Consider the following 72,089-nt stretch of genomic DNA (forward strand, 5'->3'; position numbering starts at 1 on the left):
TTGGGGGGGACACAATTTAATCCATGACACCATGTTTTGTTGTTATATTAAATTTCCTTCTTATAATTTGTTGGATTGATCATTTTAAAAAGTAATTTTTTTTTTCTCGAATGGTTTAGAAGTTGTACACCCAGTATCTATTGTTCCAACTGGAATAATTTTCCAGTCTTTTTTCTCCTTGTCCTGTAGTTTGGATAATTTCTCTTCTTCTGTCTTTATGTTCACTGTGAATTGGAATTGACTTGGCAGCTGTGGGTTTTTTTGGTCTTTATATTCACTGATCCTTTCCTTTGCAGTGTTCAATCCTTGTGAATCCCATAAAACAAAAATCTTTTTTCAGTTGTTGTATCTTTCAGTTTTAGGATTTCCATTTGGTTCTTTTTTAGAGTTTCCATGTCACGCCTGAAATTCCCTGTTTCTTCACCCATTGCATCCATCTTTTTTTATAAATTCTTTAACATATTTATAAGTATTTTAAAGTCTTCGCTAATTCCAGGATCTGGCTCATCTGTAGTTTTGCATTTATTTATTGTTTTTCTCCTGATTATGGGTTACAATTTACTTCTTCTTTGTATATCTTGTAAGTATTGATCATATAGTGGACATTATGGATGATACATTGTTATACAGTGGTTTCAGATATCTTCCTCTGAAGAATGATGAATTTTGTTCTGGCAGGTGGTTAAGTTACTAGCAGATAACCTTGATACTGTGGAAGCTTCTTTCTAGGCTTTGTTAGGGAAAGCTTATGTCAGGTTTGCCCTTAGTCCTGGGATATGGCTTTCACTTCTAAAACATAGCCCTTCTGAGGTTTTAACAGAAAGCCCAAGATGTTCACCAAGGCCCTCTAACTTGGCTGGAATTTAATTACAAATTCTGTTTCCACAGCTGGGCAGCTGCTGAAATCTTTCTTATTTCATTGAGCCCCCTGGTTGTTGCTTTTCACTGGGCTACTTGGAGCCTGAATCATAGCTCAGGATTCAGCTAAGGATTTCAGGGGTATTTATATGCAGATTATGGGGCTCTCTCCTTCCCAAGATTTACCTTCTCACAGTTCCTGGATATTCTGGTGGTGGTGGTGTTAGGTGCCTTCAAGTGTGTTCCGTCTCATAGCAACCCTATGTACAACAGAATGAAACACTGCCCAGTCCTGCGCCATCCTCACGATCATTGTTATTGCTTGAGCCCATTGTTGCAGCCACTGTGCCAATCCATCTCAGCGAGGGTCCTCCATTTTTTTGCTGACCCTCTCTACTTTACCAAGCATGACATCCTTCTTCAGGGACTGATTCCTCCCGATAACATGTGAGACGTGGTCTCACCATCCTTGCTTCTAAGGAGCATTCTGGCTGTACTTCTTCCAAGGCAGATTTGTTCATTCTTTTGGCAGTCCATGGTATATTCAATATCCTTCACCAGCACCATAATTCAAAGGCATCAGTTCTTTTTCTGTCCTCCTTATTCATTGTGCAGCTTTCGCATGCATATGAGGCAATTGACAACACCATGGCTTGGGTCAGGTACCTCAGTCCCCAGAGTGACATCTTTGCTTTTTAACACTTTAAAGAGGTCTTTTGCAGCAGATTTGCCCAATGCAATGCATCGTTTGATTTCTTGACTGCTGCTTCCATGGGTGTTGATTATGGATCCAAGTAAAATGAAAGCCTTGACAACTTCAGTCTTTTCTCCGTTCTTTGTGATGTTGCTTATTGGTCCAGTTGTGAGGATTTTAATTTTCTTTATATTGAGGTGTAATCCATACTGAAGGCTATAGTCTTTGATCTTCATCAGTAAGTGCTTCATGTCCTCTTTACTTTCAGCAAGCAAGGCTGTGTCCTCTGCATAATGCAGATTGTTAATGAGTCTTCCTCCAATCCTGATGCCCCGATCTTCTTCATATTGTCCAGCTTCTTGGATTATTTGCTCAGCATACAGATTGAGTAAGTATGGTGAGAGGATACAACCTTGATGCACACCTTTCATGATTTTAAACCATGCAGTATCCCCTTGTTCAGTTCGAACGACTGCCTCTTGATCTATGTTCAGATTCCTCATGAGCACAATTAAGTGTTCTGGAATTCGCATTCTTCCCAATGTTATCCATAATTTGTTATGGTCCACATAATCGAATGTGTTTGCATAGTCAGTAAAATACAAGTAAACTTCTTTCTGGTATTCTTTGCTTTTACCAGGATCCGTCTGACATCAGCAGTGATATCGCTGGTTCTATGTCCTCTTCTGAATCTGGCTTGAATTTCTAGCAGTGACCTGTCAATGTACTGCTGTATCTGCTTTTGACTGCTCTTCAGCAAAATTTTATTGCATGTGATATTAATGATATTGTTCAATAATTTCTGCATTTGGTTGGGTCACCTTTCTTTGGAATAGGCTTAAATATGGATCTCTTCCAGTACTGAATTCTGATTTCTGTCTGATGCTTTTTGTTTGAAATCTATTTCTTCTGTACTGAGTAGATTAGGGAACATTCTTGAGAGGAAAGCTATTTAAATGTGGATCTCCCCTAGGTCGTTTCCCTTCTTTTGAGGGCACTCGTTGCCTCTAGTACCTTCAAATAGTTGTTTTTTATAGTTTATATATTTTATTATTCACATATTTTATTATATATTTATTATATACATATGTTGTCCTGAGTTTATAATTGTTACAGGCAGGATGACTAATCTGGTACAAATTTCTCTGCTATTACCTGAAATAGAACTCATTCTCTAAATTTTTAATGTACACTTGGTAGTATTCAGCAATATCCAAAACTAATCAGTCTATCCTCTCTTCCAAAAAGACAAAAACTTATCCTGCTTTTACTTCCTTCCTCATTCTTCTTTCTCTTGAATTAAGCTGGGATTTTAGTTCTACACTGTTATTAGGAACGCTGGTGGTGCAGTGGTTAAAGCACTCAGCTGCTAACCAGGAGGTCGGTGGTTCGAATCTACCAGCCACTCCACAGGAGGATGATAAAGCAGTATGCTTCTGTAAAGATTTACAGCCTTGGAAACATGGGACACTTCTACACTGTCCTATACGGTCTTTCTCAGTTGGAATCAACTCAGTGGCAGTGGGCTTGGTTTGGTGGGTTTATTGTTATTAATTTCTTAGTTATGGGTGGACAATTATTTAAACTTAACCATAAGCTATAATGACTGCTTTGTTTGCCATTGCCCTTTGGGTATCACTTCTTCTTTCTTGCATTCTTTTTATTTTGCTGGTTTACAGTCCTTCAGAATTCTTTCAGAGAGTACATCTGAGAGTGACTCCTGAAGTTTTGTATGGCCTAAAATATTTTATTTTGACCTTTCACTTGAATGCTAATTTGGCTGAATACAGGACTCTGGCCTGGGTTCAAAATAATTCTTTCTTAGAACCTTAATGATATTTCTCCATTTCCTTCTAGCATCCAATGTTGCTGGGCTCATATGATTCTTATTTTCTAGTACCTCATTTCTTGTTTGTTTTTCTCGAGAAGGTTTATTGTTTGTTTTTAGAAGGTTTATCCTCTTTATCCTTGGTGTTCCAAAGTTTTGGGAAATGTGTCTTAGTGTGGTCTTATTTTCAAGGAAATCATCTGGCATTCAGAGTTCCGTATCCACGTGCAGAGCTGTTATCTTTCTTCAGATGTGGGAAATTTCCTTCCGTTATGTTTTAATTATTTCTTCCGTGCCATTCCCCATTTCTTCCTTCTCCGATTCCTGTTAGATGGATATGGATGTTCTGGATCTGTTGCTGTTGTTGGTTGCTATGGAGTCGATTCCAACGCATGGTGACCCCATGTGTGTCAGAGTAGAATTGTGTTCTGTAGGGTTTTCAAGGCCGTGACCTTTTGGAAGCAGATCGCCAGGCCTGTCTCTGAAGCTCCTCTGGGTGGTTCAAATCACCAGTCTTTATGGCTAATAGTGAACCGCTTAACCGTTTGTGCTACCCAGGGCCTCTTGTTCTGGATGTACCCTGTGTGTTAGCTTTTCTTCAGCCTTTTTTGTTTGTTTGTTTTCCCCCACACTAGCATGTTCTTATTTCCTGGAGGTAATATTCTGTCTAATCTCTAAGGATTATTTTAACAGCTGCTTGTTTTATGAATGTTTGTATGGATGTTAGTCTTTGTTTATTGAGTTTTGTGCTGTTCTTAATTTTCCTCAAATGCTTGGTGATTTTTTTATTTTATGTTCCTATTTGTGTTTGAAAATCCCTGTCCTCCTGACTGTGGATCCAGGTTCTGATGACCTGAGCTTGCCTCTGGTGACTGTGGAAAAGGAAGGGCACATGATTCTGGACAGGGCTTGAGGTAGGGTTGGGTGCTGTCCATTGGGAGGGGTCTCTATGCCACCTAGAGATTTCTTGCTGTTCTGGGACCTTGATGTGCCTCTCTGGCACCAACGCTGTAGCCTGTGGGCACACACTGGGCAGGTTACTACAAGAGAGGTGGGGCAGGGGCAGAAGCTGGCTGGCTGATGCTCTGAAAATAATTCCCCCAATAATCACTCTGATGATTACCCGAGGACTCCTTCCTGTTCTATTTCCGTAAATGTACAGCTTTCTCATAACTCTCAGAACTACCTTCACAGAAGTCATTTCCTATGGGTGTTTAGTTTCTCTTTCACTTTGGTCCTATTTATCTATCAAATCCACCTATCTGCTTTCTACCTTTCATGAATTCCTGAAACAGCCTGATATGCCAATAAACCTGTTGCCATCAAGCCATAATGACTGTATAGGATAGAGCAGAAATGCCCTATAGGGTTTCCAATGAGTGGCTGGTGGATTTGAGCTGCCAATCTTTTGACCTTCCGGTTAGTAGCTGTAGTTCTTAACCACTGCACCTCCAGTGCTTCGATATGTCGGTAGGTTTTATTAAAAAAAAAAAAAAATTTACAGTCATCTGCCACATACCCACAATGCCCATTTGGACGATGCCTGACTGCGTATATATCTGTGGTCCCAACCCCCGTAAAGCCTATTATATCAAAAATTCAAGATATATAAATGGTTTATTATAACAAATGGGTGCCACTTTGTGACACACATCAAAATATTATTATTACTGTATTATTATGTTAAAGATGTTTCAGTGTATCTGAAAGTATTTAATGTTTTTCATGCATAGAAAGGTACACTATATACTGTACACTAAGACAGACATTTGGATAACTGACGTTAGATATGAACCGTACCTGTCCTGACTTACGTACAAATTCGACTTAAAGAAGACAGAATTAGAAATGGAACTTGTTTGTAATCTGGGGACTGCCTGTATATAATATGGTGTTCATACAATGTCCAAGTCACATAATGCCCTATTTCACATATATCTATACACACGCACACACACACTTATATATATATATCATGTGTCTGTGTGCGTGTGATTTCTGGAGACTTTTTTTTAGCAGGAGTGGCAGGAGGCACACATGCTAGGCTGCCTGTGGAGGAAATTTCCATAACTCTCCATAGCCCTATCACATTACATTCCTGGCTGTGGCCTATCAAAGAGTAGTCTTGCATCCTGGGAATAATATGGTGTTATTTCGTTCTGGTTGAAGTTCAAGCTGACAGGAAAAGAGACCTACCAACATCAGAGCAGGAGTTACCAGAAAAGGAGTTAAAAATATATCCTCAAAATCAGGTTATCAAATTTGAGAAGAAAATCTTTCAGTTAAATTCCCACATAGAACCAGTTGTGGAAAGGTGAAGTGATAAACAATTCCAGAAAACACATATGGACTTCTAAATCAGCCACAACTTGTCTCAGTACACACTGATGTCTAAATAATACAGCAAAGCTTTCTGTGCAGCTCAGGGTGTGGCATTTATGTATGATTCACAAAGAATAATATGAGTTCGTATAGATGGAAATGGGCATTTGGGCGGGGATTAAGCAAGGACAGATTTACAATGCATGCTGGGTGAATGATAACACCTCTTTTTTGCCTATACCAAGGCTGGTCAGAGAAAACTCCGTTTCCAGAAAACTGCCTTTTTGTGATTACTGAATTCATGGAATCATTAAATCATATAACTTAAGAAAAATTACATTGCTGGAAGTTGTTCATAGACTAATATTCCAGGTTTCAGTGGGAGAACAAAAAATTCAAATAAGCATTTCAATTGAGTAAATCAATTTCTTTATCAGATTCTTATAAACGACCAGATGCCAAATGACAGTATATTATTGTTAAAGTCTGTGGATTCTTGTGAAAGGAACAATCGAACTGATTCAGCATCATCACTAGGGTTGGAAGAAAAAAAAAAATTTAGCTTCCAAAACAAAAACAAAAACAGATTTCTGGCTGCTGGCCTCAGAACCCTCCTACACAGCTGATGTTACTGACAAGATCAACAACTGTTGGCTTACAGGCTCCCACACTGCAGCTTTCATCAATAAGCCACTGATCAGTCAATGCCGGTCCCAATTCCAATTCCAGTGACAGTGGCTTTCCCCCTTCGCTCTGTGCAAATGACCTTTCTTTTAAACTAGATCTCTTGGTTCTAATGATATCACACAAAAATATTTCAGTGTGTCCCAGCAGAGTGCCTGACAAGTAGCGAGTTTCTGATAATTGGTAGCTGTTAATACTGTTAAAGGAGCCCTGGTGGTGCAGTGCTTAAGCGCTCAGCTGCTAACCAAAAGGCTGGTGGAAAAGGCTGGTGGTTTGAACTCACGAGCCACTCCGAGGAGAAAGATGTGGCAGCCTGCTTCTGTAAAGATTTACAGCCTTGGAAACTCCATGGGGCAGTTCTACCCTGCCCTATAGGGTTGATAATTGATTTGATGGCAATGGGTTTCAATTTTATTAAACCAAAGATACCTGCTAACAAGCTAAATTAACCAGAATTCCATGCCATGAGACAAGTAGCAAGATAAAGCTACATTGTGGAAAGGATAATACACCACCATTTAGATGCGTTGTTATTTTGCTTTTTTGCACGCCGAATCTCCGAATCTCCGGTAGCACCAAGTAGGTTTCTGCCTGGACTAAGTTAGAGGGGCCAATGGGAAGCTGTGATGTAAAAACAAAAAAGGTTGGGCTTGGAACTTTTATGGGAAAATAAAATAGTGGCAATGCTTTAAGAAAAAAGCACTAGCTTATTAAATGGTCTCTTGTTTTCTTTGGAATGTGATTATTATAATTTGTACTGAAATGACGCACTGGAGCTTTGAGGTGCCTTCCCCACCCCCGACCTCGTCATTGGCAGTGAGAATTGCATCGGCGCTATCTTCACAGTTCTTGGACCATGTGAGCACAGGCCACCTGCGTTCTTCTAAACACTCAGACATGTAATTAGAGGCTCTGGGCTGGGATGATGTGGTGCACAGACAAGTCTTATCATGTGCCTGGGCTGCTGTGGGTGCATGGCGCTGCCTCTGCAGCCTGGAGCCGGAGAAGCTGCCCTCAGAGCTGAACAGAGGCTCTGGTTACTCACTCAACTGAAGGAACGGTCACCTGGCTTCTGCTCAGCCTAGAACATCCATCAATGACTAAACAGAAACACCGCGTACAGGAACACTGGTTCATTCAAGAACAGGAGGCCAGCCAGGAATTCAAAACAGACAAAATGCAGCTTCCTGTGTGCTGTGCCTAAGGCTGCTCAGAGGCACCTAGGAGGAAGGCTCCGGGCACAGGCCAGGAAGACACGACTCATGCCGCCTTGCACAAGATGGGAGTGGTCCACAGTCATGCTGTCTCAGGGGAAGGCACCGGACTAAACCCTCATCGCTGTAAAATGAAGAAATACATGTGAAGCATGTGATTAAGTTTATTTGACGTGGCTCCAAAGTTGTTTCCAATGAACGGAGGTGCTTCCTTTCTACACAAGAGCATAAATGTCAAGTTAACTGATAAAATTACATTCCTAAGGACAGATCCCTTGATTACAGCAGTAAATTCTTTTTTTACTTACCCAAAAAACCAAACGGATTGCTGTGAGTTGCTTCTGACTCATAAAACTCATAGTGACCCTATAAAGGACAGAGAAGAACTGCCCCATAGGGTTTCCAAGGCTATAAATCTTCACAGAAGCAGACTGCCACATCTTTCTCCTGAGGAGTGGCTGGTGGGTTCGAACTCCCGACCTTTCGGTTAGCTGCCGAGTGCTTAACCATGGCACTACTAGGTCTCCTACTTTTGTACTTGGCCAGGGGAGGGGGGGGAAACAGATTTGTGTTTCTTCACAGATGCTGTGGTAGTGAACTTGTGCTCCCAACTACAGGTTTACTTGCTTGGGGTTCCTGGGAGGCTTCTGGAATCACAGGGCGAGAGATGACGGCATGAGAGAGGCATGCTAAGCCCAATAGTGTGATAGCAGCTCCCCTACCAGGCAGGTGAAAGCTAGTATTTGGAACAACCCTTTCCATCCCTTCCACACGCCCTTCTCCACACCCAAACCCACCCACTGCTCTGTGTGGATAGGCGTTGAGGAGCACATGATAGTCACATGGCTGCTCTGATGTGATTTCCTCAGGTATAGAGAAACATACACGCTAAGTAAACCCTTTGCCACTCTGAATTCTGGGCAGATAACATGAAAACAGAGATGAGCTTGTTTAAACACGCTCCAGTAATAGATTCTCAGTGGCTCAGACAGAAGTATCTTGAAGTTCAATACATTCAAGTGAAAAGAAATCATGAAAACTTACAACCTCACAACAATCAAATTGCATTAGACATGCCTAAATCATATTTTCATTTAGTTACAAGCAGCAAAAGGTGAGGCTGACCAAGTTTGGACATATTTGAGCCTTCTACTCTTTTCTATCTCTCCTCTCCTCTTCTCTCTCCATTTACCCCAAATAAAATCCAAAATCTTCTGTCTTAAAAGTGTATGGCTCACATGTGGAGAGAAAAAGGGCCAGAATTTGTGAAATGACCTAGTCTGCAAAGAAAACAAGTTCCAGTGTATTTTAGCTTAAACCAGACTTATTTTCTCAACAACAAGAATACTGCCAACCTTTAGTACTGGGTTAGGAGTTTGCACTTTTACTCCTGGCTTGTCTGAAGGCCTTTAAGGAACCCTCATTCATGAATCCTTAAAGTTTAGTGTCTTTACTAGAGCTAGTACAAATTAATCTTGCAGATCAAAGTGAACATGCATCAGTCTTAACTACCATTACCGTAACATACAAATACTTACATGGCAACATTTTTAAATTCTTATCAATTTTTTTACAAAATGCCTAACAGAATGCCAAAATTAATTTTTTAATTAATTAAAAAAATAAGAGCTAACTAAGCCCATTTTGATAGTAGCGATTTCTAAGTGAAATACTATATAAGAGTATTTCAGGTCAATTGCCAAGGTCAATTTCCTGGTTTTAATAACATACTATAGTTATGCAGGAAACCCTGGTGGCATAGTGGTTAAGTGCTACAGCTGCTAACCAAAAAGTTGGCAGTTCGAATCTGCCAGGCGCTCTTTGGAAACCCTGTGGGGCAGTTCTGCTCTGTCCCGTAGGGCCGCTACGAGTTGGAATCGACTCAAAGGCAACACGTACGGGTATAGCTATGCAAGATGCTGTCATTGGGGGGAACTGGGTGATGGGTACAGGGGACCTCTCTGCACTATTTTTGAAACTTATTGTGAGTCTGTAATTATTTAAAAAAAAAAATTTTTTTTAAACTATGTATGAAATACTGTGCTAGGAGCTTACTCATTATTAAGAAAAACTCTATACCCCCTAAAACTATAAATTATGTGATGAAATTAAGAACTAAAATGGAGAATAGCTTTATATATATTTTGTATTCTTGAACCAGTAGACATATGAATATAGTTTTCTAGTCAATTATGAATTGCCCTAGAAGACTTTATGGGCCTCTTTGCTTGATAGAGCCCCTAGCAGTAAAGAAATGTCCTCTTAGCTAAAGATAGTTCTTAGTTCATAACAGAGTTAATATAAACTACCCCTTGAGATCTAGAGAAGTAAGCAACATATAAGCATTATTACACTGCATTAGTAGACTTCACATTTTTGGAATTTATTAAAATAAGAGGGTAGGCAACACCTACTTGATCATTGCCACATCATAAGACTTGACTTACATGTAAAATATTATCCCAATTTTGAACTGATGTACAAATGAGCTCTCTTGACTCCAGCTTCTGCTTCCTGCAGTGAAACAGTGATAGGAAATGTTGGATATGTTTACTATTGTGAAGTGTTCTGGTATGGCCTCATTTATTTTGACGAGGTAAGTGAGGCTCAGGGAGGTTGAGTCCTTCTTGTAGAATGTGAGTGGGAGGCTGAGACTGGAGCCTCAATTTCCTGACTTCTAGGCCTGAATTTGCTACTCGGTGCTACCTCAGTCTTTAGGATACAGGGAACTCATTAGCTATGAAGTGGCAGCTAACAGACAGCTGTTTTCCCATTGGCACCTGTCTGAGCAACAGCTAAGAGTGTCACAAAGACCTGGGCTGACCTCCACCAGGAGAACTGTTTAGAACTCCATTTGCTGTGTTGGTTCAGAGGAGAGTTGGGAAATAGTGTTACAGGCGTGTTCTAGCAGTGTGGTATTAGTGTGACAGCTGGGCATATTTGCTTGGCCAGGAAAAATGTTTTAAACAGTATATTTTTACAGAATCAATTTTATGAAGGCAAGAGGGAAGGAAATAGGCACCAAGTGAAAGATATTCTTGACCACAATACAAAGAAAAGGCAGTGAAGGGAAAAAAGAGGCAAAAAATATGAGCTGTAGGTAAAGGAAGAGGAGAAAGTCCCGCATTCAGACCTTCAATTGACGTGGTTTTTAGAGCACCCCTGTGCCAGGCAGTGCCAGGCACTAAGGATCAGGGGATGGGAGCCTGTTCCTGGGCTCCTTGGGCTTTGCTCTTTCAAAAGGTTGGAGAGTGTACACTGGCTTTAGAGTACTATTGGTCTCAATTCCACTGCTGTTTCTACATCCTGAGTATCCTCAAAAAACCATCCACCTCTCTCCATCTCCACTGCCAAGCACTCGGATCTCTGCTCTGGACTACAATAGCCTCCATCCTTCAGTCTCCCCAATTCCTTTTCTTCTCTCCGATCTATTCTCCACACAAGAGCCAGTCATATTTTCCAAACCATCTGATCATATCACATGCCTGCTGAACACCTCTGATAGCTTCCACCACCCTCATCCATTGCCAGTCCTGCTCCACAGTGGCTTTCAGCCTCTAGACAATGCCCAACATTTTCCTGCATTAGGGTCTCTCACACATACTCTTTTCTGTACCTGGTAATGCTCCTCCCTTTCCATTCCCCTGCCCCCCTTCGGTTATCTTCTAACCCTTCAGATCTTATTAAATACTATGTCAGAGAGGTGAGGACCCTTTGTTATTCTGTCACTGCCGCTATTCATGGCCTTTGTAGCAGTCATCATGAATTGTAATTATGTACTGCCAAATTCCATAAGGGCAAGGGCTGGGTCTGTTTGTCCGAGATCTAGTATGTGGTTGATATCCAAATGTCTGTTCAATAAATTCCCCAAGACTATTTCTTAATCTGTAAAATGCCAGAAATAATAACCGGTTTTCAGGGTGATTGTGAATAACGTGATCACAAAACAATTAATATATATTTGACCCTTACTATTTTTTTTTTTTATTAGCCAGTTCTGTGATTTATATGCAGATGTCACAAAATAATTCCACATCATAGGTATGTATTATCACCGCCTCACCCTGCAAGGAGTGCCAGTGGTGCAGTGGTTAAGTGCTCAGCTGCTAACCAAAAGGTTGGCAGTTCAAACGCACCAGCTAGTCTGTGAGAGAAAGATGTGGCAGTCTGCTTCTGTAAAGATTACAGCCCTGAAAACTCTATAGGGCAGTTCTACTCTGTCCTATAGGGCTGTTATGAGTCAGAACAGACTCGATAGCAAAAGGTATCACCCCCTGTCTTAGGATGGGTTCTCTAGACGAACAAAACCAGTGAAATGTGTAAAGAGAGAGAGAGATTTATTTCAAGGAAATGGCTCATGCAGATGTGGAGGCTGGCAACTCCCAAATCCATGAGTCAAGTATCAGGCTAGAGGCTTCTCCTGACTCACGTGATTGCAACGGCTGACAAATCCAAAATCAGCAGGTCAGATGGCAGGCAGATGGCTCATGGGGCTGCGGGAGCTGGTGAACCCCACAATTTGCAGGTTAGATGGCAGGCTGCTGGCTCACACTCCGAGAACTGGAGGTTAGAGGATGATGATTTGGATGGAGGATCGAGAGAAGGCAAGCTTTGCAAGAACATCCATATATATTGTATGCAGGCAACACACCCAAGGGAACTCCCCTTTCAATGCTTGGCTGCTCACATCAAATAACAAAATGGAGGGTGATTACATAATGTCTGCCAAATCACTGAGAATCATGGCCTAGCCAAGTTCACACGTAACGTTAACCCTCATAGTCCACCCCTTGTCAACCTGGAACCTGTACATAGCTCCTTAAACCATACAGAATCTCTAAATAAAGATATGATAAAGTCATACTTGTACCTAACATGATACAACTAACATGCGTACAACCGAAAATGCACTAGCCCTGTTTACATCTTATGTTTTATAATAAGTAACGGAATAAAGGAGGGAAGAAAACAAAGATATTTGCTGTATACATACTTACATATATATGTAAGTATACATATATATATGTGTGCACATATACATGTATAACAGAACAAGGAAAAAATACTGAAAACAATTACAGTCCTCATTTCTGCAATTGGTCATGTCATAGCTGGCATATAGAACTACCTTCTTCCACTACCCATTCCATGTTCCATTTGCCCTCAGCAAGCACCTCAGCTGCTCATGGTTCTATGCCTTGGCAGGGTGATCCAAACCTTCATTCCTGAAGGATCTCGGCCATTAGTTGTCATGTTGGAATTGAGTTGCTGTAGTTTTCCATTGACTTTAATCACAGGGCATGGTAGTACTAAGAAACGGCCTAAAAGGTCTCCTGTATTCCAGGTATACACTTCTTTATCTCCATTATATGACATCAGTCTGATTTCCCCTTGGTAGTCAGGATCAATCACATCAGCCAATACAGTAACTCACTTCTTTGCCTGTTGATCCAGAGGCATGAGGAGCCCAAAGTGGCTGGGTGGCATCCTTAACTTCCAGTTCAATGGAATCATTGTTTGTCTCCTGGTGAGAGTATTCCTCCCTTTGGAACTAAGACCACTAGACCCACAGAGCAAAGGGTTGCAGGGACAGGAAGCAAAAATTTTGTGAGTGGGTCACTAGGGGTAATAGTGACTGGTACCAATCTCATTTCAACTCCTTGACTCCTGCACCCACAAATCCTGACTATGAGAGAAACAGCACTATATATTGGATGCTAGTTTAGAGCATATATATCCTCCTGGAGAACATTGCCCCAATGCTGCAAAGTGTTAGCACCTAGCTGGCACAGCTGCTTCAGGATGATGGGGAACATGGTAAGACCAGTGAATTCTGTGAGGATGGGCCCATTTCTGCACTTCATTTGCTGTGAAATGAGTTATGTGATCCAAGGCAATGCTGTATAGGATACTATGACAGTGGATAAGGCGTTTTGTAAGTCCACGGGTGATATTTTTGGCAGAAGCATTGTGTGCTAGGAAGGCAAGTCCATATCCAGAGTAAATGTCTATCCCAGTAAGAACAAAACACTGCCCTTTCCATGAGGAAAGTAGTCCAATGTAATCAACCTGCCACCAGGTTGTTGGCTGATCATCCCTAGGAATAGTGCCATATTGGGGACTTAGTGTTGGCCTCTGCTGCTGGCAGATTGGGTACTCGGCAGTGGCTGTAACCAAGGTGGCCTTGGTGAGTGGAAGTCCATGTTGCTGAGCCCATGCATAATCTCCAACACTGCCACCATGGCCACTTTGTTCATGAGCTCCTTGGGCAATGATAGGAGTGGCTGGGGAAAGAGGATGACTGATTTCCACAGAACGTGTCATCCTATCCACTTGATTGTTAAACTCCTCTGCTGCTGAAGTCACCCTTTGATGAGCATTCACATGAGATGCAAATATCTTCATTTCTTTGGCCCATTCAATGAGGTCTATCCATATGCCTCTTCCCTATACCACCTTGTCACCAGTTTTCAAATCATGTTCTTTCCAAGTCTCTGACCATCCAGCCAAACCACTGGCCACAGCCCATGAATCAGTATACAATTGCACATCTGGCCATCTCTTTTTCCGAGCAAAATGAACAACCAGGTGCACTGCTCGAAGTTCTGCCTACTGGAAGGATTTCCCTTCATCACTGGCCTTCAGGGAGGTACCAGAAAGGGGCTTCAGTGCTGCCACTGTCCGCTTTTGAGTGGTGGACATACGCAGAAACATTTGTAAACCAGGCACAAGTTTTTTCTTCTTCTGTCAGGTAATCACAAGGAACTCCCCATGAGGCCATAAGTGCAGACTGGGAGAGGGAATGTAATGTGACTGGAGTGGGGCCCATGAGTATTTGGGCCACTTCCTCATGCAACTCACTTTTGCCTTCAGGTCTTGCTCGAGATCAATCTTGTATATACCCCTTCCATTTAATCATGGAGTGCTGCTGTGCACATTTGACTTTGTGACTCTGTGGGTCAGAGAATACAGTTCATGATGGGCAGCTCAGGCTGCATGGTGACTTGGTGGCCTGTGGTTTACTGTTCAGTCTCTATTAAGGCCCCGTAACAAGCCAAGAGCTGTTTCTGAAAAGGAGAGTAGTTATCTGCAGAGGATGGCAGGGCTTTGCTCCAACATCCTAAGGGTCTTCGTGATGAGTCACCAATAGGGGCCTGCTAAAGACTGCAAACAGCATCTCTATCTGCCTATGACACTTCAAGCACTATCATATCAGCCAGATCATATGGCTCAAGTGGCAGAGTGGCTTGCATGGCAGTCTGAGCCTGTGGAAGAGCCTTCTCTTGTTCTGGACCCCACTGAAAACTAGCAGCTTTTCAAGTCACTTGATAAATAGGCTGGAGTAGCACACCCAAATGAGGGATATGTTGCCTTCAAAATCCAAAGAGGCCCACCAGGCATTGTGCCTCCTTTTGAGTTGTAGGAGGGGCCAGGTACAACAACTTACCCTTTACTTTAGAAGGAATAGCTCAACATGTCCCATGCCACTGGACCCGTGGAAATTTCACTGAGGTAGAAGGCACCTGAATTTTTGTTGTGTTAATTTTCCATCCTCTAACACACAAATGTCTTAACAATAAGTCTAGAAACATTGATACTTCTTCCTTACTAGGTCCAATCATCATAATGGCATCAGTGTAATGGACCAGTGTGACATCTTGTGGAAGGGAGAGTCGATCAAGGTCCCTGTGGTCTAAATTATGACATAGGGCTGAAGAGCTGATATACCTCTGAGGTAGGACACTGAAGGTGTATTGCTGGCAAACTACTTCTAGTTTTGCTTCAATACTGGAATTGAGAAAAAGGCACTGGCCAGATCAATAGCTGCAAACCAAGTACCAAGAAATGTATTAATTTGCTCAAGCAGTGAAACCATATCTGGAACAGCAGCTGCAAGGAGAGTCACAACCTGGTTAAATTTTCAATAATCCACTATCATTCTCCAAGTTTCATCTGGTTTTTGCATAGGCCAAATAGGCGAGTTGAATGGGGATGGCATGGATGGAATTGTGTCCCCCTAAAAAATATGTGTCAATTTAGTTAGGCCACGTGTGCTTGTCCTCCATTTCATGATTTTCCTAGGTATTATAAATCATGATCTCTGCCTGTGGTTAAAGAGGATTAGTGTGGGATGTAACACCCTTGTTCAGGCCACATTCCTGATCCAATGTAAAAGGATTTTCCCTGACAGACTGACTTGATTTGTAAACTTTCACTTAAAGCACAATAAAAAATTATATATATATATAAAGGATTTTCCCTGCCTGCACCACCTTTTATCTTTAAAGAGATGAAAGGGAAGCAAGCAGAAAGTTGGGGACCTCAATACCACCAAGAAAGCAGCACCAGGAGTGGAGCACATCCTTTGGACCTGGGGTTCCTGTGCCTGAGAAGCTCCTCAATCACGGGAAGATTGCGGACAAGGACCTTCCTCCAGAGCTGACAGAGAGACAAAGACTTCCCCTGGAGCCAACACCCTGAATTTGGACTTGTAACCTACTAGACTGTGAGAAAATAAATTTCTCTTTGTTAAAGCCATTCACTTCTGGTATTTCTATTTAGCAGCACTGGATGACTAAGACAAGGGATGTGGTGAGAATCACCACCCTTGCATCCTTCAAGTCCTTGATGGTGGCAGTAATCTCTGCAATCCCTCCAGGAATATAGTATTACTTTTAGTTTACTATTTCCTAGGTAGGGACAGTTTTAATGGCTTCCACTTGGCTTCTCCTACCATAGTAGCCCTTACTCCACATGTCAGAAATCTAGTGTGGGGGTTCTGCCAGTTGCTGGGTATGTCTATTTCAATTATGCATTCTGGAACTGGGGAAACCATTACAGGATAGGTTTGGGGACCCACTGCACCCACTGAGCTTAACTGTTAACGCATTGCCATTGAGTCGCTTCCAACTCATAGCAACCCTGCAGGAAAGAGTAGAGCTTCCCCATAGTGAACAGCTGGGGGATTTGACCTACTGACCTTTTGGTTAGAAGCTGAGTTCTTAATCACTGCACCACCAGGGCTCCAGACCTGTGCTAAGACTCCTTAATAACCTGACCTCTGCATACACCTACTGTGACTGGTGGGCCACAGTGATGTTTTGGGTCTCCTGGAATTAGTGTCAGTTTAGAGCCAGTGCCCAGTAATCCCCCAAAAGGCTGATTATTTCCTTTTCCCCAGTGAATAGTCACTCTTGTAAAAGGCCATAGATCCCTTTGGGGAAAGCTGGGACAAAGATTAACAGGATAAATTTTTGGCAGTGCAATGGGGTACTTCCTCAAGGGGACCCCACTCTGCCCTTCATTCAAGGGGTTGTGGGTCTGTAAAGTGGCTCAAGTCTGGGAATCGACTGAGGGGCCATGGCTCTTTATTCTGGAGATTCAAGTTAGACTGCCATTCACTTGACCTAGAATTCTCCCACTTACAGAGATCAAGTAAATATTTAGTAGATTTCCTGTCTATTTCACTCCTAGGGACACCACAACTAAGTAGGCAATGTCACAAGTCCATATGAGCCAGACTATTCTGATTACTCCTTTGACTATGCTGTCCATTTCAGGAACCATGCCAACCTTGTCTTTGTTGATTAAGTGCTGCCAACTTGGCCCCTTACCGCCACGGGGTCAATCATCAGCCCCATTAAAGCTCAGTGTCTTAATTCAGTTAGGGCAGTTCCCTCTGTCAAATCTGACTTACATGAGATAGCAATCACAGCAGTCTTCAAGGATACTTGGGCTCCCTCCACAAATTTGTCCCTCACTGTTGTGGTAAAAGGTGTGTCCTCTGGGCACTCCATAAGGAAGTCTGTGTGTCTTACCTGATAAATTCACTCTAGCATGCCAGTTTCCCTAAGCCTTTGGATACCTTCTTCTACAGTATACTGAGGCAGGTCTGGCATTTAACTTGATTTAGTGTAGCTTAATCCATGCTTCAGTAAACCAGCCAAATAATCAGATCCTTTTCTAACCTCTTGGGCTGAAACATTGAATAGAGGATCTGTGCTTAGTGGGCCCATATCAATAAACTCAGACTGATCCAATTTTGTGTTCTTTGCATCATTAATAACCATTTCTATACATATTCCCCAGGTGTCTGTATATATTAGAAAAATCAACCATCTCTTTTGCAGTGTAGTGTAGTGCACCTTGTCCTGGGTCACACTGATTATGTGCCCATATGTCCCCATTCCAAGTTTCAGAATCCTGTTTCTTCCCAATCAGTACTGTCACTTTAACTTCAGACACCAATTGAGGTTGAGAATTCAACTGGCTTTGTAATTCAGCCACTCTAACGTTAAGTACCGAGAAGTGGGGGTGCTGCTGTAACAGACACTTAAAATGTGGAATTTTGGAATTGGGTGATGGGTAGAGGCTGGAAGAGTTTTAAGGGCTTCTTAGTCGTAAAAGCTTAGATTTCCTGGAAGAGATTGTTGTTGACATCAAAGGAATTCTGGTGACGGCACAGAGTGAAGAGAGCTAAAAATATTGTCTTAGAGAATACATATGGTGTCCGCAATAGAACATTGCTAGAAACGTGGACATTAGATGTGCTTCTCGTGAGGCTTTAAAAGGAAATGATGAACATGTGACTGGATAATGAAGGAAGGGTGATGCTTTTTATGCAGTGGCAAAGAACTTGAATTATGTTCAAATGTTTGGTGGAAGGTAGAACTTGTAAGTGATGAACCTGGATATTTGGCTCATGAGATTTCTAAGCAAGGTCTTAAAGGGGCTGCCTGGTTTTTCCTTTCTGCTTATAGTAAAGTACAAGAGGAAAGAGATGGACTAAAAAATGTACTGGGCAAAATGGTAACAGAACTTAAAAGATTTGGAAAATTCCACTGTATAAACTAAGGACACATGTCCTAGAATGTTCACCAAGAACATTGCAATATGATCTTTTATTAAAGAGACTGAGCCTGTGACTGATGGACCTAACCAACTACCATGTCAGAAAACCCATCAGCTTCGTCTGAAGGGGACAGAGAAATATGGAAGGAAAGAACACTGCCTCTTGGAATTCTACAGGCAGGAAACAGTCAAGAAACAGGCCAAAGGGGCTATACCTGTTCTTCAAGAAAAGAAAAGGACCATCCCTGGAGTGCCTTGGAGATCAACAGAACTGTTTAAAGGAGTGCCGGAAGAAGGGCCTTCTTGGTTTCAAAGAGTAGGGCCACAGCCTCCTAAGTATCAAAGAGTTGGATCTTCACCAGCTCAGTTCCAGAATGCAGGGTTGTCTTTAAGGTGTGCCAGGGGGATGGGGCTGCCACACCCGAGGGGTAGAAGAACGGGACTACCAGGGCTGAAGGGGTAGGATCGCCACTCAGACGGACTAGGAAAATGGAACCACCTAAAGCTGAGGGAGCGGAGTTGCTATTCCAGAGGGCTTGAAGGGCAGAACTGAAGTGAGGGCTAAGGGGCCTCCACCCAGAATCCAGAAAGCATGGCCAAAACCCAGAGTCTGATGGTCTCAAAGAGGGGATTATTTTCAGTTTTTGAGAACTAATGTAATTTGTTATGTTGGGTTTTGGACTTCCTTGGTGCCTGTTACCTTCTTTCCCTCTAATTTCTCCCATTTGTAATGGAAATATCTACCTTGGGCCAGTTCTACCACCGTACTTTGGAAACAGATAAACTATGTTCTAGATTTCACAGGTTCACAGATGAAGAGGAATTTTGCCCCAGGGTGGAATATACCTAAAGTCTTACCATATAAGTCTTAAGAGGATTGAGAAGATGAGATTTTAGACTTGGAGTTGATTTAAAGCTTTGGGGATGATGTGATGGGTTGAATGTGTTTTGCATGGTGGAAGGACATGAATGGGGGGGCAAAGGGTGGAATATTATGGATTGAATTGTGTACCCCCAAAATACATGTTGTAAATCCTAACCTCTATGCCTGTGGTTTTAATTCCATTTGGGAAGAGGTTGTCTGTTAAGTTAACGAAGCGGGATTAGTAGTGCAGGGTTTGCAGAGTCAATCTCTTACAAGATATAAAATGAGCACATTAAGCACGTACAGGTGGGGCAAGATTGATGCCAAGCCACATGGTGATCTCCAAGGAACCAGGAAGCAGAAACTGGACAAGGACCTTCCTACAGAACTGACAGACAGAAAGCCTTCCCCTAAAACCAGTGCTCTGAATTCAGACTTCTAGCCTCCTGAGCTGTGAGAAAATAAATTTGTTTGTTAAAACCATCCACTTGTGGTATTTCTGTTATAGCAGCACTAGGTAACTAAGGCCCCCTACCCCCTTTACCAAGGTGAAAACTGAGGTAGAGATCTTAAGTAATCTGCTCAACACATAATTAAAGAGGTAGATTTGGCATTTCAACCCAGGTCAGTCTGATTTTGGAGGCCTTCCCTCTTAATTCTAGTGTGTCAGGCACAGTGCAGGGCAGGGCAGGTCCCCAGTTAAGGTTGCGTAGAGCTACTAGTATCATCACTGTGAAGTACTGGAACCCGGAGAGGTCAGTCCAGAGCACTAGGGTAGGCAGCAGGGCTTCAGCAACAGGACAGAGGGAAGTGAACAGGATAAAGTGCCCTCATGAACAGCACCCCAGCTTCCTCTTCCATCTGAGGGCTGCTGGAAGCATATCTGGTTTGCCGTGGCCTCTGGAAGAGGTTAAGGCATTCCTTGGTGGTATTCCATCAAAAGAAACAGTCTCCCAAAGGGCCCATAATAACCCAGACTTTGCCCTAAAACTTAAATTGAGTCAAATCTACACATCAAGTAAGTTTCTTCCATTATATTCTCCTTGTAGCAGACCCTCCTTCCCAGATTATAATTGTTTTGATAGTAACCTACCAGAAACAATTCAAGCTCTCTTTCTTAATCGTTAAAGGTAAAAACAAGCCCATTTCCACTGTACACTGCTTTAAACTAAATATAAAGTACTCAAATTATTTGTCATTTTAGGGAATGACCATAAATTTCAAGTGTATATTAAACTATGAAGACTCTTCCCTTGGATTCTGAAATGGCAATATGTCAAATGACTTGAGACATTTTATAAGAGTTTAGTCAAGAAACATTATTAACGGTGTCATAAATAAGTATTGTAACTTTATTAAAATGAAAAGACAATATTCAAAATAATGCAACAAAACGAATAAAATCCTTTGTCCAATACTGTACACACAATGCAGAAATCAGTGCATTTTCTAAAGCATGTTTTAACCTTCATTTAGTTCATACTAAAATATAATAAGCTTTAAATAGCTCAAATTATCATTCAGCAGTTTAAACTGTAAACAGCTTGTTGAACTGTTAAAGAGAACATTGTAGTAATGTACCTCCATTAGTGAGCACCTCTCTTTTGTGCTTATCTATACAAGATAAATACATTAAAGCATATGAAAATATGAACACCAGCAAGGTGTCTCACTGAATCTACGGGAAGCAGTGAAGCAGCTGCCTGGGAGAGTTTTAAAAGCAGGAAGATGCTGATGTGACCTCTGATATTAAGACATACTGTGCTATTGGTCAGAAGAAGTGTTTTACTTAAAAAAGCAAACAATCCCCAGGGAATACTGAATAGGAACCAGCAACACAAGGCCAGCTTGTGTTGTATTTGTTTATTAATACAGTCTAAAAAAAAACAAAAACAAAAAAACTCCACAACACACACCCCCACACAAAAACTCTCAGTCACAGAGCTAATTGCTTCACTATTGCTTAAAACTGATCCCCTCCACACTGGCAACTAGTCTGCCTTTCCACTTGAGTCTAGCATACCCCACTGTCTCTGTCAGGCACAACTGCAACGTGCCATTTTACTGCGTGCGATAAAGCAGGAACTGTAAGGAAAAATGATTTACTAATTCTATTTTCATTTTTCAAAATGTGAGATGTACAGGTGATAACGTGGTTTGCCAAATAAACTGTTACCCCCACCCATCAACAAAACACAAAACCTGAAGTTTTAGACCTTGGGGTGATTTTTAAATTTGGTAGGTACGGTCCTGGTCAAGAACGGACACCCTGCCATCCATGGAAAAGAGTGTTTGCAAAAATAAGTGAAACGAAAAATATAACAGGCCTAAAAGCCAGAAATCTTCAAACTTACTAAACAAAAATAATTTTTTTATGAATCTGATTCTAAACAATACTGTATTTTCTTCCATTTTGCTCAATTTTCAGTCTATCAAGAGTCATTTCTCCAGCTTGAGTTTTTATTATTCTGAATATATATTACTCTAAGATAGTAACTAACTGGTTAACCTGCAACTATCGTCTATGGTTATACCACAAGTTTATATAAAGGTATATAATGTATGCATATATAAAAGTTTTCCCATCCCTCCCTCCCCGCCATCACATCTTTAAATTATAGACTTGAATAGAGTTTTCTCCAACACTAACAAAATCAGGGATTCTCAATATAACAGCACCTCACACCTGCTCTAAACCTTTCTCTTTAAGACAGAGAGTTCAACTATTCTGCAATATAAAAGATTTTCCCGTGAACCTCAATCAGCTTGGAATATTGCTCGAGAACCATTTGCTCCTGCGTAACCTCCGCTGAGTCAGGACCCCGAAGTCTAAGGAGAAACCACATAGGATAAATGTTTGCGCTTCACGTGGCCCCCTATATCCATTTTTGTTTTGGAGTCCAGCTTTTCTGTGGCCGAAATGATACTGCAGTCAGCAGATAAGGGCTGGATTTGAGTGTTTGCTTCTTCTGCTTCTCTAAAAAATTTTTCATATTTGTCCAGGTATGGTGGTCTCTCAGGTAGTAGGTAATAATGTGTCGAACTAATCTTCTTTCCATTTTCGATAATGGGCAGAATGCAAGGAACCTTATTGGCAGATCCTTCACTGTTCTGTCTTTGTAGAGCTTTGCTACTGACGTACTTGGGATCAGGGGCAAAGCTCTGGGTAGGGGGCATGACCCCATTGAGGTAAGATGGAAGGCTTTTAGGACTTGGTGTGCGGGAGTTACTCCGTGACAAAGGTTCTCTTGGCGGTACTTTGGGAGGCCTGTCTTCATCACTGTAGGTACTAGAAGTAACTTCTGCTGACCATCTTCTATAATCTGGCTTTACTGGCCTTGGAGGTATGGGAACCCTGGGGGGAACCTCAGGTTTGTCTTCATCAGAGTTAGGAGAAGCTCTGTGTAAATAACTGGATATCCTTATGGCCGGCTTGTTAAAAGATCCTGCTGGTCCTGAATGAGATCTTCTCAGTCTTCGGTGGCTTTGAGATGGAGGAGGATTTGAATTTTGGATGCATCCATTTTGGTCAGATGCATGGTTGAGATCTTCAGTTGTTGAAACGGCAGGGGTATCAAAATATGCATAATTGATCTGTCCACACCCACGGAAGCTTCGCCTGCCTGGAACACCATATTTGAAGTCAGAAAGTGTACAGTCTTCTAAAAGGAAGTCTGTGTCAGAGCTAGTTAGGAATTCTACCTCACAGTCTGTCTCATCCAGAGAGAGGTCTTCAGAGATTGGCAGTGGCGGGAGGGGCCTAGAACCCCGTTCACAAAGAGCTCCACAGGGGAAAAGGGAAGGTGAGTTTTTTATGGGGGTAAGTGGAGGAGTAGAAGCGCAAACCCCATTTACTGAAAGTTTCTTGAAACTACACGTAACTGGATCCTCTTCGAGTTGTCCCAAGTTTTCACTTGGAATAATAAGAGGAGGCAAGCTGGATTTCTGAGATGGACCATTTTCTGCAAAGCAGTGCCCATTCATCGGAGCAGATTTTGAAGTATGCCCTAGAATGAACAGAAGATTTTCATAAAAGATCAATACTCTGCTCCTCACCTGTGTGAGGTACAGCCTCAGTTACCTGTGCTTCTTTTGCTTTCTGCCTAAACTACTAGTGAAATACTTGACTGACGTGTCCCTGAGAACACTCAGGTAACAACCATAGGTGTAATTAGGGCCCAGAAGGCTGCTAATGCACATGATCTGGTTCAAAGGACAAATGATCTCTTCTGTCTCCCTTGGACATGTGCACGGTGCACACCCACACATCTTGGGCAAGTTTTGTGACGTGTGAAAAATTCACAGAAGGTGAACAGCATATAATTTACATGAATGCCATACTACGCCAGCTGTGCCATTTAAGAGATGTGACAATACCAGGCATGCAGAACAGGAATGAGATAAGACAAGGTCCTTAACTGCCAGCACCATCACAATGCTGCAAGTGAACAGACTCATTTGCAATGTGTACAACCGGTAAGTAGCTCTTAACATAATGTTCACATTAAAAGTGTTACACACATACTTTAAAACCAAATCCATTGCCATCGAGTCGATTCTGACTCATAACGACCCTACGGCACAGAGTAGAACTGCCCCAGAGGGCTTCCAAGGAGCAGCTGGTGGCTTCAAACTGTCAACCTCTTGGTTAGCAGCTACACTTTTAACCACCGCACCACCAGGGCTCCTATACACACTTTAAGTTTTTATAACCATTTATACTACTTTCATCTACTGCTTTCAAACATGCATTTGATACTAATAAGAAAGATTTGAGATTTTTGTCCGAGATTTCTAAAAGTGAAGTCTGGGATTAGAATTGAATTCTTGATTTTAAAAGATCATACTTCCACAAATAATTCTAGTTAGAAATCAATGACTCTGGCTAAAGGTAAAAAAAAAAAGGTAGTGGGGTACAATAATTTGTGAAAAACGTGGTATCTTCTGAATCTTTTGCCACTAGGGGTCAGACTATTGTTGGAAATAGGTCAGGTCGTTTCCTCCTTTAAAAAATAATGCTGGAGGACACACTAATACTAATCCAGACTGCCAACTTCCTTTTCAAATGCTTAGGTTTGCTCAGATGTTCAGAATACATACCAATAGATGTTAGGTGCTCCTGGGCAGTCGAGTTCAGACTGTAGGCCATGGTTATTGGATCAATACTTAAAAAATTACTAAAAGGAAAAAACATCTTGGTCATAAACAAGTAGCAATCATATTATCCATCTCATTTGAACAGCAAAAATTTATACAGATTAGAGTGCCATTATATTCTTGACTTACTTTTCCAAAGCACTGCGACTGCCCCAGCAGGTCTTCATAGTCCCCAAGGCTTGGCCATTCGGTAGAAATCCAGTTTTTAATGGGGCTCTAATCTCCTGAGCAGCAACTCCTGCTGTTGACATTGTGCCTTATTCTGGGATGACTCCAAAGTTGTGAAGCCCAAGGATTTTTAGTCAACCAGTAGCTTTCATTCCCTAGAAGGGGTAGGGAGAAGAAGAGATGAATCAAGGAAACAATTTATAAATACCTCTTAAATCACAGCATAAATACCTAACTCTAGAGAATTAGAAGGGGTTGGATAGAAAAATTTCGTAAACTTACACTTAATTCTTACATTTTTACATTATGTAATTCTTCTCATAAGGGTACTTAAATGTAGACACTGAAAATAGTTTTCTTTTTTGGAGACACTAACACACAACTTCCAATGTTTCAGCAAAGTGAGAAGCAGACCTCTTCTTGCTGAGCCTGACAGTTGCACAACAAACCAAGCTCACTTGCCAAAGCACACAAACCTTTCTCTAACCTCCTACTAAACCAACCTTCCAATGTATGGTTGTACTGGGCGCAAAGCACAAGTGAATCTTCTTTTTCCCACGCTAAGAAAAAGTCATTTCATAAATTATTGTACTTTATACTGCAGAACTAATATTCACTAAAACCCAACCCTTAAACAAGAGATTCTATAGTATTGGCACCTGATTACCACAGCACCTAGCATTTATTTGGATTCTGTACTTCAGGGTTGGCCATGGGAAGACAAATTCCCCAGTTATTACTTTTTCAAGAAAGAAATAGTTGTATTCGAAGACACTAATTTCCATTATCCTGTAAAAATCAAGTTCTGCAAGATTACTAGCTTCACCGGAAGCCTGGCAACAGCTTCCTCCCTCCCTCCCTTCTAAAGACAAACTTAAAGGTACATTCTTCACATTCTCCTTTGTGAAATGCCTAGTAATTCATGTCTTGCCTAGCTGCAAGGCATGGATTACAAAGGCTAAATAAATCTCTTTTAATTCAGTAGTTCCTAAACTTTAAGAACCACCCCCCTCCCCTTGTCAAATGTTGTATGTCTGGAGTCTCCTTAGCCTCTTTTTAAATTTACTGTTTTAGCTAATTACTGAAATAAAGCAAATTTTCTTTCTTCATCTGTTATTTAATTAGCATCAATGGTTAGAATAAGGCCATCCCTTCTTGATAGACAGTCGTAGGTTTACTTACAATAAGTTTAGCTTTTCTTTTACGCCCTAGGACATTATATATCAACTCTCTGTATAACTGACTCCCTTTTTTGGGATCTGTACAGATACACTTTATCATATACTACTTTCTCATTCTCTCAACTGACATTTGTGCACCTAGGCACTATGCTAAGGACTGATACAAAGATGAATGAGACATGTTTGTTCCTCCGGGAGGACCACACAGATTTTTTTGTTTTTAATTTCTCGGCTAATTCACATCTATTGTTTACAAACCTGTCACCTCCTACTAGACTGTGAGCTCAAGAACAGAGGCTCTGTCCTAATCACCTTTAATCATCAGTACCTGGTGCTCAGCAAGTGAACATTTGTTGAGTGAATGAGTGTAGGATACCATCTAATTATTATCATCTGTATCAACTGAGGAAACCCTGGTGGTGTAGTGGTTACATGCTACGGCTGCTAACCAAAGGGTCAGCAGTTCGAATCCACCAGGCGCTCCTTGGAAACTCTATGTGGCAGTTCTACTCTGTCCTATACTGTCGCTATGAGTAGGAATTGACTCGATGGCACGGGGTTTGGCTTGGTTTGGTATTAACTGAGTGCCTACAACTGTGTAAGGCATAGGATTTCTTTAGCTAAAGATCTAAAACACACCGTCCGTGTTTATTGTTTACTTTTCCACGTAAAAAGGGAAAATAGGCCCCAAATGATTCTCTGATTTTTACTCTGAGTCAGCTGCTTTGATACATTAAGCAGAGGTTTTAAATTATTTGAAGGAGTCAAGCATTCTTTCTTTAATTCACAATTTCAAAAATATATGATTGAGAAAAAGAGCCATTTAAAAAATCTAAATTATTGGGAGTTTTTTTTTTTAAGGGTTGGTTTTAGCTAATTACTGAAATAAAGCAAATGTTCTTTCTTCATCTGTTATTTACCTAAATCAAGTAAAGCTATAAAAAATTTAGAAAACTTTTTTTTTTTAATTGCTAGCTCTCCCTTTGTGTACTTAACCCGGTGGTTTATCATGCTTTTTTTTTTTAAGGATTCTACAAGCACTGGCAAGACTATAGGGAAAGTATCTGTGGTAACATAAAAATAAAAGGCAAGATAGGAAGAAGAATATGGTATTTAAGTAGTTTGAATGCACATGTTTGAAGATCGCTCATCCAGATTACAGGAAAATGCTGCGGGGGATTCTAGAGGCCCAACCCCCACCTGTCTGCAAGCCAACAAGTACTACTAGTAATTACTGTGTGTCAGCCTCCTAATGCCATCTAAATCTGAGCTTTCAACAGAAGGATTGTGTAACTATTGCCTCTTCTGAAATTGCCTTGCAATTCTAAACTTACATTTCAATGGTCACTTAAAATTATTTACATGTTCTAGAAAAAGTTATTTTTTAATCATTGTTTCTATCACCTACTTGTTAGCTTTCTGAAGAAAAAAATTTTTGTAGTATAAAAAGAATTGTGTTCACTAAGCCAGCTCACTTCTGACCACAATAGTGTCTTTGTGTATTCATAGAAGGTGACCTGCCTCTAAATTTCCATGGGGAATTGTGAATGGGCCATGTTATGAAACTGTCCGAACTTCCTACTTGCTTGCATGGGAGAAGTGAGGAGAGCAATATAATTGCATGCTCTCTTCTTTTTGGAAAACAACTTCAAACTCTAGACTTAAAAAGGGCAATGTGCCATAGGTTTGGAAGCAAACTTTTAAAATGTGTTCCTCAGATCGTAAACTGCGGGTACAAAGCCACCTGAAACTCTCTTATATCTCCCTCAAAACCCTGTAGCATTCTATATATATATATATAAACATATACACACATACACAACTTGGAGAAAATTGCACCAAGTTGGTAAACCTCCAGTTTAAAACAAACACTTGCTCAACTCAAAGTTAACTAATGCTGCAGCGTTTCAAATTTCATCCGTTTCCTTCTAAATGTAAAACTAGCTTGGCCTTACAATTTATTAGGAAACAATTGCAAAAATAGACCTCCATGGGAAAATCAGAATCTGAAAAGTACAACATGGTATTCTGTTATGAAATGCAAAATGATGAAAGCTAATGTCCACCCAGGCGGCATGGTTTAGACCAGGATCCAAATAACCTTGGGCATCATAACTTTTCTAGAATCCGTGATTAGTAATCTTTAGCCTTTTTACAGTGTGTGCAATTAAATACCAAGCCCAGATGGGAACCACCTTTTCCTGTTAGCATCGTTTTTTTTTTTTTTTTATTAATGGGGGGGGGTGGGGGGAAGAGCCCCAAAGCTATTTGTTTCTCGAGGTTATCTTTTCATTATTTTCTCTCTACATAATCTGTCCTCAGAGTTTTAATCCACTTGTATAGCTTCAGCTATTTTTAGACAGCTCCAGAATCAATGACTCTCACCCTGGCTCAAGCTTCAACTTTGCATTTCCTATTGTCTGGTGATTATTTTTCCACTTGGATGGTCTCCTGGCATCTCAAACTCTACAAACCAAACGCCTTGTTTCACTTATTTCACCCCCCTCACCTCAAACCAGTCCATGGACTAAGAGGATCACACTTCAAAAAGGACCATTTTTAACCCAAGTCACAACCAATATACATTCAAATATCATTGCCCATTTCTACATGTTTCTCCAATCTACATTCCTGTCCATTCAACTGGCACCACTATGCTTTCAGTCTGAAAACATCCAACCCATCCTGCATACCAGGATCAGACCAATATTCCTAAACTACAGCTCAAACTAAGATCGTCTGCTGCTCAAAAATGTTCAAAGGCTCCTAGGGACATTAAAAACTCCTTGGCCTGGCATTTAAGGCCTCCACAACATGGTCCTAATCTACCTTTTTCTAGCTTTTGTTGTTAGGTGCCCTTGAGTCGGTTCCAACTCAGCAAGCCCATGTACAATAGAATGAAACACTGCCTGGTCCTGTGCCATTCTCACAATTGTTGCTATGTCTGAGCTCATTGTTGCAGCCACTGTGTCAATTCATCTCATTCAGGGGCTTCCTCTTTGTTGCTAACCTTCTACTTTACCAAGCATGATGTCCTTCTCCAGGGACGGATCCCTCCTGATAACATTTCCAAAGTACACAAGGTGAAGTGTCTCACCATCCCCGCCTCGAAGGAGCATTGTGGCTGTACTTCAGCTGTGCTTCTTCCAAGACAGATTTGTTTGTTCTGGTAGTCCATGGTATATTCCATATTCTTCACCTTCTCTTTCTCTTACCTTCTCTTTTCCCCTGATCTGTTAGAATACTATTTATCCTTTAAGGCCATCTCTTATGCTGCCTTCTCTGTGAACCCCTTCCCTACTATGAAAAATCAGAGCAGTGTGTTTCTATGTCCTGTGTTCTTATTTGCCTCCCATCCTCCAAATCTTCTAGAGGACAGGACTGATGTCTGACTTATGTTTTTTTCCCTGTAGATCCTGGCATCATTAGTTCCTAATACTTGTTAAAGGGGCATTGAGAAAATATCCTTCTCATTTAAAAAAAAAAAGGTAATTACTGGGGAAAAAACAAAGGTTTTTAAGGAATAAACATTTGCTGGAGTGATGAGATTGCCCAATAATAATGTAGCAAGTTTAGGATATGTAACACGCCAAAAAACTTTTATTAATTTCCAAAATCCAAAGTGGACAGTTTGCAGACTGGTAAAACTTACAGGTTTAAATGGCTAACAATGTAACTTTCTAAATTGGTTTCTGTTACTGTATATTTATTTGAAGCCAATGGGCGGTGCTTTCTGAAAACTGAATTTTTTTACTTACCCACGATTCCCTGGATTACAATACACCTACAGTGTTTTTGCAGCTAAATTTAAGGTCACTTTCCTTAAAAAAAAAGTTACACCAAAAGCACACTGCACATTCTCTATTAAGGTAAAATCATATGCCTTTAGCTTGAGGATAGTGTCTTTGAAACTATTTTAAAAAAACCAGGCTGCCTTAAGACAGTAACCTAGATATGCTTACCTTGCCACCAGATCTCATTAATAAATCTCAGGAGAAATTCACAAGAGGAGGAGGGGCACATTTTTGTCATACAACTCATCCAGTTCTGCCCAGTGCTTCCTTATTTAAGAGTGTGATGTAATTTCCTTCTTTCAATCTGGTTTTAGAACCTGATTTCTGTTTATTCAGAGTGATAAATCATCTTTTCAGCTGCATTTAACAATTACCTATATAACTATTTTCATACCCAGAGAGATACAGGGTAACTACATTTAGAGCCAAATTTATAAAAAAAAAAAAGATTTAGGAACAAGACAAATTCCATGATTTTAGAAACCCTCAACTATACCAATGTCTGCGTATTTACCTTCATTTAAAAATGTATCTAAAATAATCACCTTTGGGAAAAATACAAAAACACAAAAACCTACCAATTTTATGAGTGTCTAAATTTTTAAATCACTAGTGGCCAAGCTTTTGATACAATGAACATTCAGCTTAGCTGTTTTATATAATTTAAATTTTTATTAGTAATCTGAGAAAATTACTAGTTTTATATCCATCTAATATACTCAGTGTTGATGGTGTTGTGTTATCTGATTTTGTTTACAGAAAGCAAAAGGACAATTTGCAGTTTCTTCAAAAACGAAGGCCACAATTCAGGATTTTTCTCAGATTTCATTTTAATAGGCTGTGATTTGAGGGCAGGGTAGGAAGGGGGGGGCAAGTTGAGAAAATTTCCTTCAGTAAACTGCTGCCATGGAAAGCATGCATAGCCTTTCAATTAAAAGCACAGAGGACATTTACAGTTTTTATATTAAGTTAATAAAATAATTAAAATACTTCTGCATGAATTCGAGCTAAAGTTGGTTTCAGTGAATAAAATACAGTTCAATGTGGCGAAGATGAACATTTTGTCGTGTTTGTAGCGCCGTTCCTCACAAGCTCTTAAACACGCCTAGCACATAATGGCCCACTTGTATGTGGTGAAAATTGAGGCAACAAGGAAAATAATTTATCTAAGTAGACTGGGGGAAGAAAAAGCTGAAAGCCAAAACTAAATCTCCAGACAGTCAAAAATCAAAGCTAAATGATACAATTTCTTAAATAATTTTGAATGCTTTTAAGCTAACTATTTGAAGAAATGGCAGGCTAAAGAAAAACCTATTTGTTCAACTATCATAGCATCATCAAGTCTTTCCATTCACTTGGTGTCCTATGCTTTCAGTGTGACAGCAGAAAAGCGTAACAGGAAAATATTCTTTCGTCCTTTGTACTTTCCACATAGAGCACTACAATCAGTCAATACGTATACATACACACAGAGAAGGAAAAATATTATTCCCTTTTGACATACACATAATTGATTTCTAATTGTAAAATATAAGTGTATTCTACTTCAATCTTAATGATGACAAGCACAATGGTTTAAGGATGGGAAGAGAGTTTTTAAAATTTCAGATTTATTTAACATGCATTTAACTCACCCAGTGAATGACCCCAGATTGTGACAATGAATACAAAGCCAGTAAGAAACCTGATGGCACAACGGTTAAGTGCTCAGCTGCTTGAACCCACTCAGCAGCTACGAAGGAGAAAGACCTGGTGATCTGCTTCCGTAAAGATTACAGCCAAGAAAACCTATGGGGCACTTCTACTCTGTTCACATGGGGTTGCTATGAGTTGGAAACAGAAACCAACTCCAAGGCACGTAAGGACAACAAAAACATAGAACAATGGCTAACACTCATTGGATACTTATCTGCCAGACATGAAGCGCTTTATGTGTATTAACTTATTTAATCTTCTCAACAATCCTAGGAGGGGGCTGTTACAGGTATTACCCTCATTTACAGATGACAAGCTTGAGGCACAGAAAGTTATTTAGTCAATATAAATAGCTGATGAGTGGTGGCTCCAGGATTAAAACCAGGGAGTTTGGCCTCGAAGTCCACTCTTCGCCATCGTACTACATTGCCTCTTTGGGCTCCTGCTCTTTAAACTGATGGGATAAGATGTGATCTAATACAATGCTCAACTTTTAAGGATAGCTCAGATATACTTTTTCAGGGGGATTTACTGCTTCGTAGTAGTTTGGGTGACCCTTAGCCTACTAAAGTTCCTGTTTTACTTCAACTCCCTCAAATTCTCCTATAAAAGTTATTAATTGTAGATTTGGCCTATGGATCCTCTAAAAAGGTCTAGGCATTAATTTTACATTCTATGACCACTTCAGACAATTTGGTTGTAGCCCTCAATCTTCAATGGTACACTGAAGCCCTACCACAATATAACCATTACAACATGGTATCTGCTATAACACAGGGCTGTGTTTATTGTAAAAACGGGTTACTGCATATACCCGACGGGCCTCCTTTTAATATAGTCCTATAGCATGGCTCCCAATGATGCCATTATAATCTGGCTCTGTTGTAAAATCCGGAATTTAATAATAGAATACCTTTTATTTGTAAAGCACTCTACCAATTACAAAGCACTTTCTTACACATTATCTCACTTGATCCTCAAAACATCCCTGTAAAAAGAGGCAGGGATTATAATCTCCATCTCGCAGATGAGGAAATGAAGTGAGGTCAAACATGCGCCTCACTGTGAGCAGAAAGGCTCTCCCAGCTCTTCTGCCCCTACAGTCCAGCATTTTCCCACACCTCACTGCCTTTCCTTTCTAAATATCTTCATTTAGGTAACAACCTCATTTCTCCTCCTAGATTCTTGTTCATAAATGGGGACACGAAAGCAAAGGACTGCTAGGAGAAATGCTCAAGACCTGAGCGCAAGTCAGTTGCAGAGACAGGAAAAGAAACTGAGTGTAGCTTCCAAACTGTTATAGGGCAAAGATGAATTTATTCTTTTCACAAATATTTATCAAGTACTTTTACTCTGGACTACATGGTATGCTAGGTGGGGAGGGGGGAGGGAAAGAGAGACAATAAATAAGCAAACAAACAAGTTCAAATTGTGAGAACTTCCAAGGAAATGAGCAGGGTACAGTAACAGGATAAGAAGGTAGTGGAGAACCTATTTACAAAAGTGACCAGGGAAGGCCTTTCTGAGGAGGTGACTTTTTCAACTGAAATCTAAAGGAAGAAAAAAAGGAAGCCATGAGAAGTTAGGTGAACAGCATTCCACGCAAAGGTAATAGTATTTTTTGTTTGTTTTTAAACAACCTCTAACTAATCAAGTTTCACACTCTCTGGGTATTTAATAAGAGCTTTTGGATGTCTTCTAAATCCTTACCTTTCTACTGTTTCCTTGGTTAATCTGTAATGTTTTGTTGAATCATGGCCCTTTAGAGTTGACAAGGATCCTAATTTATGTGGCCACAGTCACATATTTTAAAGGTATTAACTGAGGCCTGGAACACTGCAACTTACTCAAGGTCTTTTAGTAACACTGCCCAATTTTATTGTATAAGGAATTTCAACAAAGACTCCAAATCTCAGAATTTTTTTCCCCCTTCTGAAATCTGAATCCCCTACAAACTTTTCTATACCTTAAAATTAATTCTCTCTTAAGTGAGTAACTCACATTCAGGACTCAAACTCACCCATTTTATCTACCTTTACAAAAAATGTGTTTATACGGTGTGAATAATGCCAGAATACCACAATTGGACTGTGTTTATCTAGCGAGCTACTCATTAACTTTTATAAAGTAGAGCCAAACACCAGCACCAAAGGATGCTAAATGGACCCTGATGATGAGGTACCTATTCAAATTTATTTAGATTAAGAGCAGAGTTGTTTCTCTGGTAGAGGGAGCCTGAGACGTTCAAATTCCTGGAATTACCCTTGGCACCACCTTTTCCCTCCTCTGCTCACCTTTCTAAAGCAACCTGATGGTATGTAGACAATCAGGTCAGTTTCAAGCATGTTAGATTGCACCTGTAATTTAGGCAACTTGCTTTTAAAAGCTACCATTACTATTAGCAGAAAGGAAGTATTACCTGGTTCAACTTCTGAGAAGCAGCAGTTAAGAATTCTTTCACACAAAAACTCAAGTCTACAGTATAATTAGATCTCACAAAAAAAGAGTGACCAGTATCTACTGTGAATCAAAAGCAGGAAAACACTTCATTAAAACAGTAATTTCACCTGTCAAAAAAACATGAATAATTCAGTCATAAAAAAATTGAACAGTTTTGCTTTCCAACTTTTATGAGGGACTGGTCCAATCCTGCAGAGCCTTAAAATGTAAAATATGCTTTCGTGCAGTTATTTATCAACCATCAACTACGTGCAAGGCTGCAGAAGACCGCAGCTGTACAAGGCAGAGTTCCTGCCCTTAAGGAGTTTACAATCTATTTGTTAAGTTATAAACTCTTAGTCCAAGACTTCTATCCTCTGTTAGCTAGTGTACACTGGAATAGACAGCTGAAAGTAAACTTCTGTATTAAGTGACAAGTGGCAAAATAGTATCTTAAGTCTTATATTCATTTCCCTTCAGATTTGTTAATACCTGAAAAAGAGCTTGGTTGCTAACACACTGGTAACCATTCATAGTCAGCCCGTTAAAGAGTAATCAGCTTCTTTTATTTTAGTCCTAGCAAAATTTGGCCACTTGCTCTATTAAGTACCTAGCCTTAAAACTGTATAATCACAGAACATAAAAAAAAAAAAAAAAAAATGCAGTTAAAAAAAAACCCAACATTAGATAATGGTGAGCTTAGATGTTTCAGTGTCAACAAATGCAACACCCACTGTGTTTAGAGCAGATTTATAAAGCACAACACTTAGAACACTTGTTCTCCAGTAGAAAGAAAGAAAAAAAAAAAAGCATTTTAACCTCACCTTTCTTCACCCCTGACAGTTGCCTAGAAACCAGTCCTGCCCTACCTGTGTTGCAGGTGTACCTAAAGTCACCAACACATCTCTTTTAAAGCTACAGTCTCTTCTGACTACACTTAAGTTTATGACTAACAATCTATTCATATTTTTATCAGGCAGGAGCCTGGTTTCTTTCAAGCAATGATGAAATCCTAATAAAGACTTAGCAAGCACCAATACAGCACCAATCATGGTTACGGAGTCATCTAATTTGTACAAACCTGCGATATCCAAATAAATATATATACACACGAGAAGTACCCAATAAACGTTCACGTTTTGAATACATCATTCTGCAGTCCCTTGTGAACCAGGATTTAGGACGTTCAGAGCAACGAATTATGCTCAAAGGGAGAGAACAGGCCATGGAACTAGTCAGGAGAATTTAAAAAATACTGACTGGGAATTACCATGGTGGCAAGGAGATAAAGCAAAGGACAGAGCAGAGACTACCGGATTAACTGAGAATCAGAACTGGTACCAACCACGGGCAGCGATTATTACCGAGCCTCCCCCCACCCCCCGAGCTTTCAGGACAGGATTTAGGGAGCAAACAGTGTGGAATAGGGTAATACAGCCCCGATTAAAAAAAAAGGGCGGGCGGGGGGGACGACACAAAGCTGGCCATCGCCCACCCAGCAGCCCCGCGAGGCAGGCTCCGAAGCGAGGACCCCGAGGTGGCCCCCCAACCCTTCTCTGCAGGCTGGTCCAGGGCGCCCGGGTGCACGGCTCTGGCAAGGCAGGGGCGGCACACGACCACGGCGGGCGACAGGGGAGTAGGCAGGCGCCGGGCACTCCCCCGCACACCGGCCGGGGTCGCCCCCAGGCCCCGGCACCGGGAGAAGCGCCGTCAGTGCGGGGCAGCCCCTTCCTGCCTCCCTCGGTCCGTCCGCCCCCGAGAAGACTCGGCGTTTGCGGCGACCCTTTCGTCCTGGGGTCCGCCCTGCGGCGCCTGGACCCCGGCGCCCACCGCAGGCAGCTCCGACCCGGCGCAGCACGGCGCCACCCTCCCCGCCCCCTCTCGGCCCGCCAGGCCCCTTACCCCGGCGGAGCGCGGCTGCCCCACGGCGCCCTGCCGCGCATGTCCGTCCCGGCTGGCTCAGCGCCGCGGGCTCAAGGGCCCGGACATCGCGCAGGCGCCTCTCCGCACGCCTCGCCTGCTCTCCCACTCGCTGTGACTACTTCGCACTCGGCCGCCGTCGCCGCCGTCGCCGCCGCCGCCCCTATATAGCCTGTGGGGAGAACGGTGACGCCGCCACACAGCGCCCCACCTCCCCCGCGGAGCCAATCCTGGACGCGAGCCTCTTAAAGGGGCGATGCCGCGGCTGAAGGCGTTTGCTTGGGGCCCAGTAGGGCGTCGCGCGGGCCCTGTGGAGAAGCGGCCTTTGTTTTTGGCAAAGTTTTTGTGGGCCGGGTGAGACGTCGTAATCTCACCTCCGCCGAATCCGAACGACAGCTGCCTAGCCCCGGGAAACCCCTTTACGATGACTTTTCCTCAGAAGTCTGCAGCCAGCCCAGTCTGAGCTGCGGTTCCAAAAACGGCACCCTGCGTCGTCTGGCGCGGAATTTCCCCTACTTTCCAGCCCTAGGGAGGCCTTTGTGTGCCCTCCCCTTCCATGGGCAACCTCAGCTGGGCAGGCCGCGGAAACCCGGAGAAAGCGAGGGGAGTCGTCCCGGCTCGGTGTGCAAGACAAGGCCTCGCGGGCCGCACCGAGGGAGGCACCGTGAGGGCCGAGGACGCCACGCCGGCGGGGCCCCGGGCCTGTGGGGTTGCCGGGCCTATTGTGTGCGTCCCCTGACAGAACGTTCGAGAATCAGTCGAGGCCAAACCTCAGGTCCCGTTCCACCTGGCCCTGCTTGCCTTCCATGGGCTTCCAGGAGGAGTAGCCCCAGTCCCCACGCCCGCCCCCCCGGAGTTCGCAGTCTGCTGTTTACTTTTCCGACCCACGCCGGTCTCGATGGCCGTTGGCCACTCGCCATCGGGGAGCCACTGATGCCCAAGGACGAAACACCAGCCAGCCGCGGAGGAGACTCTCAGGACGCCGGTGATGCAACTTAGGCTTATAGTTTAACCGTAAAATAAATACTACAAATGATAACAAACCATGAGTAACCAAAGTAAGAAAAAAAGCAAACAGACAGAAACCCTCCAGTTTTATCCAGAACAAATCCCCTTAGCTGGCCCACTCCATTGAGTGGAAGCCAGGACCTCCCGTTGACCTCTTTAGACTCCTGAGAGCCCCTCCATGCACTTCTGCACTAACGCTGCATTGTTATACGCTTAGCACCACCTAATTCTGCTAGTTTAACATACAGAATGAGATTCGGACCTCATTGTCAGGTTAACCATTAACTCCGCACCCCATGAAATGATTCACCTACCCCCACACCTCCGTTATTTACTCACATTCTTTTAAATTAAATTCGAAGGCCTAATTTTGAATTGAAGGCCTTGAGAGGGGAAAAAAAAAACAAAAACTGAAGTATCCCCTTGTACTTTCTGAGTTGCAATATAAACAGATTTTTAACAGAAAAAAAAAAAAAAACTCTTACCTTCATTCTGGTAGGCTCTTTATTTCTGGCCTAAAGGGGTTGTTGGGTCACTTTCATGCCCTAATACTTGGCAACAATTTAGTTATCTCACCATTCTGTTGATCTATGTTCTTATTGTCATTTAAGAGCTAGGTCTGCTAACCAAAAGGTCGACAGTTCAAATCTACCAGGTGCTCCTTGGAAATCCTATGGTGCAGTTCTTCTCTGTCCTTTGGGGTCGCTATGAGTATCAACTTAATGGCAGTGGGTTTGGTTTTGGGTTTTATTGCCGTATATTTAATGTTATTTTAGGGTGATGGAAATTAGCCACAACTAATTGCTGGTTTTCTTACCAAATTATTCGTTAAAAAAAAAAAATATTTTAATTGGTAGAAAAATCCAGATTCAATTTTGGTTTCATTGTATAAAAAACTTCTGTTTCCTTTATATTTAGGCTCACCCATATTCTGTTATCAGAGTAAAAAAAGGATCAGCCTGAAAACTTGCCAGAGAACATCTTTTTAGACCTCACAGCACAGCATTTACTGAATGGGGACATAGATGAGCTCAAGTTTCATCAAACAGGAACTCTAGTTACGCTATTTCAAGTCACTACAATGCGGTTGTAATTTGTGCTTTGGCCTTATTGGCATGATTTTACATTCCCCTATTCATAAAACAATGATAATCACTAGAGCAACAGTCAAACACACCCCTTCTTCAGAGAAAGAAGATCAGCAGGATACTCACTGTATGGTTGTGAGCTGTAGGATGTGCTAATGTTTTGGTAAATTATCAAAAGTTGTAAAATCACATGAGTAATACATGCTTAATGAAGTTTTTCTTCTGATCTATTTTGAACTTAACAAAATGAACATATTAATTTATTCATTTTTGGGAAAATAGATATAGCTAATGGCTTCCTAAATTCAGCTAAAAATTATATTCATATAAAGTGGTTTTCTCAGCTGTGGACAAATTACAGGAGAAAGTTTACACCCCCCAAATATTTAGGTAGCCTGTTTATAATTTTTGTAATAACATTGATACACCCCTGATATTGTAGAATATTTTGGAAAGAGTTTAAAAGGAAAATACTAAACAACTTGAAGTAATACTAGTTTATGGCATTTAGCAAGTGATCATTCATTGTCCTTTAATGGATTAGGACACTAGACTAGAGGTTTGGGGGAAATACCTCTTTTTATTGAACCTATCTTGTTTGAAATTGTCTCCAGTAAGAAAGAAATTTAAAGTCAAACAATGAATTTTACATCTCTCACAGTCCAATGGATTTTTGAGGCCATTTCACAAGAAAGTTATATTAGCTGATTGCTTTTAATATAAAAACCCTAAACATAACATCTCAAACGTTAGACTTATGTAATATTGACCCACATTGTCACTTTTGCTCTCAGCCTTCTTTCAAGACTAGGCTGTCCTTGGAGTGAGAACAAGGATGAGGGTCTGGCTCAGAAACCTTAGAATCACAGATGCTGTCTTCCTGAGGACATTGCTCCTTTCTTTCCTCTAAAGTAATGACCACAAGGCAGCATGTAGGCGTAAATGTGCTTGCTGCACAGGGGCCTTATCACCCTTCCAAACTGATACTTTGATATTAATTGAATCTTGTGGTAGAGTACACACAGTTTTAGTGTTTATTCTTGATGGTAGATGTTTTTGTATTTCTCCTCTGCTTATAAAGAAATATTTTAAAATGAGACACTTTTTCATTACTCTCTTAGTCCTAGAGCCTTTATTTGTCTGGACACGATATAAATGTGTACCATGCACCTTTTTTTTAAACACTAATTTGTAGATAAGTCTACAGTAAACAAATACATGCAAAATGGAAGAATTTCATTTTTGATAGGCCATTTGTTTAGTGTGCTGCATTTTATTCTGCAAACACTCATGCACAGTTTTATATACCAAAAAAAAAGTGCTGTCAAGTTGATCCCGACTCGTAACGATCCAATAGACAGGGTAGAGCGGCCCCATAGGGTTCCCAAGGAGCAGCTGGTGGATTTGAACTGCCGACCTTTTGGTTAGCAGCCGAGCTCTTAACCACTGTACCACCAGAGTTCCATACATATATGGACACACACGTATATACATACATACATACATATATATATATTTTACACATACACGTAGAGTCGCTATGAGTTGGAACCAACTCGTCAGCAACAAATACATATATATATGCATATATGTATATAACCAATACATTTTGTAGATTATTTTAAAGCGTACGTACTGAATGCTTTAAAATTCATCCATGAGAAGTGCCACATCACAATAAAGATTTTCTCCATTGAGTTTTCAACCTTATCAATAATTTGAAAAGTAGTACAGAAAATATTTCTTTCCAGCTTTCCATTTTTCTCTTATTTAATTAGGGATACTACTCTTCTTTTCTACCTTTCCCCGTAAAACAAATTTTAAAAAAGTATACATAGTGTACTCAGCCTTGTGAAAAGACTGGGTGGGCTGCTTCAATTTATCAGTTAATTGTGAGTGTTAGGGCCAAGGTATAACTGCTTTTTTTGTAGTATGATTTTTAAACAGGCTATTTGTTTCTTTTTAATTGAGCCACTTTTCATTTACCTAATGCTCCCTTTAAGAATAGTTGGTGCTGTTGATGGTTATATTTCTAATCCTATTTTTTTGGTTATCTTATTTCTAGAAATTATAATTATGAGAACATTTTAAGTTGCCTGTAGACAATTTGGAGTCTTGGTGGCGCAGTGGTTAAGAACTTGGCAGCTAACCAGAAGGTTGGCAGTTTGAATCCACCAGCTGCTCCTTGGAAACCCTACGGGGCAATTCCGCTCTGTCCTATAAGGCTGCTGTGAGTGGGGATCCACTCGACGGCAACAGATTTGGTTTTTACGGGCAGACAATATAAGTGTTCTGCAGACAGGACAATATAATAGGTACATGTTTACAGGACAGCTTTTTCAAGTTTCTTTTAACCAATCCGATTTTATCTTCAAGTTATAACTTTACACGCTCTCAAGCAAATGCTGTTATTTCCTATTAGCCGGCCAGTAGGGTGTGCTCTAGTTCCTTCCCAAATAAATAAATAAATTTAAAACATTAACGTGAACTCTTCAATAAGGGATTTCAGAAATATATTTTACTCCTTTATTGCCACCAACACAGATGAGGTGTGTTTATATCAATAGAAGCTAACAGTTCAGTATATACAGCACATATGGAAAGTCAAATTGTTATATAAAAAAAGGAAACTTGAGATGTTTACTCCTTTGGATTTAGTTCTAAAATAATTTGGTGTGATTTTACCAAATTGGTTCCTCGATAAAAGGTATTTTAGTCAAGATAAAAGAATAATAAGAAAAATGGTGTAGCGAAGAAGAACATATAGTTTCTGGAATCAGAGGACTTGAATTTGAATCCCAGTTCTAACACTCACCAGCTATATGTCCTTGGGCAAGTTACTTAACCTCTTGATGCCTTGTGAATATAATAGTGGTTATACTTTACACTTCATAGGGTTATTAGATAAAAGAGATCATATATGTAAAAATGCTTAGAACAGTGCCTGGTCCCAATCAGGTTTAATAAATGTTAGATGTTTTATTATTATCATTATTATTGTCTTTATATATATTTTTGAGAGATCTTTGGATACCTTTCACTGGAAGATTGTCTCTTGCTTATTAGTCTACATGATTTAATTTGGCCAGGAGGTTGTTTCACTGTTAAATTCCAGGAGTATAAGTGATTGATAAGATAAAATGTCTTACTCTTCTCTTCAGCTTTCCACTGAAGATGCTATAAAGCCTTAAGTCAAAGAAAGGGATCTGGAATAGTTAAAATTTCAGGCAATTACTAGGGAAATATGCTTGGGGCAGGAAAATCTTATTAGCATTCCTGAAGACAAGTTTGCAAGTAGCCCAAAGTCTACGTGCATTTACTTCTAAGCCCATACTCATAAACATTTCATAGGCATGCTTTCTTTAAAAAAAAAAAAATAGATTTAGTTTATACATAAATATAAAGTCCCTGCAGAATTTTTTAGTATTATCAGCTTTACAATTTTCTCTGGAATGCAATATGGCCAGCGACTAGATACAGTAACATTTTAGAAGTAAGAACTGAAGTGAACGCTTCTTGGGATTTCTAGCCTGATTTCTTCATACACTTTTTCATTCATCCACCAACAGATACTTACTGAGCTCCTACTATGTGTCAGTCCTGTGCTAGGTACCCAGGAATGAGCAAGAGAGATACCATCACTGTCCTCAGCAAACTTTGAGTGTAGTGGGGGATACAGGAAGTTGAAATGTAGCACTGTGATGGGGGAATACATGGGAGAGGCACCAACTCCTACCTGGAGGAATCTCGCGAAAGCCTTCCCAGGCAAAGTGAGGTCTATACTGAAAATTAAAGGATGATGGGGAGTCAGTAGGGAGAAAACAAAGGGGAAGAATATCCTTGGCAGGGCAGACAGCAAATGTTCAGAAAGTAACATGTTTGAGGAAGTTCAAGTTCACTATAAATTACAAGAAGGTAAGTGATGAGGCTGAAGCGGTTAAGTAGAGATCAGATTTTGACCTTATAATTCATGTTAAGAAGTTTGGACTATGTACTAAGAGTAGGGAAGCTACTGAAAAGATTTAAACAGGCAGTGGAACATTTAAATTTGCATTTAGAGGCATAACTCTTGTTGCCACAGATGTTGTGTGGACAAGAGTTCTAATTTGGGAGTAGGGGACACTAACTTTTCCATAGGCCTGAGCCATCATTTCTCACGGCATAGGTTCTCCCAGCTCTGGAACACAGGGACTTGCACCAGTCTCTGGCAGTAATTGTAAAGCAGGCAGGAAACAAAAAAGAGAACAGAGAGAGAGAGACAAATGCACAGACGATTTTTGGAGAGGCCTAGCCCTTGAGAAAATGCTGGGTACAAAAAGCTCCTGCTTTATTTTATAATAAGCTTTTAAGTGAGGAACATTACAAAGAAACCACAACTGAACACAATGAAAATACCAAACAATGTAAGGACAGTAAGACATTTGTGTACCAAGGTATGCAAATTTAAGTATTAACCGTGAAGAAGTTTACCCTGGTAGGAGAGCAACGTTGGGCCTAACTGATTAAAGTATCAGTGCCAGTTGAATTTTACTAAACTACTCACATTTTCAGTCTGATTTTTTTTAATCCTGGTTTGAAAATATATATATATTTTTTGAAATTGTGTCACAGCGCAGTAAAGCTGTGAATTAAGTTTTAAAGTTAATGATTTCCTGTGTTTCTGTTAGTTCTATTGTATTTATAACTGTCATACTAATTTTTTTCCTTTAAGAAGTTAGTGGGCCCTCCTCTGCTGTGCTTAGTCTGATGAGAGATTCTGAAAGGAGTCTACATCCCAACACCTGAATAGGAGAAGGAGCTGTTTCACCTAAAGAGACTACTGGGAAGTTGAGTCCTTGTAGGTGAACCAAGATTGGGTTAAGGCAATGAGGTGGAGTATTCAGTGAAGAAGGTGTGAACGTGGGAGGTTTGTTGTGTTTGTTGCACATGTACTGGTAAGTCCAAGTGCCCAGTAGAAAGACTTGAGAGCATTATAGGGTTTATTCTTGGGTGAGGGGAATCACAAACTATTCATTCACTTAATCCGTATGTACTGTATTTATTAAGCTGCCTACTGCTTGTTAGACATTGTCCTAGACACTGGGCGTACATGGTAAACAAAACAGATATAGCCCTTGCTCTCATGAAGCTTATAATCGCCTTGAGGAGAAAGACAGTAAATAGCAGACACATTGTTTGTGTTGTTAGGTGCCATTGAGTCAGTTCCGACTTATTTTTTTATAGCACAGAGTAAAACTGCCCCATATGGTTTCCAAGGATCAGCTGGTAGATTTGAACCGTCGACCTTTTGGTCAGCAGCTGAACTCTTAACCACTACGCCACCAGGGCTGCAGCAGACACACAGGAATTATAAAAGGCAGCATGCTATCAGAACATGCTGATACAGAACAATGGGATGGTGGCAGGATATGGGCTTTTTAGACTGGGTGAACTGGGAAGGCCACTCTGGAGAGATGACACATGTGATGAGACCGGAAGCATAAAAAAGAGGCAGCCAGTGTAGATCCATTGCCAAACCCATTGCCACTGAATCAATTCTGACTCATATAAACTCTATGGTAGGTTAGGACAGAGTAGAACTTCCCCTAGGGTTTCCAAGGCTGTAATCTTTACAGAAGCAGACTACCATATCTTTCTCCCCTGGAACGGCTGATATGGGTTCAGTCTGCCGACCTTTTGGTTAGCATCTGAGCGCTTAACCATTGCCAGCCTGTGAGAAAGTACATTTTGGGTATAGGAAGCGTAAGTAATGGTTATAAAGTGGGAGAGAGCTTGGTGTGTTGAAGGAACTGGGAGGAGGTCAGCCTGAAATCAGTTAGGAGGCTGTTTATTGCAGGTTCCCAAGTGACAGATGACGGTGGCATGAGGAGAGGATGATGGTAGTAGAAATGGAGCAGAAGAAAATGATTCCAGAAGGACTGATTCCAGTATATATTTGGAGGCAAAATGATGGTTTGCACATGAGAAGTGAAGGAAAGGGAAAATCAAGGATGATTTTGGCTTTCTGGCTTAAACTAGAGAGTGATGGGGTTTATCGAGAAGGAGAAGACTGGGGAAGGAACAGAGTAGTTTGGGGATTAGAGTATGGGAGAAGTCAGATGACTGATGACCAGAGGGGCCTATCACTTAGGTGAAGACTCACGGATAAGAGAGATACAAAGCACAGTGTGTCTTCCTCTTTGAATGTTTTTAAAATGGTTAGTTTCAGCAGTTCTGTGTATAATGTCAGTGGAGGTTGGTAGCCTGGTTTCATGTTAATCAAGTTTGGGCAGAGATCCCTGAGGTTAGTGACCTGGATTTTAGGGACTGAGGGCAGTTCAGGTGAGGCCTTGGTGGCTAGTTCCTTGGTCTTTTGCCGCTTACAGTAACTTGGGAATGGTCTCTGTAGCTGGCAGCCTTGTTGTGGAGGCATTCAGGTTGAAATCATTCGTCGTCTATAATGTTGCAAAAACTACGGATGAGAGTTGGAGACACCATTAGAATTCAGGATTTTGAATTCAATACTCCTTTTATAAGAGAGGATATAAACTTTAAATCTGTTATAAAGGTTAGATGAGTGTCAATTAATACTCATTTGTTATTTGCCAATATATTTGCAACCATAATTGCTTTTTAGTTGTTTCAGACCTCATTGTTAGTCAATTTTAGATTGTGGAATTACAGTCATCTTCTTTCCAGACTACACTTTTCTTAAAATAATGGTTATGAATGACTGATAATCTAAAGGAGGCAGATTTTTTTTAAAAGGCATATTTTACTGTGTAATTAAAATACATGGCTATTCTGTGTTTAGTTTTTTCTCTTCTAAAACAGGTGTGATTGTATTTGTCATTAACCTTAGGGTGTTGTGATTAATAGAACCTGTTTGAGAAAAATGTGACAGAAACGTAGTTTTCACTAATTTAGAAATATAATAAAATCTATTCCCTATTAATGCATATATATATATATTTTTTATCATGGGGTCGTTGTGAGTCAGAATCAACTTGATGGCAACTGATGCACCAATAAGCGCTTTAGAGCATTTAAGCTAATCATTATATTCATTCAACAAATATTTACTGAGTATCTACTATATTTCTGATAGTTTCTAGTGGATAAAAATAAAGTTCAGAAAAATTTCCAGTCATTTAAGCGTTCTGGTCATTTCTATTTTAAGCTTTCTTTTGTGTTTTATGTGCATTTGCCCTGTCACTAATTTGAGTTCAATGCATCAAATCTGTTCTTGAGATGGTCTCTGAATTCAGTGGGATATTTTGGCTCTCGTAGACTTGCCCTAATTTTCTTCAGCTTCAACTTGAACTTGCGTATGAGCAATTGATGGTCTGTTCCACAGTTGGCCCCTGGCCTTGTTCTGACTGATGATATTGAGCCTTTCCATCGTCTCTTTTCACAGATATAGTCAATTTGATTCCTGTGTATTCCATTTGAGGAGTTCCACATGTATACTTGACGTTTATTTTGTTGAAAAAAGTTATTTGCAATGAAGAAGCCTTTGGTCTTGCAAAATTCTATCATGGGATCTCCAGCATTGTTTCCATCACCAAGGCTATCTTCTTTGTTACCAGCTTTCACATTACAGTCGCCAGTAATTATCAATGCATCCTGATTGCATGTTCAATCAGTTTCAGACTGCAGAAGTTGGTAAAAATCTTCAATGTCTTCATCTTTGGCCTTCCTGGTTGGTACATAAATTTGAATAATAGTTGTATTAACTGCTCTTCCTTGTAGGCATATGGATCTTATCCTATCACTGATAGCGTTCTGTTTCAGGATAGATTTTGAAATGTTCTTTTTGAGGATGAGTGCAACGGCATCCCTCTTCAATTTGTCATACCCGGCATAGTAGAGCATATGATTGTCTGATTGAAAGTGGCCAGTACCAGTCCATTTCAGCTCACTAATGCCTAGGCTATTGATGTTTATTTGTTCCATGTCATTTATGATGAACACTGAACACTAATGACCAAGGACCAGATGAGTTGTGGAATGACATCAAGGACATCATACATGAAGAAAGCAAGAGGTCATTAAAAAAACAGGAAAGAAGGAAAAGACCAAAATGGATTTTAGAAGATACTCTGAAACTTGCTCTTGAACATTGAGTAGCTAAAGTGAATAGAAGAAATGATGAAGTAAAAGAGCAGAACAGAAGATTTCAAACAGCAGCTTGAGAAGACTAAAGCGTTGTAAAGACATGTGCAAAGACCTGGAGCTAGAAAACCAAAAGAGAAGAACATACTTGGCATTTTTCAAGCTGAAAGAACTGAAGGAAAAATTCAAGCCTCGAGTTGCAATACTGAAGGATTCCATGTGCAAAAACTGAATGATGCAGGAAGCATCAAAAGAAGATGGAAGGAATACACAGAGTCATTGTACCAAAAATAACCGGTCAAAGTTCAGTCATTTCAGGAGGTCGCATATGATCAAGAACCAATGATACTGAAGGAAGAAGTCCAAGCTGCACTGAAGACATTGGCAAAAAACAACCAAAAACCAAACTCGTTGACATTGAGCCGATTGCAACTCATAGCAACCCTATAGGACAGAGTAGAAGTGCCCCGTAGAGTTTCTAAGGAACGCCTGGTAGATTCGAACCGCTGATTTTTTGGTTAGCAGCCATAGCACTTAACCACTACCCCATCAGTGTTTCCAGTGAAAAACAAGGCTCCAGGAATTGACAGAATACCAACTGAGATGTTTCAACAAATAGATGCAGTGCTGAAAGTGGTCACTCATCTGTGCCAAGAAATTTGATAGATAGCTACCTGGCCAGCCAACTGGAAGAGATTCATATTTGTATCCATTCCAAAGAAAGGTGATCCAACCGAATGTGGAAATTATCAAACAATGTCATTAATATCACACACAAGTAAAATTTTGCTGAAGACCATTTGGTTGCAGCAGTATATCCACATGGAACTGCCAGAAATTCAAGTTGGATTCAGATGGATCCTGGCTGAAAGCAGAGAATACCAGAAAAATATTTACCTGTGTTTCATTGACTATGCAAATGTATTCGTCTGTGAGGGTCATAACAAACTATGGATAACATTGGGAAGAATGGGAATCCTAGGAAACTTACTTGTGCACTTGAGGAACATGTACATAGACCAAGAGGGAGTCACTCAAACAGAACTAGGGCATACTGCATCGTTGTGCATCAAGGTTGTATCCTTTCACCATATTTATTCAGTCTGTATGCTAAGCAAATTATCAGAGAAGCTGGACTATACGATGAAGAACATGGCATCAGGATTGAAGGAAGACTTATCAACAGTCTGTGTTATGCAGATGACACAACTTCGCTTGCTGAAAGTGAAGAGGACTTGCACTTACTGATGAAGATCAAAGACCACAGCCTTCAGTATAAATTACACCTCAACATAAACCAAAAATCCTCACAACTTGACCAATAAGCAACATCATGATAAACGGAGAAAAGATTGAAGTTGTTGAGGATTTCATTTTACTTGGATCAACAATCAACGCCCATGGAAGCAGCAGTCAAGAAATTAAATGAGGTATTGCATTGGGCGAATCTGCTGCAAAAGACCTCTTTAAAGTGCTGAAAAGCAAAGATGTCACTTTAAAGACTACAGTGGTCCTGACCCAAGCCATGGTATTTTCAATCACATCATATGCATGTGAAAGCTGGACAATGAATAAGAAAGACCGAAGAAGAGTTGACGCCTATTGAATTGTGGTGTTGGTGAAGAATATTGAATATACCATAGACTGCCAAAAGAATGAACAAATCTGTCTTGGAAGAAGTGCGGCCGGAATGCGCCTTAGAGCCAAGGATGATGAGACTGTGTCTCACATACTTTGGACACGTTGTCAGGAGGGATCAGTCCCTGGAGAAGGGCATCATGCTTGGCAGAGTACAGGGTCAGCGGAAAAGAGGAAGACCCACAATGAGTTGAATTGACACAGTGGCTGCAACAATGAGCTCAAGCATCATAACGATTGTGAGGATGGCACAGGACCGGGCAGTGTTTCGTCCTGTTGTGCGTGGCGTCGCTATGAGTCAGAACTGACTCGACAGCACCTAACAACAACAACAACAACGTAGCACCGTTATTCACTCTCTTGGCCATAGGCATAAGCTTAAATTACAGGATGAAAGGTTTAGGTGAACACAAATAGCATGATTGATATAAAAATCAAAGAAAGAGTATTCAGGCAAGGCTGTGGAGTCTACCTACTTAAAAAACTTCTATAATCAAATAGTCTCTTTGAGCTAGCATTTTCGTTAGCACTCTGAATTAAGCAAATAATCGTAAATACAGAAAACTTTGTATCTATAGATGTTCAATGCAGTGTTATCCAAAATGGCGAAAAAGTAGCCTGTTAGTAGGACAACTGGACACGAAAGATATGGAATATTTTTCAGCTATTAAAATGATGCTTAGGAAGATTAGGAATAATAGTAACATCTAGTAATAGCTGATACTCTTACAGCAGTTGCTAAGAATCAGTTGCTGTTCTAAGACTTTACATATATTAATTAATTTAACTTTCACAATAACCTTATGAGGTACATGCTATTATTATACCCAGTTTATGATTGGTACAATTAGGTACCAACAATTTATGATTAAGTAATGTCCCCTAGGTTACACAGCTAGTACCTGTGGATTCAAACCTAGGCAATTTACTTTTAACCGCTACAAATGCTTCCACTGTGTTTAGTGAAAAAAGTAAAATACAAAATTAAATATGGAATATATATCCTTATGGTAGCAGTTAGGATTTTTTTTTTATTTGCCAGTGACCGAAAACCCAACTCAAGTTGGATAAATTTAAAAACGAGAAATTCAGTTATTCAGTAATGGCGAAGTCTAAGGGTATGTAGCTGCAGCTGCAGCCGCAGCTTTATTCAGGTTTCAAATGATGTCATCCAGATGAGATTTCTCTATGTTTGGCCTTGTCCTTTTTTGTGTTGACTTCATTTTTTTTTTTTTTTTTCATTTTGAGGCTTCTTAGTAGCATAATGGCTGCCAGCAGCATTATGTGGTAAGATGACTGCCAGCAAACTCTAGGGCCATGTAATTAAAACAAAAAAGAACTCACCTAGTGGTTTGAACAAAAATCCTGGGCCTGATTCTCACTAGTCCAAACTGAAGGGCAGGGGGAATGCCATGCTCTGATTGGCAAGCCTGAGCATGAGCCCACCTTTGGAACCAGGGGGAGAATCAGCTCCATCTGAAGCACGTAGACTGAGTGGAGGAAGTGATAGTTTCGTAGAATAAAATTGAAGACTGGAATAGAAGAAAATGGGCGGATCTTGTTAACGCAATCCTGTGGCTGTCAAATTGATTCCAACTCATAGTGACCCTGTAGGACAGAGTAGAACTGCCCCATAGGGTTTCTAAAGCTGTAATCTTTATGGGAGCAGACTGCCGTATCTTTCTCCCATGTAGCAGCTGGTGTGTTCGAACTGCAGACCTTTTGGTTAGCAGTCTAGTGCCTTAACCACTGTACCACCAGTGTTGTTAGTGTACATCAACTATCCACAACAACCATTTCTTACCTATAATCTTTAACACTATTAACATACAAATTTCTTGAAATTTTGTTTTCTCTGACTCAGTGATACTACATCGTCAACACCTTTTCAATGCCTCTCTATTCAGTCCTCCTCAGTCTTCTATTCCTTGAATGCTTAGGTGTAGGCATCTTATGAAACTGTATTTGTTCCTTAACCTAGCCGTCTCATTCCATTTCTGAGCTTTAATTATCACCTCTATATGAATTGCACCAAAATTTAATTGTAGCTTCATCTTGTCTCCTGACCTGTAATCCTATATATTACAATTTCTATCGAGTACATCTGCCCTGGATTTTTGTTGTAGATTGGGTTTCTTGGGAAGCAGATTTTCGGATGGAGATTAGCATGGAGGACACTTATCAGAGTATGCTCTTAGAATCAACTTATGTTGAAGGGAGAGGGAAGAAGCAGAATTGGGCAGAGGGAGAAGTTGAGCTACGATGCAGGCCAACAAAAGCCTCAGCTGACCTCATGGAGAGCTCTGGAGCTGGGTTGAAACTTCAGAGTTGTCACAAGTCAGGCAAGGGGGCCGAGCCTTTATTTCCCCCACCCCCACTGGCCAGTCATTAAATGTGGGTTGCTCTTGGAAGTGAGTGTAACCGTGGGCAAGACAGGCCTCTTCAGCTGAGACAATCTCCAAAGAGAGCTGACAGCTAAGGGCCATTTTAGGCTTTCATTCCTAGAAGAATTAAAGGCTTCATTTCTCAAGGGGAATCTGGGCAGCTCATCATGTTGTCGTTGATTGCCATTGATTCTGACTCATGGAGACCCCATTTGTTACCGAGTAGGACTGCTCCATAGGGTTTTCTTGGCAATAGTCTTTATGGAAGCAGATCACTAGGCCTTTATTCTACGGTACCACTGGGGTTCAAACTTGCAAACGTTAGGTAAGCAGTCAAGTGCAAACCATCTGCACTACCTAGAGACTTTATCGTAGTTGCTTACTTCTACTCTCCTGCTGTTTACCTTTTGCCCCTTAATCCACTCTCCTAGTAGGTTTGTTAATTTTTTTTTTCTTCTTCTTTCTTAGCTATTTTGAGGCTCTGCTATTAGGTATATACAGGTTTAGAATTGTTAAATCTTCCTGGTAAATTGAACATTTTGTTAATACGTAGTGAACCCTATCTCCAGTAATACTTTTTGCCTATTTTGTTTTATATTACTCTAGTCACACCAGCCTTTTTTGGTTAGTACTTTGCCTTGCATATTTTTCCCCAAACTTTTAAATCTTTTAATGTCCTTTAGTTTAAGATGGGTCTTTTGTAAAAAACATAGAGCTGGATTAAAAAAAAATATATACAGCCTGGAAATCTTACTTTTACCTGGAGATTTTAGTTCACTTGTCATTATTGTGATTACTGATATATTTGAGTTCATTTCTACCGTATTATTTTGTATCTTCTATGTATTTTGTTTTTAGGAGCTTCTTTTTTCTTCTTTCTTGCTTTCTTTTGTACTTGTTGCATTTTATTTTTTTTCTCACCTCATTCCCCCCAATTTAGAAGTTATATTCTCTTTTTTTTTTTTTTTTTAGTGGTTATCTGGAGATGCATACTTAATATAAAAAATATAGCAAAGTCTAAAGTTAATATCTTTATCTTCCTGAAAAATACAAAGGACACGTAATATGTTAACTCATATCACTGCCTTCCAAATTTTATGTTCTAGTTTAGAATTTAAATCTCTTTAGAACCCTCACTGGGCATTATTATTATTGCTTCTATAGTCAATATTTATTTTAGACTTAACTGTATGTTCTTTTGTTTACTGTGTCTTCTTGCCTCTCTCATATTCTTTTAGGGTTAATTTTCTATCTTCTATCTTCCGACAACATACTTATTTTAAAACTTCATTTAGAGATGATCTGTTGGTTGAAAACTCTTGTCAGTTTTTGTTTGCTTGAAAATGTCTTTTTTCCACTCTCATTCATAAAAGATAGTTTCGTAGTATAGAATTCTGGGTTGACAAATTTTTTTCCTCTCAAAACTTTTTGCCTATTATTCCACTGTCTTCTAATATTATCATTATTGATAAAATCAGTTGTCAGTCTAATTGTCCTTTCTTATACTTCTGTCCTCCAACCTATACAGAATATTTTCTCATGATGTCAGAAGGTTATTGACAGCAAAATAATAATACCACACAAAGATAATTACTGTTAATAGTGTACACATTGCAAACATTTCCCACAGTCTTCCACAATATGATGCTTTTCATAGCTACTTAGCAATCCTTCATACGGATATAGTGATGCTTAAGGTTGTGTGTTAACTTAGTTGGGCAGTGATTCTCAGTGATTTGACAGTTATGTAATGATGTAATCACCTCCATGATCAGATCTGAGATAATGTAATCTCTATGATAAGATCTGTTATGAGCAGCCAATTAGTTGAAAGGGGGTTTCCTTGGGGACACTGCCTGCATCCAATATATACGGACTTTGCGGCAAACCTCTCTGGGTTTCGCTGTGTTCTAGATTCTGAGTTCGGCTCAGCATCATCTGAACTCTGGTTCACGGGACTTGAGCCAGCAACCTGCCATCTTACCTGCCGATCTTGGATTTGTTAGCCTCTGGGGCCCGTGAGCCAGCAGCCAGCTGTCTGATCTGCCGATCTTGGGTTCATCAGCCCCTACAGCAACTTGAGTCAGGAGAAGCCTCCAGCCTGACACCTGACCCACAGACTTGGAACTTTCCAACCTCTTAGCAGCACGAACTATTTCCTTGATCTAAATCTAAATCTCTCTCTCTCTGTCTAACTTCACTGGTTTTGCTTCTCAGGAGAACTCAGCCAAAGACAACCAGTTTCTGACTAAATTTTTAGCATAATATTATTAAAAATAATGCTATACTGAACTGCCTTAAACATAATTTAGCACTTTTTGATTATTTCCTCAGGATAAAATCTACTAAGTAAAAGGAAATGCTGGATCAAAGAAACTGAACATCTTTAAAACTTTTTTTTATTGCCAGATTGCAATCCGGTTATTGAGCCAATTGAGACAGCACCAGCAGTGCAGTGCCCGTTTAGTATGTTCTCCAACTTTGGACTTTTTTGTTAGTTTTGGATTTTTTTCCCTTAGTTTCTTTGTTTATTTTTGAGGGTGTAATTTATTAGGCAAAATTTTATCACAGCTTTTTAAAAATTTACATTTCTCAGAGGTGGAGCCAAGAGAGCAGAATAAACAGATGCTTCCGGCCAGTCCTTTTACAACAAAGGCCCGAAAAAGAAGTGAAACGAGTATATTTATGACAAGCAAGGAGCCCTGAACATCAAAGGCAAGCTTAGAAAACAAACTGAGGGGCAGGGGGAGAAAGAGACGGTTCAGAAGTGGAGAGGAGTTACTAGACTTGAATCACAGGGAACCCTTAGGCACCGTTCCCAGAGCTGTGGCAGTGGGCTGGTACTAGCATTTGGCCGCAGTTTCCTCAGGGAGAAGCAGCCAACCACACATCCTACTCACACCTCTGGAACCAGAGAAGGATGGCGCTCTCAGCAAAAGCTAAGAACTCGCGTATATTTTACTGTGCCCCCACCCCCACTCACAAGCTGGCTTTAGTGGCTGATTTCCCTGGGCCTGAGATAGACCCTGTTAAGCACTTAGAGCCATCCTCCTGGACTTGGAGAAGGAATAAATTTGCAACTGGGGGAAAAGATAATTTGCAAGCTCCACTAACCGGGGGAGCTCAGGACAGAAGCGGCTCCTGTCCAGGCATAAATGGTCCATGGACTTTGAGTACCTTTCCCCTCTGCATGGGCCTGTGTGGGCCTATTTCAGGAGAATAGGCCCTTGTTGGCAGACTCCAACAATTTTAGCTGTGCGGCGGAGAGGTGAGTGATGTATGACATTGTTTTGCCAATTAAACAGCGCCCTCACCTACCAACATCAGGGGCCTAAGGAATGGTGGATCCACTCAGGTCACCCAGCCACCTGTGACTGGGGTCCAAGGATAACTGGACCTCCCAGTCATTATAACCAAGAACATTGGGTGTCCATGGTCCGTCTGCAGAACACACCCACCTGTACACTCTAGGGAACAGGGACACGCTTTCCTCAGAAACACATGGGGACTGATTCTCAGCCTTCTGCCTTGTTCAGAGTGTGACCCCTGGCTGCAACCAGATACTGGTACCTACAGCAATCACCCCGGCCCCTCTAAGACTGTAGGACAGAACCTGTACCCCATACTTGATAATCAGCTACCTGGACACCTGAGCTGAAGTTGTACAACAAAAGTGAATGGACTCCTAGACTGATATACCTGATAACAGCTCTAGAGATCTGGGGACAGGACATCAGAGCTCCAAAGGTGAAAATAATCAAGCTAGCTCACTCAAGCAACACAGTTGGGCATATCAAAACAAAACAAAGCCAGAAGCAATGACACAGTAAGCAAACATAAAATAAACTAATACAATAACTTATAGATGGCTCAGAGACAATAGTCAAACAAGTCACATAAAGAAACAGACCACTATTGCCTCAACAAGCTCTCAAAACAAAGAATCAGGGGATCTTCTACATGAAAGTCCCTTCCTGGAATTACCAGAGGCAGAATACAAAAGATTAATATACAGAACCCTTTAAGACATCAGGAAGGAAATGAGGCAATACGCAGAACAAGCCAAGGAACACACAGATAAAGCCATTGAAGAAATGAAAAAGATTATTCAGGAACATAATGAAAAATTTAATAAGTTGGAAAAATCCATAGACAGCAATCAGAAATTTAGAAGATTAAAAATAAAATCACAGAAGTAGACAACTCAATAGAAAGTCAGAGGAGCAGGATTGAGCAAGTGGAAGGGAGAATTTCTGAGCTTGAAGATAAATCACTTGGCACTAATATACTTGAAGAAAAATCAGATAAAAGAATTAAAAAAAATGAAGAAACCTTGTATCAAGAGAAAGAAATCTACAAGTGATTGGAGTACTAGAACAGGGAGGGATAACAGAAAATACAGAGAGAATTGTTGAAGATTTGTTGGCAGAAAACTTCCCTGATATCATGAAAGATGAGAAGATATCTATCCAAGATGCTTATCGAACTCCACATAAAATAGATTTTAAAAGAAAGTCACCAAGACATAATCAAACTTGCCAAAACTAAAGATAAAGAGAGACTTTTAAGAGTAGCTAGGGATAAACAAAAAGTCACCCAAAAAGGAGAGTCAATAAGAATAAGCTCAGACTACTTGGCAGAAACCATGCAGGAAAGAAGGCAATGGGATGACTTATTTAAAAAACTGAAGGAAAAAATTGCCAGCCAAGAGTCTTATATCCAGCAAAACTGTCTCTCAAATATGAAGGTGAAATTAGGACATTTCCAGATAAACAGAAATTTAGGGAATTCATAAAAACCAAGCCAAAACTACAAGAAATACTAAAGGGAGTTCTTTGGTTAGAAAATCAGTAATATCAGGTATCAACCCAAGACTAGAACACTGGGCAGAGCAATCAGAAGTCAACCCAGACAGGGAAATCACAAAAATAAATCAAGATTAAAAAAACGCTCAAAACAGGGAAAGAGCAATATTATTATGTAAAAGAAGACAACATTAAAACAATAAAGAGGGACTAAGAAATGTAGTCATAGATCTTTCATATGGAGAGGAAGATAAGGAGATACAAAGAAATAAAAGTTAGGTTTAAATTTGGAAACATAGGGATAAATAATAAGGTAACCACACAGGAGACAAACTATCCTACACATCAAAATAAAATACAAGAAAAAAATAGAGACTCAGCAGAAACAAAATCAACAACAACGAATATGAGGAAAGGACAATATATAAAGACAATCTACTCACCACATAAAATTAAGTGGGAAAAGAAACTGTCAACAACACACAAAAAAAGATATTAAAATGATAGCACTAAATTCGTACCTATCCATAATTACGCTGAATGTAAATGGAATAAATGCGCCAATAAAGAGACAGAGAGTGGCAGAATGGGTTAAAAAACACCATCCGTCTATATGTTGTCTACAAGAGACACAGCTTAGACTTAGAGACAAGAACAAACTAAAACTCAAAGGATGGAAAAAAATATATCAAGCAAACAACAATCAAAAAAGAGCAGGAGTGGCAATATTAATTTCTGACAAAATAGACTTTAAAGTTAAATCCACCACAAAGGATAAAGAAGGACACTATATAATGATTAAAGGGACACTAAAAAAAAAATTTTTTTTTTTTTATACCAAGAAGATATAAACATATTAAATATATATGCACCCAATGACAGGGCTGCAAGATACATAAAACAAATTCCATCAGCACTGAAAAGTGAGATGTACAGCTCCACAATAATAGTAGGAGACTGCAACACACCACTTTCAGTGAAGGACAGGGCATCCAGAAAGAAGCTCAATAAAAACACAGAAGATCTAAATGCCACAATCAACCAACTTGACCTCATAGACCTATACAGAACACTCCACCCAACAGCAGCCAAGTATACTTTCTTTTCTAGTGCACATGGAATATTCTTTAGAATAGACCACATATTAGGTCATAAATCAAGCCTTAGCAGAATCCAAAACATTGAAATATTACAAAGCATCTTCTCTGACTCTAAAGCCATAAAAGTGGAAATCAATAACAGAAAAAGCAGAGAAAAGAAATCAAACATTTGGAAACTGAACAATACCCTGCTCAAAAAAGACTGGATTATAGAAGACATTAAGGATGGAATAAAGAAATTCATAGAATCCAATGAGAATGGAAACACTTCCTATCAGAGCTTTTGGGACACAGCGAAAGCAGCTCTCAGAGGTCAATGTATATCAATAAATGCACACATCCAAAGAGAAGAAAGGGCCAAAATCAAAGAATTATCCCTGCAACTTGAACAAATAGAAAGAGAGCAACAAAAGAAACCCTCAGGCACCAGAAGAAGAAAAGAATAAAAATCAGAGCAGAACTAAATGAAATAGAAAACAGAAAAACAATTGAAAGAATTAACAAGAACAAAAGCTGGTTCTTTGAAAAAATCAACAAAATTGATAAACCATTGGCCAAACTGAGAAAAGAGAAACAGGAGAGGAAACAAATAACCTGAATAAGAAATGAGATGGGTGGTATTACAGCAGACCCAACTGAAATTAAAGGAATCATATCAGATTACTATGAAAAATTATATTCTAACAAATTTGAAAACCTAGAAGAAATGGATGAATTCCAAGAAACACACTACCTACCTAAACTAATACAAACAGAGGTAAAAACAACTAAATAGACCAATAACAGAAGAAGAGATTGAAAAGGTAATCAAAAAACTCCCAAGAAAAAAAAGCCCTGGCCTGGACAGCTTCACTACAGCATTCTACCAAACTTTCAGAGAAGAGTTAACACCACTACTACTAAAGGTATTTCAGAGCATAGAAAAGGACGGAATACTCCCAAACTCGTTCTATGAAGCCAGCATATCCCTGATACCAAAACCAGGTAAAGATACCACAAAAAAAAAAAAAAAAAGAAAAGAAAGAAAATTAGAGACCTATATCCCTATGAACTTGGATGCAAAAATCCTCAGCAAAATCCTAGCCAATAGAATTCAACAACATTATAAAAAAAATAATTCACCATGACCAAGTGGGATTCATACCAGGTATGCAGGGATGGTTCAACATTAGAAAAACAATTAATGTAATTCATCATATAAATAAAACAAAAGACAAGAGTCACATGATGTTATTAATTGATGCATAAAAGGCATTTAACAAAATTCAACACCCATTCATGATAAAAACTCTCAGCAAAATAGGAATAGAAGGAAAATTACTCAACATAATAAAGGGCATTTATACAAAGCCAATAGCCAACATCATCCTAAATGGAGAGAGCCTGAAAACATTCCCCTTGAGACGGGGAACCAGACAAGGATGCCCTTTATCAATACTCTTATTTAACATTGTGCTGGAGATCCTAGCCAGAGCAATTAGGCTAGATAAAGAAAGAAAGGGCATCCAGATTGGCAAGGAAGAAGTCAAAGTATCTCTATTTGCAGATGACATGATCTTATACACAGAAAACCCTAAGGAATCCTCAGGAAAACTATTGAAACTAGTAGAGTTCAGCAGAGTATTGGGATACAAGATAAATATACAAAAATCAGTTGGTTTCCTCTACACCAACAAAAAGAACATTGAAGAGGAAATCACCAAATCAATACCATTTACAGTAGCCCCCAAGAAGATAAAATACTTAGGAACAAATCTTACCAGAGATGTAAAAGACTTATACAAAGAAAACTACAATATACTTCTGCAAGAAACCAAAAGAGACCTATATAAGTGGAAAAACATACCTTGCTCATGGATAGGAAGACTTAGCATTATAAAAAAGTCTATTCTACCAAAAGCGATCTATAGATTTAATGCAATTCCTATCCAAATTCAATGACATTCTTTAATGAGATGGAGAAACAAATCACCAACTTCACATGGATGGGAAAGAGGCCTCAGATAAGTAAAGCATTGCTGAAAAAGAAGAACAAAGTGGGAGGCCTTACTTTACCTGATTTTAGAACCTATCATAGCGCCACGGTAGTCAAAACAGCCTGGTACTGGTACAACAACAGATACGTAGACCAATGAAACAGAATTGAGAATCCAGACATAAATCCATTCACATATAAGCAGTTGATATTTGACGAAAGCCCCAAAGTAGTTAAATGGGGAAAAGACAGTCTTTTTAACAAATGGTGCTGGCATAACTGGATATCCATCTGCAAAAAAATGAAACAAGACCCATACCTCACTCCATGCACAAAAATGAGCTCAAAATGCATCAAAGACCTAAATATAAAATCTAAAACGATAAAGATCATGGAAGAACAAATAGGGACAACATTAGGAGCCCTAACACATGGCATAAACAGTATATAAAACATTACTACCGATGCAGAAGAAAAACTAGATAACTGGGTGCTCCTAAAAATCAAAACCTATGCTCATCCAAAGACTTCACCAAAAGAGTAAAAAGACTACCTACAGACTGGGCAAAAGTTTTTAGCTATGACATTTCCAATCAGCACCTGATCTCTACAATGTATGTGACACTGCAAAAACTCAACTACAAAAAGACAAATTACCCAATCAAAAAATGGGCAAAAGATATGAACAGACACTTCACTAAAGAAGACATTCAGGTAGCTAACAGATACATGAGGAAGTACGATCATTAGCCATTACAGAAATGCAAATCAAAACTGCAATGAGATTTCATCTCGCTCCAACAATGTTGGCAGTAATCCAAAAAACACAAAACAATAAATGTTGGGGAGGGTGTGGAGAGATTAGAACACTTCTACACTGCTGGTGGGAATGTAAAATGGTACAACCACTTTGGAAATCGATTTGGTGCTTCCTTAAAAAGCTAGAAATAGAACTACCATATGATCCAGCAATCCTACTCCTTGAAATATATCCAAGAGAAATAAGAGCCTTTACACGAACAGATATATGCACACCCATGTTTACTGCAGCACTGTTCACAAAGCAAAAAGATGGAAGCCACCAAGGTGCCCATCAATGAATGAATGGATAAGTAAATTCTGGTGTATTCACACAATGGAATACTACACATCGATAAAGAACAGTGAGGAGTCTGTGAAACATTTCATAACATGGAGGAATCTGAAAGGCATTATGCGGAGTGAAGTCAGTCAGTTGCAAAAGGACAAAAATTGTATACCAAAAACCAAACCCAGTGCCGTAGAGTCGATTCCGACTCATAGTGACCCTATAGGACAGAGTAGAACTGCCCCATAGAGTTTCCAAGGAGCGCCTTGTATAAACCACTATTATAAGAACTCGAGAAAAAGTTTAAACAGAGACGAAAATATTCTTTGATGGTTACGAGGAGGGGAGGGAGGGAGGGAGCGAGAAGGGTATCACTAATTAGATAGTAGATAGGAACTACTTTAGGTGAAGGTAAAGACAACACACAATATAGGTGAGGTCAGCACAACTGGACTAAACCAAGAGCTAAGACGTTTCCTGAATAAACTGAATGCTTCGAAGGGAAGCGTAGCAGGGGTGGGGCTTTGGGGACCATGGTTTCAGGGGACATCTAAGTCAATTGGCATAATAAAATCTATTAAAAATTTTTATATTCTTCTTATTGATACTGAGGTTAAATATGTATGTGCCTATGTGTGTGCTTGTATCTATACATGCACATATATACATATACATGCATACATATGTTTTTGATTGGTCTTCTTTTGTGCCCCCACATGTCTGTCGATTTGTCATACTGTGGGGGCTTGCATGTTGCTGTGATGCTGGAAGCTATGCCACCGGTATTTGGATACCGGCAGAGTCACCCACGGAGGACAGGTTCCAGCTGAGCTTCCAGACTAAGACAGACTAGGAAGAAGGACCCAGCATTCTACTTCTGAAATCATTTGCCAATGAAAACCTTATGAATAGCAGTGGAACATTGTGTGATATAGTGCTGGAAGATGAGCCCCCCAGGTTGGAAGGCACTCAAAAGATGACTGGGGAAGAGCTGGACTCAAAATGAGAAGAAACAGCTGCAAATATCCTTTAATAATTGGAACCTGGAATGTACGCAGTACGAATCTAGGAAAATTGGAAATCATCAAAAATGAAATGGAATGCATAAACGTCGATATCCTAGGTATTAGTGAGCTGAAATGGACTGGTATTGGCCATTTTGAATTGGACAATCATATAGTTTACTGTGCCGGGAATGAAAACTTGAAGAGGAATGGTGTTGCATTCATTGTCAAAAAGAATGTTTCAAGGTCTATCCTGAAGTACAGCACTGTCAGTGATGGGATAATATCCATATGCCTACAAGGAAGACCAGTTAATACGACTATTATTCAAATATACGCACCAACCACTAGGGCCAAAGATGAAGAAATAGAAGATTTTTATCAGCTGCTGCAATCTGAAATTGATGGAACATGCAATCAAGATGCATTGATAATTTCTGGTGATTGGAATGTGAAAGTTGGAAACAACGAAGAAGGATCGGTAGTTGGAAAATATGGCCTTGGTGATCGAAACAAAGCTGGAAATTGAATGATAGAATTTTGCAAGACCAACGACTTCTTCATTGCAAATACCTTCTTTCACCAACGTAAACGGTGACTATACTCATGGACCTCACCAGATGGAACACACAGAAATCAAATTTACTACATCTGTGGAAAGAGACCATGGAAAAGCTCAATATCATCAGTCAAAACAAGGCCAGGGACCGACAGTGGAACAGACCATCAATTGCTCGTATGCAAGTTCAAGCTGAAACTGAAGAAAATTAGAGTAAGTGCACGAGAGCCAAAATATGACCTTGAGTATATCCCACCTGAATTTAGAGACCATCTGAAGAATAGATTTGACGCATTGAACACTAGTGACTGAAGACCAGACGAGTTGTGGGATGACGTCAAGGACATCATCCATGAAGAAAGCAAGAGGTCATTGAACAGACAGGAAAGAAAGAAAAGATCAAGATGGATGTCAGAGGAAACTCTGAAACTTACTCTCGCACATCGAGCAGCTAAAGCAAAAGGAAGAATTGATGAAGTAAAAGAACTGAACAGAAGATTTCAAAGGGCAGCTCGAGAAGACAAAGTATTATAATGACATGTGCAAAGAGCTGAGCTGGAGATGGAAAACCAAAAGGGAAGAACACGCTCAGCGTTTCTCAAGCTGAAAGAACTGAAGAAAAAATTCAAGCCTCAAGTTGCAATAGTGAAGGATTCTATGGGGGAAAATATTAAATGATGCAGGAAGCATCAAAAGAAGATGGAAGGAATACACAGAATCATTATATCAAAAGGAATTAGTCGATGTTCAACCATTTCAGGAGGTGGCATATGATCAGGAACCAATGGTACAGAAGGAAGAAGTCCAAGCTGCTCTGAAGGCATTGGCGAAAAACAAGGCTCCAGGAATTGATGGAATATCAACTGAGATGTTTCAATAAACAGATGCAGTGCTGGAGGTGCTTACTCGTCTGTGCCAAGAAATATGGAAGGCAGCTTCCTGGCCAACTGACTGGAAGAGATCCATATTTATGCCTATTCCCAGGAAAGGTGATCCAACTGAATGTGGAATTTATAGAACAATATCATTACTATCACAAGCAAGCAAAATTCTGCTGAAGATCATTCAAAAACAGCTGCAGCAGTATATCGACAGGGAACTGCCAGAAATTCAGGCCGGTTTCAGAAGAGGATGTGGAACCAGGAATATCATTGCTGATGTCAGATGGATCCTGGCTGAAAGCAGAGAATACCAGAAGGATGTTTATCTGTGTTTTATTGACTATGCAAGGGCATTCGACTGCGTGGATCATAAGAAATTATGGATAACATTGTGAAGAATAGGAATTCCAGAACACTTAATTGTGCTCATGAGGAACCTGTACATAGATCAAGAGGCAGGTGTTTGGACAGAACAAGGGGATACTGATTGGTTTAGTTAGGAAAGGTGTGCGTCAGGATTGTATTCTTTCACCATACCTATTCAATCTGTATGTTGAGCAAATAATCCAAGGAGCTGGACTATATGAAGAAGAATGGGGCATCAGGATTGGAGGAAGACTCATTAACAACCTGCGTTATGCAGATGACACGACCTTGCTTGCTGAAAGTGAAGAGGACTTGAAGTACTTACTAATGAAGATCAAAGACCACAGCCTTCAGTATGGATTGCACCTCAACATAAAACCAAAATCCTCACAACTGGACCAGTGAGCAACATCATGATAAAGGGAGAAAAGACTGAAGTTGTCAAGGATTTCATTTTACTTGGATCCACAATCAACAGCCATGGAAGCAGCAGTCAAGAAATCAAAAGACGCGTTGCGTTGGGTAAATCTGCTGCAAAGGACCTCTTTAAAGTGTTGAAGAGCAAAGACGTCACCTTGAAGACTAAGGTGCGCCTGACCCAAGCCATGGTATTTTCAATCACATCATATGCATGTGAAAGCTGGACAATGAATAAGGAAGACCAAGGAAGAATTGATGCCTTTGCATTGTGGTGTTGGTGAAGAACATTGAATATATATACCATGGACTGCCAAAAGAACAAATAAATCTGTCTTGGAAGAAGTACAACCAGAATGCTCCTTAGAAGCAAGGATGGTGAGACTGCGTCTTACATAGTTTGGACGTGTTGTCAGGAGGGATCAGTCCCTGGATAAGGACATCATGCTTGGCAGAGTACAGGGTCAGTGGAAAAGAGGAAGACCCTCAACAAGGTGAATTGACACAGTGGCTGCAACAATGAGCTTAAGCATAACAAAGATTGTTAGGATGGCTCAGGACCAGGCAGTGTTTCGTTCTGTTGTGCATAGGGTCGCTATGAGTTGGAACTGACTCGACGGCATCTAACAACAACAAGAACAACAACAACTTCTTTTTTGCCTTTCTTGTCCATTTAACGCTTCTATTGTGGTGTTTGTCTTTTCCATATGAATTATATATTAAGGAATTAATTCATTGTCTATTGTATGTTGCAAGTATTTTTCCCATTTTAGTATATGTTTGTTCTTTTTGTTTATGGCAATTTGTTACCTTTTTAAATAAGTTTTTGTTATGACATAATTTTAGATTTACAGAAAAGTTGCAAGATTAGTACAAAGAAATTCTCAGATACTCTTCACCCAGAGTCCGTAAATGTTAACATTTTATTAAAAAAAAAATTTTTTTTATTACATCTGTTTTATTCTTTTCCTTCTCTTTCTATTTATATAACTTTTATTTTGAACCATTTATAAATAAGTTGTAGACATAAAGCTATAGCATTCAAAATTGTTTTCAGTAGACTTTTCTTTTTAGAACAGTTTTAGATTTACAGAAAAATAGAGAGGATAATATAGAGTCCCCATATGCCACACACCCAGTTTCCCCCATTATTAACATCTTACATTAGTAGGGAGTATTTGTACAATTAGTTCAGATAATATGGGTAGTTATTATTAGCTAAAGTCCATAGTTTATTTGGATTTCCTTAGTTTTTACCTAATATCCCAGCTAAGACTCCATATTATGTTTTGTCATCCTGTCTCTGTAGGATCCTCTTGGCTGTAACAGTTTCTTAGGCTTTACTTATATTTGATGACCCTGATAGTTTTGAAAAGTACTGGTCAGGTATTTTGTGGAATGCCTTCTCTTGATATTTTTCCTCGTTTTTAGACTGTAGTTATTGGTTTTGGGGAGGAAGACCACAGAAGTAAAGTGACATTTTTATTACAGCATGTCAAGGATACATACTATCAACATGATTTATCATTGTTGATATTGACTTTGATCACCTGGCTGAGGAATATGTAGGCCATTTAAGGCCTATATAAACATTATTATCAGTGGCATTCATGTCAGCTATTCTAACAAAATTTGAAGGTTCAAATTATCTTTGAATCATCATGAAAACTGTGAAACAGTCAGAAAACTTCTTCATTACAATTCATGAATCTGAATAAAATGTTGAAGGAAATTCCCCAAATGTAAGGTTAATTTTATACAATGCGTTTTTAGTGCTGCTCTATGAGTTTGATTTGGAGCCCTGATCGCGCAGTGGTTAAGAGCTCGGCTGCTAATGAAAAGGTTGGCAGTTCCAATCTACCAGCCACTCCTTGGAAGTCCTATGGGAGCAGCTCTACTGTGTCCTATAGGGTCGCTATAAGACACAATCTACTAGATGGCAGTGGATTTTTTTTTTTCTTCCCATAACAAGGAGTTAATGTTAGAACAGAAAGTCTTAAGATCTACTCTTTGGAACACTTAGCACATTATTTGAACTGTAATTTTTTTTACCCATATCCTTATGGAGGTGAGAATATCTGTATCTGTCTACGACCCCGATGTGCACTTTGATTTTCTAAAACTGTTTTGCGAAGGAGTGTTTCTTATCTAGAAATGATTTAGCTGTCTGATGACACTGACTTTTGTTCCATTCACTGAATAAAGCCTTTGAATGTTTGCTCAGTTAAATTTCCCACTTCCTACATTTGATTATTTCCAGGAACCAATAAGAAAATTTAGTAAAATGAATCCGAATGATTTATTTGTACTGAAAGAAAGAATTTCCTCTTAGTCGTACATCCGACACCCACACGATACCTCATCTACGATGCTGGGAAGGAACATTTTCAGGAGTAATTTGATTCCCAATTAGTATGTTTTAATTTAGTCAGTGGAATTTCCATCTGGCTCTAATGTGTGTTCTGGAGGGTGGACTAGGACTGAGTTAAACAGTTTATTAGGCTGGGAGATGGGGTCAGTAGATATAAAGAACATTTCACATAGGCAGGGTTTTATAGCTTCTGAGAATTTTTTTCTCTTTTTGTTAGTTACAGATGAATGGGGACAGAGAAAACACATGCTATTTATTTTTTCAGTTAAACGCCTTAATATAAATAGTATAAAACAAGAAAGAACTTCACAAAAAAATAGATGGTAGAGCAAACTGCCTTCTCTTCTAGAGAAATTGGATATTTGCAGACACATAGATATCTACACATAGGTAAACATTTATTCTATGGTACAAGGCACAGAACTTTATCTACTTTAGAGAAGTGGATTTTACATAAAAGTTTTTTTTTTTTTTTAAGTTTTGTTGTGTTTGCATATAGATATAGATAAAGTATTCAACCTTTAAAACTTCCCTATGCTGGGTGTGGAAACCCTGGTGGCATAGTGGTTAAGTGCTACAGCTGCTAACCAAAGGGTCGACGTTCGAATCTGCCAGGTGCTCCTTGGAAACTCTGTGGGGCAATTCTACCCTGTCCTATAGGGTTGCTATGAGTTGGACTCGATGGCACGGGTTTTGGTTATGCTGGGTGTATTCACACACTAATATTGAAATTCATAACTAAACTCAACCACCACAGAAAAATCTAGGAGAAAATAAGCTCATCATAAAAGTAAGGTTTTCACTGTAGGTTTTGATTCCTATTAAATACACTTAGGGAGGATTCCACATGTAAGGGATCTTGGTAAAAAAATTCTGTTTTCTATTTTGTGGAATGTGTCTTTTTTGGTCCATTTCAAGCAGGTGCCTATTATGTTTTCACTTCATGTTTTCTGGCCTTCAGTTGTTCTGTTTTCATACACTTGAGTAGGATCTTAGGTAGCTGATGTTTTTTATGTTCTTTATTTCCGTAAGAATTAGATTTCCTTCTTAGGTTTCTTCATCTGTAGTGGTTTTGTCACACTATTGAATAATGTTCATATTTGGTTTTCTCTTAATATTCTTTCCATTCTGTACTTACACAACCAATTAGCATTTATTATTTCCATATTCTGTTTTTCATGAAAATATAATACAATCTCAAATGATTGTGAAATGTTAAGTTTGAATTTGTTGTTGTTAGCTGCCATTGAGTTGGCTTTCAATTCATAGGGACCCCGTGCACAGTGGAAGGATGTGCTGCCTGGCCCTGCTCCATCTCCATGACCCATTACAGGTCAGGCTATTGTGACCCACAAGGTTTTCATTGACTGACTTTTGGAAGTAGATCACCAGGGCTTTCTTCCTAGTCTGTCTTAGCCTGGAAGTTCTACTGAAACTTGAATAGGAAGGTCTAAAATATGTTTCTTTTGACAGTACTTGATTTCAAATTTCACTGTTTTTATGAGTGAAAGGTGATTGTATATCCACAAAACTTTTAAACTTTGACCTTTGCTAACATATGGTTCCAACTGTGTTTAATTATGACTGCTGAGATATAACTGAACAAGCCTCAGGCATAGAAGTTTATGATTAAGACATTCAGTCCTTTCAGGAATAGAATCAGAAATTTCCCCATATGTCTGTAGACATCAAACCTCAAGATGTCTGCAAACTTTTTACAGTGTTCCACTGTTCCCTCAAGTTTGTTTCCCAACCATGGAAAATGCCCATGAGAAAAAATTTTGCAATTGCTAACTGTTAGTCACTTTATATTTCCTGTATTCCTTATTTAATTTCTCTGGTAGCTGGCAATAACATCTAGGATTTAAGTTGCTGAAGGGTATTCGGGAAAACCCACATAAATGTCTAAGATGAGGTTTGGCAAGCTATGAATCTTGGTGACATAACAATGTTATAACTAGAGGTTTCATCAAACAGAGGAGGCAGGAAATCTCTACCACTGCCAGACACCCACTTACACTCACTTGAGTCTCAGGACCATAGTTTGTTAAAATTGTTTCTACACCGTTTTTAATTTGATTCGGCTACTGGAATAAAAATTTGGACCTGAATTTTAGATGCAGTGATTTTTCTTTAAAAATGGTCATCTTAAGGGACTTTTTAGAAAAAAAGAGAACTTAGTAAAGGTCCCTGTAAGGGGAGCCACAGCTTCTCACTGAAGATCCTGCCCTCCCCCATCAGGATGGAGCATTAGCTTTGGGATGATCTGCTTAGCCTGACAAGTCAAGTCAACCATGGCGATCAGTGGGGTGATGGATTTCCCAGCTCTGCTTTCCTCACACCCAAGAACCTATTGGACATAATTTTTCATTTAAGATGGTATTTTATACATTGAGGTATTATATTTATATTTATCTCTGTAAAAATGGTCTGATGTGTTCTGAATTTATCCCACTCTAAACCAAAACCAAACCGATTGCTGTCAAATTGATTCCAATCCATGGCAAACCCATGTGTTACAGAGTAGAACTGCTCCACAGGAATTTCTTGACTGTAATCAATTTACAGGAGCAGATCACCAGGTCTTTCTTCTGTGACACTGATAGGTGGGTTCAAATTGCCAACTTTATTTATTTTTTATTGTGCTTTAGGTGAAAGTTTACCACTCAAGTTAGTTTCTCACACCAAAATTTATACACACATTTTTATATGACCCTAGTTACTATCCCTTTAATATGACAGCACACCCCCTTTCCACCCCAGATTTCCTGTGTCCGTTCAACCAGCTCCTATCCCTTTCTGCCTTCTCATCTCACCTCTGGAGAGGAGCTGCCAATTTAGTCTCATGTATCTACTTGAACTAAGAACCACACTCTTCACGAGTATCATTTTATGTCTTATAGTTCAGTCTAACCTTTGTCTGAAGAGTTGGCTTCAGGGATGGTTTTAGTTCTGGGTTAACAGAGAGTCTGGGGACCACATCTTCTGGGGTTCCTCTACCCTCAGTCAGACCTTAAGTCTGGTCTTTTTACGTGAATTTGGGTTCTATGCTCCACCTTTCTTCTACTCTGTCAGGGAGTCTCTGGTGTGTTCCCTGTCAGGGTGGTCATTGGTGGTAGCTGGGCACCATCTAGTTCTTCTGATCTCAGGGTGATGGAGTCTTTGGTTTATGTGGCTCTTTTTGTCTCTTGGGCTAGTATTTTCTTTGTGTCTTTGGTGTTCTTCATTCTCCTTTCCTTTCAGGTGGGTTGGGTCAAATTGATGCATCTTAGATGGCTGCTCGCTAGCTTTTAAGACCCCAGACGCCACTCACCAAAGTAGGATGCAGAACATTTTCTTAATAAACTTTGTTATGCCAATTGACCTAGATGTTCCCTGAAATCACAATGCCGAGACCCCCGTCCCTGCTACTGTGTCCCTCGCAGTGTTTGGTTGTGTTCAGGAAACTTCTTAGCTTTTGGTTTAGTCCAGTTGTGCTGACTTTACCTGTATTGTGTTGTCCTTCCCTTCACCTAGTTAGTGAATGTCCCTGTCCCTTCCTCCCCACCCTCATAACCGTCAAAGAATGTTTTCTTCTGTGTTTAAACCTTTTCTTGAGTTCTTATAATAGTGGTCTCATATAATATTTGTCCTTTTGTGACTGACTAATTTCACTCAGCATAATGCCTTCTAGATTCATCCATGTTATGAGATATTTTGCTGATTCATCATTGTTCTTTAGCCTTGAACTGCCAACCTTTAGGTTAGTAGTTGATACAAAACATTTGCGTCACCTAGGGACCTTACCTATCCCATTCTACATGTTATTTGTTTGTAAGTTTTAGTTACTTCAAAGTGCCTTTTTGTTTTATTGTGGTTTTGATCTAAGAATATGACCAAATTATGTTCTACAGTTTTGTAACTTTTTATTAGAGAGACATGTACATGTGAAAAGGAAGTTTATTTTCCTGTTACTTTTCTCCATTTATACCTGTTAATTCTGTCTTACTTATTGTATCATCCTGGGCTACTTTCTTAGCCTAATTCTTTGATCCCACATGTGTCTGTCAGCTTGTTGTACGGTGGGGGCTTGTGTGTTGGCTGTGATGCTGGAAGCTATGCCACAAACATTCAAATACCAGCAGGGTCACCCATGGTGGACAGGTTTAAATTAAGCTTCCAGACTAAGACAGACTGGGAAGAAGGAGCCAGTGGTTTACTTCTGAAAAGAATTAGCCAATGAAAACCTTATGTATAGCAGTGGAACATTGTATGATATAGTGCTGGAAGGCCCCCAGGTTGGAAGGCACTCAAAAGACGGCTGGGGAGGAGTTGCCTCCTCAAAGTAGAGTCAACCTTAATGATGTGGCAGGAGTCAAGCTTTTGGAACCTTCATTTCCTGATGTGGCACCACTCAAAATGAGAAGAAACAGCTGCAAACATCCATTAATAATTGGAATGTGGAATGTATGAAGTGTGAATCCAGGAAAATGGAAAATCATCAAAAATGAAACAGAACATATAGGCCATGACACCCGAGGCATTAGTGAGCTGAAATGGACTGGCATTGGCCATTTTGAATTGATCAATCGTATGGTCTACTATGCCGGGAATAACAACTTGAAGAGGAATGACGTTGCATTCATTGTCAAAAAGAACATTTCAAGATCTATCCTAAAGTATAACTACTGTCATTAATAGAATAATGTCCATAGACCTACAAGGAAGACCAGTTAATACAACTGTTATTCAAATTTATGCACCAACCACCAAGGCCAATGATGAAGAAATTGAAGATTTTTACCAACTTCTGCAGCTGAAATTTATCAAACATGCAATCAAGACACATTGATAATTACTGGTGATTGGAATGCAAAAGTTGTAAACAAAGAAGAAGGATCAGTAGTTGGAAAATATGGCCTTGGTGATAGAAATGATGCCGGAGATCTCATGATAGAATTTTGCAAGACCAATGACTTCTTCATTGCAAATACCTTTTTTCACCAACACAAACAGTGACTATACACATGGACCTTGCCAGCTGGACCACACAGAAATCAAATCGACTATATCTGTGGAGAGAGACGATGGAAAACCTCAATATCATCAGTCAGAACAAGGCCAGGGGCTGACTGTGAAACAGACCATCAGTTACTCATATGACAGCTCAAGTAGAAGCTGAAGAAAATTAGAACAAGTCCACAAGAGCCAAAGTACAACCTTGAGTGTATCACATCTGAATTTAGAGACCATTTCAAAAATAAATTTGATGTGTTGAACACTAATGACTGAAGGCCAGATGAGTTGTGGAATGACATGAAGGACATCATACACGAAGAAAGCAAGAGGTCATTAAAAAGACGGGAAAGAAAGAAAGGACCAAAATGGATATCAGAAGAGACGCTGAAACTTGCTATTGAACAGGAGAAATGACGAAGTAAAAGAACCGAATAGAAGATTTCAAAGGGTGGCTCGAGAAGACAGAGTAAAGTATTATAATGACATGTGCAAAGAGCTGGAGATGGAAAACCAAAAGGGAGGCACATACTCAGCATTTCTCAAGCTGAAAGAACTGAAGAAAAAATTCAACCCTCAAGTTGCAATAGTGAAGGATTCTATGGGAAAAGTACAAAACGAAGGAGCAAGCATCAAAAGAAGTTAATGTTGTTAATGAGTCTTCCTCTAATCTTGATGCCCCATTCTTCTTCATATAGTCCAGCTTCTAGGATTATTTGCTCAGCATACAGATTTCCTGATTTCAAACCACTTAGTATCCCTTTGTTCTGTCCAAAGAACTGCCATTTGATCTAAGTACCAGTTCCTCACGAGCAATATAAGTGTTCCAGAATTCCAGGTCTTCCCAATGTTATTCATAATTTGTTATGATTCCACACAATAAAATGCCTTTGCATAGTCAATAAAACACAGGTAAACATTCTTCTGGTATTCTCTGCTTTCAGGCAGGATTCATCTGACATCAGCAGTGATATCCCTGGTCCGACATCCTCTTCTAAATCTGGCCTGAATTTCTGGCAGTTCCCTGTCAATACACTGTTGCAGCTGCTTTTGAATGATCTTCAGCAAAATTTTCCTTGCATGTGATATTAATCATATTGTTCGATGATTTCCACATTTGGTTGGATTGCCTTTCTTGGGAATAGGCATAAATATGGATCTTTTCCAGTAGGTTGGCCAGGTAGTGTCTTCCAAATTTCTTGGCATAGATGAGTGAGCACTTGCAGCAGTGCATCTGTTTGTTGAAACATCTCAGTTGATATTCCGTCATTTACTAAAGCCTTGTTTTTTGCCAAGGCCTTCAGTGCAGCTTGGACTTCTTCCTTCAGTACCATCGATTCCTGATCATATGCTACCTCTTGAAATGGTTAAATATCGACCAATTCTTTTTGGTATAATGACTTTGTCTATGTACCATGGATTGCCAAAAGAATGAACAAATCTGTCTTGGAAGAAGTACAACCGGAATGCTCCTTAGAGCAAGAGTGGCGAGACAACATCTTACATACTTTGGATATGTTGTCAGGAGGGATCAGTTCCTTGAAAAGGACATCATGTGTGGTAAAGTACAGGATCAGTGGGAAAGAGGAAGACCCTCAATGAGATGGGTTGACACAGTGGCTGCAACAATGGGCTCAAGCATAACAATGATTGTGAGCATGGTGCAGGACTGGGCAGTGTTTTCTTCTGTGGTACATAGAGTCGCTATGAGTTGGAGCTGACTGGACAGCACCTAACAACAATAACAACAAATTTTATCTGTTAATGCTTTTTGCTGTAATCTGACACCAATTTAAGAAAAAAAATCTCTGTTTTTCTTAAATTTGTGCAGCCATCATAGAAAGTAGACCATCTCCTGGCTTTAAAGTCTGGCATTGCTTGGTATTTGTGTAATTCCTGTAGACAACAGATGACTGGACTTTGAAGTCCAGTCTATTTGTTCACAGTGTTATATCTCCAAATTTACATCTTCAACTCAAATCTTTCCCCAAACTCTAGACCATGAATGTCCAATATTGTTGTTGTTAGGTACTGTTGAGTCGTTCCAACTCGTAGCAACCGTAAGTACAACAGAAAAAGAGACCTTGCCATTCTCATAATCATTGTTATGCTTGAGCCCATTGTTGCGGCCACTGTGTCAATCAATCTCGTTGAGAGCCTTCCTCTTTTTTGCTGACCCTCAACCAAGCATGGTGTCCTTCTCCAGGGACTGATCCCTCCTGATTACATGTCTAAAGTATGTGAGATGAAGTCTTACCATCCTTGCTTCTAATGAGCATTCTGGCTGTACTTCTTCCAAGACAGATTTGTTCATTCTTCTGTCAGTCCATGCTGTATTCAATATTCTTTGCCAACACCATAATTCAAAGGCATCAATACTTCTGCGGTCTTCTTTATTCATTGTCCAGATTTCACATGCATATAAGGCGATCAAAAATACCATGGCTTGAGTCAGGCACACCTTAGCCCTTAAAGTGACATCTTTGCTTTTTAATACTTTAAGGAGGTTTTTTGCAGCAGATTTGCCCAAGGTTGTCTAGTAGACATCTCAAACTTTTTTTTTCTACCTTATAAACCTGCCTTTTTCTCCAATGTTTCCCATTTCAGTAAATGGCAGCACCATTCATACAATTGCTCAGGTCAACAA

At 40.0% G+C, this 72,089-nt stretch overlaps 1 protein-coding gene across 1 annotated transcript; it reads right to left on the minus strand.

Moving 5' to 3' along the window:
- Positions 1 to 20,652: 20,652 nt before the first annotated feature.
- Positions 20,653 to 35,826, minus strand: ERRFI1 (ERBB receptor feedback inhibitor 1). The gene is made up of 4 exons (XM_049877810.1): positions 35,653 to 35,826; positions 24,603 to 24,796; positions 24,417 to 24,493; positions 20,653 to 23,323 (listed from the first exon to the last, which is right to left on the minus strand). Exons 2-4 carry the CDS (start codon positions 24,722 to 24,724, stop codon positions 22,146 to 22,148), a joined length of 1,377 nt encoding a protein of 458 aa, XP_049733767.1. The 5' UTR covers positions 24,725 to 24,796; positions 35,653 to 35,826; the 3' UTR covers positions 20,653 to 22,145.
- Positions 35,827 to 72,089: the final 36,263 nt, after the last annotated feature.

Source organism: Elephas maximus, chromosome 3 (assembly GCF_024166365.1).
Source record: "Elephas maximus indicus isolate mEleMax1 chromosome 3, mEleMax1 primary haplotype, whole genome shotgun sequence".
NCBI lineage: Eukaryota > Metazoa > Chordata > Mammalia > Proboscidea > Elephantidae > Elephas > Elephas maximus.

Coding starts and splice junctions, on each gene's coding strand:
- ERRFI1 (XM_049877810.1), bottom strand. CDS start 24,724: ATGTCAACAGCAGGAGTTGCTGCTCAGGAGATTAGAGCCCCATTAAAA. Junction 24,494..24,602: donor AGTCGCAGTGCTTTGGAAAA/GTAAGTCAAGAA, acceptor TTTTCCTTTTAG/TAATTTTTTAAGTATTGATC. Junction 23,324..24,416: donor GGAGCACCTAACATCTATTG/GTATGTATTCTG, acceptor TGTTCATTCTAG/GGCATACTTCAAAATCTGCT.